Source organism: Scleropages formosus, chromosome 9, assembly GCF_900964775.1.
Source record: "Scleropages formosus chromosome 9, fSclFor1.1, whole genome shotgun sequence".
Taxonomy (NCBI): domain Eukaryota; kingdom Metazoa; phylum Chordata; class Actinopteri; order Osteoglossiformes; family Osteoglossidae; genus Scleropages; species Scleropages formosus.
This window is the reverse complement of record NC_041814.1, coordinates 7897723-7969811: the sequence shown is the minus strand read 5'-3', so window position 1 is coordinate 7969811 and position 72089 is coordinate 7897723. Positions and strand designations below refer to the sequence as shown.

The 72089-nt window shown below is 44.1% G+C and overlaps 2 protein-coding genes and 1 pseudogene across 5 annotated transcripts in view; all 3 read left to right on the top strand.

Moving 5' to 3' along the window:
• Window positions 1–11179, top strand: part of LOC114911270 (interferon-induced protein 44-like) — a 15475-nt pseudogene extending 4296 nt beyond the window's left edge.
• Window positions 11180–24662: 13483 nt separating this feature from the next.
• Window positions 24663–55221, top strand: LOC108919030 (interferon-induced protein 44-like). 4 transcript variants are annotated; one of them, XM_029254917.1, is made up of 14 exons: window positions 24663–24743; window positions 27202–27330; window positions 27447–27498; window positions 27595–27793; window positions 27921–28073; window positions 29541–29706; window positions 30326–30426; window positions 31074–31242; window positions 31712–31763; window positions 32020–32215; window positions 32439–32591; window positions 34933–35104; window positions 35982–36082; window positions 55168–55221. In XM_029254917.1, exons 2-14 carry the CDS (start codon window positions 27303–27305, stop codon window positions 55204–55206), a joined length of 1581 nt encoding a protein of 526 aa, XP_029110750.1. In that variant the 5' UTR covers window positions 24663–24743; window positions 27202–27302; the 3' UTR covers window positions 55207–55221. The 4 variants fall into 4 exon arrangements, with proteins under 4 accessions (XP_029110750.1, XP_029110748.1, XP_029110751.1 ...); XM_029254915.1 differs by lacking the exon at window positions 55168–55221 and adding an exon at window positions 37318–37485; XM_029254916.1 differs by lacking the exons at window positions 24663–24743; window positions 55168–55221 and adding exons at window positions 25622–25700; window positions 37318–37485.
• An 11690-nt stretch (window positions 55222–66911) lies between these two features.
• LOC114911269 (uncharacterized) overlaps window positions 66912–72089 on the top strand; it is a 22727-nt gene continuing 17549 nt past the window's right edge. Inside the window, exons 1-5 of the mRNA XM_029254801.1 lie at window positions 66912–67114; window positions 69212–69322; window positions 69440–69491; window positions 69595–69793; window positions 70124–70276. Coding sequence (XP_029110634.1) covers window positions 69250–69322; window positions 69440–69491; window positions 69595–69793; window positions 70124–70276 — 477 coding nt within the window. The 5' untranslated portion in view covers window positions 66912–67114; window positions 69212–69249. The remainder of the gene's footprint in view (window positions 67115–69211; window positions 69323–69439; window positions 69492–69594; window positions 69794–70123; window positions 70277–72089) is intronic.

The window sequence follows — 72089 nt, the reverse complement described above, 5'->3', positions numbered from 1 at the left end:
ACTGAGCAATGAAAAACCTATGTTCTCTTCACTAAATTTTATGCTTTACTTTGTGAGATTGATTTGTACTGTGCTGTACAGGTGAAGTCATAATGAGGAAAGTGATTTTGTTAGGTGCAATGGGTCACCTGCCATATGTAAAAATAAGTCAAGTGTTACACTTATGCAACACTCCTGGTTACTCCTGGTTACTTCTAAGTGAAAAAATGCATGTTTCAGGTGTTCCTCAGGTGTTGCTTCTGACCAAAGTGGATCAAACATGTCCCCCAGTAGAGAAAGACATACAGAAAGTGTATCACAGTGAATACCTGCAAGGAAAGGTGAGATTTGCAATGTTATAGGATTTGTCATTTAACGACCTTTAAAAAAAAATGTGTTACAATTTATTCACCATTAAAGAAAAGTTTAAACAGTTGCAACCACCAATATGAAAGCGTTAAAGAAATTCTACTGAGTTTTAATGTAGAGCCTAGTAATTAATGTTCAGCAGAAATTTTGACTTAAAAAAGGGTACTACACTTTCAGGATAAAGTAAGACAACAGTGTACTGATTTTTGGACTCTTTCTCAGTGGTTTAATGAGCCTTAACAAGAGGCTTACTATCATGTTTTTGCTGTAAAAGTAAAAACAGCAAATGTTAATGTTAAACATGACTTTGTTGCTCAGACTTTAAGATGAGCATCTATGAGCACTGATTGATCTCTAGTAATATGTTTCTGAAACCACAAGTTACTAGTCATAATCAACTAAAATTAGTAAACTCAAACTAAAATGACGTACAGATACCAGGGAATTAGATGTGCAGCAAATTTTGACACCTCTGGACTTAAAGCCCATAGTAGTAATATACTGACCGCTCTGTGATCACCAAACAATTTTCAAAAACTGATTTTGATATGGAGGGAGCGTGGTAGTCCGACAGGCTCTGGGGGTTCGAGTCCTGCTTGGGGTGCCTTGCGACAGATTGGCATCCCGTCCTGGGTGTGTCCCCTCTCCCTTCAGCCTTACGGCCTGTGTTGCCGGGTTAGGCTCCGGCTCGCCTCGAGACAAGTAGTTTTAGATAGTGGTTATGTGATTTTGATATAGATATTTAACATAGACTGTATCCTTCAGACACTAAATTCATTGTATTTATTAACCAAAGAACTTCACCTTTGCTCCTCACCTCAGATCAAGGAAGCAAGTGCTCGTCTTGGCATGCCACTGCATTCTGTGTTTCCAGTGAAAAACTACATCCGCGAGGTGGAACTTCAGCAAAATGATGACATCTTGCTACTCAGCGCTCTTCAGAAAATACTTTATTTTGCTGATGACTACATGAGGGACATGAATGACAAAAGTGAGTGTTCTTTCTGGGGGTGCGGTGGCGCAGTGGGTTGGACCGGGTCCTACTCTCCAGTGGGTCTGGGTTCGAGTCCCGCTTGGGGTGCCTTGCGGCTGACTGGCGTCCCGTCCTGGGTGTGTCCTCCTCCCCCTCCAGCCTTACACCCTGTGTTGCTGGGTTAGGCCCGGTTCCCCTGTGACCCTGTATGGGATAAGCGGTTCGAAAGTGTGTGTGAGTGTTCTTTTAACTTTGTGTGCATATTTTCCAAATCGTTATTTTACAGTGTATATTTAGTGTAGAAACTGTGCATTTATTAATTTATCAGCAATTTTTGAAGTTTCTCGGCTAAACAGGATGTCTATCCATCCATCCATCTTCCTCCGCTTATCCGGGGCCGGGTCGCTGGGGCAGCAGTCTGAGCAGAGTCCCCCAGACTTCCCTCTCCTCGCACACCTCCTCTAGTTCCTCTGGGGAAACCCCAAGGCGTTCCCAGGCGAGCTGGGAGACATAGTCTATCCAACGTGTCCTTGGGTCTGCCCCGAGGTCTCCTCCCAGTGGGACATGCCCTGAACACCTCACCAGGGAGGCGTCCAGGAGGCATCCGGAACAGATGCCCGAGCCAGCCTCAACTGGCTCCTGTCGATGCGGAGGAGCAGCGGCTCTACTCCGAGCTCCTCCCGGGTGACTGAGCTCCTCACCCTCTCCCTAAGGGTGTGCCCAGCCACTCTGTGGAGGAAACTCATTTTTGCCGCTTGTATCCGCGATCCTCATTCTTTCGGTCATGATCCAGAGTTCATGACCATAGGTGAGGGTAGGAACGTAGATCGACTGGTAAATTGAGAGCTTTGCCTTACGACTCAGCTCTTTCTTCACCACAACAGACCGGTACAATGACCGCATTACTGCAGACACCGCACCGATTCCGTCCGTCAACCTGCCGCTCCATTTTTCCCTCACTCGTGAACAAGACCCCAAGATACTTAAACTCCTCCACTTGAGGGAGCAACTCCCCCCTGACCCGGAGGGGGCAATCCACCTTTTTCCGACTGAGAACCATGGCCTCGGATTTGGAAGTGCTGATTCTCATCCCTGCCGCTTCGCATTTTGCTGCAAACCTCTCCAGTGCACGCCGTAAGTCTTGATTTGATGAAGCCAACAGGACACATCGTCCACAAAAAGCAGAGACGAGATCCTGCGGCCACCAAAACATACACCCTCCATTCCCTAGCTGTGCCTAGAAATTCTGTCCATGAAAATATGAACAGAATCGGTGACAAAGGGCAGCCCTGGCGGAGTCCAACATGCACCGGGAACAGGTCTGACTTGCTGCCGGCAATGCGAACCAAGCTCCTGCTCCGGTCATACAGAGAACGAACAGCCCGTAGCAACGAGCCCTGAACCCCATAATCCCGAAGCACCCCCCACAGGATTCCACGAGGGACAACGGTCGGATGCCTTCCTCCAGGTCCACAAAACACATATGGACTGGTTGGGCAAACTCCCGGAACCCTCCAACACCCTAGTGAGGGCATAGAGCTGGTCTAGTGTTTCACAGCCAGGGAAAAAACCACATTGCTCCTCCTGAATCCGAGGTTCGACTATCGGTCGAATTCTCCTCTCCAGTACCCCGGCATAGACTTTCCCAGGGAGGCTGAGGAGTGTGATCCCCCTATAGCTGGAACACACTCTCCGGTCCCCTTTCTTAAAAAGAGGGATCACCACCCCGGTCTGCCAGTCCAGAGGCACCGTTCCTGAACTCTACGCAATGCTGCAGAGGCATGTCAGCCAAGACAGCCCCACAACATCCAGAGACCTGAGAAACTCGGGGTGGATCTCATCCACCCCCGGAGCCTTGCCACTGAGGAGTTTTTTGACTACCTTAGCAACTTCAGCCAGGGTAATGGACAGTCCCCCTCCGAGTCCCCAGTCTCAGCTTCCTCCACGGAAGGCGTGTCAGAGGATTGAGGAGATCTTCAAAGTACTCCTTCCACCGCCCGACGACATCCTCAGTTGAGGTCAGCAGCGCACCACTTCCACTGTAAACAGTGTTGGTGGAACACTGCTTCCCCCTTCTGAGTCACTGGACGGTTTGCCAGAATCTCTTTGAGGCCGACCGGAAGTCTTCCTCCATGGCCTCGCCGAACTCCTCCCAGGCCCGAGTTTTTTGCCGCGGTGACTGCCAGAGCCGTGTTCCGTTTGGCCCGCCGGTACCCGTCAGCTGCCTCAGGAGTCCCATGAGCCAGCCAGGCCCGATAGAACTCCTTCTTCAGCTTGACGGCATCCCTTACCTCCGGTGTCCACCACCGTGTTCGAGGATTGCCGCCGCGAAAGGCGCCGGAGACTTTATGGCCGCAGCTCTGGACTGCCGCCCCGACAATGGAGGTGTGGAACATAGTCCATTCGGGCTCAATGTCCCAGTCTCCCTCGGGACCTGGTTGAAGCTCTGTCGGAGGTGGGAGTTGAAAACCTCTCTGACAGGGGCCTCTGCCAAACGTTCCCAACAAACCCTCACTATGCGTTTTGGCCTGCCAGGTCTATCCAGCTTTTTCCCCCGCCATCGAATCCAACTCACCACCAGGTAGTGATCAGTTGACAGCTCAGCCCCTCTCTTCACCCGAGTGTCCAAGACATATGGCCGAAGATCAGAAGAAATGACTACAAAGTCGATCATCGACCTCCGACCTGGGGTGTCCTGGTGCCACGTGCACTGATGGCACCCTTATGCATGAACATGGTGGTTGTTATGGACAAACTGTGCCTAGCACAGAAATCCAATAACAACTCACCACTCGGGTTCAGATCAGGGAGGCCATTCCTCCCATCACGCCCCTCCAGGTGTCACTGTCGCTGCCGCATCGTGGGCGTTAAAGTCCCCCGGTAGAACGACAGAGTCCCCAGTGGGAGCGCTTTCCAGCACGCCCCCCCAGGGACTCTAAAAAGGCCAGGTACTCTGCACTGCCGTTAGGCGCATAGCACAAACGACAGTGAGAGACCGTTCCCTGACCCAAGGCGCAGGGAGACAACCCTCTCGTTCACCCGGGGTAGACTCCAACACGTGGCGCTGGAACTGGGGGGCTATTAACAAGCCCACACCGCCCGCCGTCTCTCACCCTGGGCAATGCCAGAATAGTGGAGAGTCCACCCCTGATCGAGAAGAGTGGTTCCAGAACCCAAGCTGTGAGTGGAAGTGAGCCCGACTATATCTAGGCGGTATCTCTCAACCTCCTGCACCAGCTCAGGCTCCTTCCCTGCCAGTGAGGTGATATTCCAAGTCCCAAAAACCAGAGTTGGCGCCCGAGGTTTGGGTCGGCCGGGCACTCGGCCCTGACCACCGCCCAAATCACAATGCACTGGCCCCTACGGTCTCTCCGGCAGGTGGTGAGCCCACCGAGGGCGGCTCCACGTCATGGCTTCGGGCTGAGCCCGGCCAGGGCCCCGTGGGCATAGACCTGGCCACCAGGTGCTCGCATGTGAGCCCCCCCAAGGCCTGGCTCCAGGGTGGGGCCCCGGTGGCTCCCATACCGGGCGGGGTAAACGAAAACCTTGATTTAATAGTCATCATAAGGGGCTTTTGAACCGCACTTTGTCTCGTCTGTCATCCAGGACCTGTTTGCCATGGGAGACCCTACCAGCGGCATATAGCCCCAGGCAACATAGCTCCTGAGATCATTCAGGCACTCAAACCCCTCTACCACGTTAAGGTGGCGTTCAAGGAGGGGTAATCAGGATGTAACTAATTAATGTTGAAGATGGAATGAATTACAGTTTAATGACTGTAAATGCAATTCCTCAACCCCAAGTCATGCAGACCACAAAACCTAGTTTTGTTACCTGAAAACAGTTCTTTTTGTTTTTTTGTTTATCTGCTGAGCAATGTACTTAGATGTTGAAAAAGAATTACTGATTCAAGAATATTATGTTCAAGTAATGAGAATGCATGCACTGTTTTATGGAATTTGCCTGAAAGTTTGTTAAATGTACTGAATTTTTTGATAACTGCTGAAGCAAAAACTGTAATCTTGATTATTTTCAGCAGAATAAAATGTGAGGTATTGCTTGCAAATGAAAAAGTAACAGTTAAGCTGGGTGCACTAAGTAGCAGCATGGTGTTTAGAGCAGTTACCTTACTATCAAAAGACCTGGGTTTGAATCCCTGCTCTCGCTATAGTACCCTTGATAAAAGTGCTTGCCCCGGATTGCTCCGGTAAAATGACCCAGGTGCATAAATGGGGTAAATCATCGAAGTCTCTTACTGTAGAAAACGTACAAATTAAGTGACAGAAAAGCGTCAACTAAATTAATAATTGTTCTTCCACCAGATTTATTTATTCTCATCCTGGGACATTCTGATTGCTGTAGCCACTGCCACCTGTACTGCCTATGCAAATTTTATAAACTGGTCTGAGGTTCAAACTGTTACAGTTACTCAATCAGTGCCTTACAGTTTGAGACAGATCACTCTGGTTTCAACTTAAGAATTAACTGTGACTTATCTTATTTTTGTTCTATTTTGTTGTTTTTTTTCTCAGAACTTATAGGACGTCTTGAAGAACCATGGAGGAAAATTGTGTGGAAATCAGAGTACGTGTTATACAATTGCATACCATACAGTAAAAAACCTCTGCAGCCACTTATGAAACAAATAACTTTCTAATAGACTATATTATTCAGTCCAATAGCACATTTCGTATTCAAACCTGATCCTCTGAGCCTTTACAGAAACTTAAATGACTTAAATCATTGTGAAACACCAGCTTCTTTCAGGGAGCAGAACCTGTTGCATATGGGTTATTTATTTTGTTTATTTCATGTTCCTGTTTTTGTTCCTTCTAGGAAAAGAATGAGCTGATAAATGAAATCAAGAGGTACATACCCAGTATCATTCAGTGAGTCAGGGCACGGATTCTGCTGGTTGGTCCTGTTGGTGCTGGAAAGTCCAGCTTCTTCACTCCATCAGCTCTGTCTTCCATGGTTATGTTACCAGTCAAGCCATCTCAGGCAATTCTGGTGATGGTGTGACAACCCAGGTACTTCGGATCTTTCAAAAGCAAACACATGAAAGCAAACTCACAAAGTACTCATATTTGACTGCATTAAAACTTGTAAGATATTTTTTTACTGAACTGTGTCTATAGCCATGTCTATCATGTAGTCTTCACCAACCCAGTACTTATATGCTCACTTTATATTGAAACATTCGGAGTAATTACTACTTCAAATAATTTTGAAACATTACCTTTGCTTCCAGCTTCTTCTTTCAGGATTAAAGCAGGCGAGGATGGCAAGCCACTCTCATTCATTGTGTGCGACACCATGGGGTTGAAAGCGCTCCAGTGAAGGAGTGCATGTATGAAGACATGTTGGCAACATCTGAAGGGGCATGTTCCTGACCGGTAGCAGGTATGAATAATGCATTTAATATGAAGATGATTAGCTTTAAGTGTAACCTAAAACTCAGAACATTCTAAGCACTGAAAATTGAACAAGGAAATTTAATGCATTGTTTTTATTTGAACATTTAAAAGTTTTGCTCAAACAGTGTTTTTTGCATCATGAATGCTCATATTAGGAGAACTTGTACTAACACATTTAATTTGTAATTAAAAAATTTGCATAATAAGGTTTTTAACACACATTTATAGGAAATTCCTTACGAGGCCATAAATTTCAATTCAAAATATGAGCCTTAGTGATTTTGAGCACCACACAAGTTGAAGCAGTCTCTCCTTCATGCTTAGCATGGTTTCTCACATGCACCTCAGTTTTTCTCATACCTATGTGGGCAATTGCAAATGTCTCTGAGAAATCTTCTGTCCTGTTTTTTACGCTTTGAGATTCCTTCATGCTGTAAAATGATCATCTCTCATAAATCCTACAGCAAAATTTAAAAATGGAAGTGCTAGGAAATGTGGGAAATGCCAAAGAAAACCCTTACCTATCAATATAAAACTTCAAGTGGAAAAAATAATTGTCTTGAAAGAAAATATCAGTATGAATCAAACTGTTATACTTTGATTGGCTCAGCAAAATGAGGTACACAGCCTTAGGAGTTATTACAATTATTACAAGAATTGTTCTAATAATAAATAATCTTTATTTTACATCTTGAAAGCTGTGTTTCAAAGTGCTTTACAATAATTTTCAAAAATATAAAGGGTACAACTCTACAGCAAAGAAATGTATAATAAATATTAGCATTTAACATTTAAAACAAAAGAATAACAGAATCAATTCATCTTTTATTTTTAATCACTTGTACTCATACAATGCAGGATCTCAGGTGGTTCAGAGTCTATCCTGGAAGCAGAAGCTGTGATGTTGTTCACTCTTATTTGAACAGTTATTTTACTCTGTAAACAGTAGTTTGGTGTGTGAACATAACTACAGCTTGTCCTGCTAATGGTGCAGTTATATTTATTACAGTATATAGAACTACACAAATCACAGCCTTCATTCTCTTGCTTTCTACTTCCCTATCTTTTCTCATTCTCTATATCTTGCACTCTCTGGTAACCATACTATATCCCCTCTTTTCTTTTTTTTTTTTTTAAATAAAATCTGTGACTATCATACAACTGTATTTATTCCATAGCAAGTCACAGGAAAGTATAAGCTGTAAAAAAGAAATGAATGATATGGAAATGGAAATCTTTCCATTCTGACATCGAAACATGAAAATATATACATAACGGCTCAAATGTTAGTTGTGTCTGTTTAAATTACTTGCAAATATTACCTCATTTCTATTGGTCTAAGTAACTTTCTGCACAGAAACAAAATAAGGCAGTTTGATTTTTGGAAAGCCATGCAGGTCCTTTATTTTATAAGTGTCTTTACAACAAGCAGTTTTCTTGATAACCCTGCCATTTCTGGTTGTGATTTCACTTTTGGATAAAACTTTTCTGGCTTTCCTGTGGAGGTACTCTCCACCGTCTGAGGAAGTTGCACTTTCTGTTGATTGGAAAGTTAATTGTTGTCAGTATATTTTATTCGTATACAGTGTCACATCATTTGTGTCTTATTGATGGGACATCCAGATCAAAGTGCCTCAAAGTAGGTAACACAATGAAGTGAAACAGTTTGTACATAAACATAGAACTTTTTTTGCAAGACGTCTGCTTAATTGTAACTCCATGTCCACTTTGTTGAACAGTTCTAATCACTTTCTGTACCTGTCAGCATTTTTAATCTCTTGGCCATTTATTTCAACAGTTTCTTTACCTTCAGGATCAATGGAGAAGACAAATTCACCTGAGATGAAGAAGATTTTTTAACTGTGCTCATTGGTTTTTCCAGTCATATTTCCAGTCATAGTTTATTTCCTCTTGTCCATACAAATGAACAATAAACCATTATTTCACTTACTCTATGTAATATGAAAGGGCTCAGAAGAGCCATTATTTTTCCTGTATAATTCTTTGTGTCGCTCTCAGTGATTCATTCCTTTTTCCCTCCTCTATCTTTAGCTGAAAACAGCATCACCCTTGAAAGAAGACGACCCTCAGTTCGACAAATCAGTGAAACTGCAAAACAAGATCCACTGTGTAGTATATGTGATAGATGCCTCTAAAGTCACAGACATGCCTGAGCAGCTGATGAAAAAAATTGATGCTATTCGACAGAATGCCAATGAGATTGGTAAGTTGGGAACAATTATTGTGAGAAGTGAGGGCTGTTCCATATAAATTTTTAATTTCTGACACCGAACCTGTGTTTTAACAGTTTACGTCACCATTTCAAATACATAATATTTGGGTGGCAGGTTCGCCCATAGTGTGTGAGTGATAGAGAGAGAGTGTGTGTGTTCCACTGATATATGGATGAGTGACCCATTGTAAGTAGTGTACAGTACTAGCACTCTAAGTCACCTAGGTGTGTGCGCTGATAACATGACATACAGTTTGCAGGAAGTTGCTGGAGGAAGGCATCTGCTCAGTGAATAAATGTGAATAATAGCCTTTATAAGATAAATTTCATGGCCAAATGTCTGAAGATAACAAATAATTTAAAAGTATTTCTTTTGAGAAATGCCAAATGTTTTATAAAAAGTGGGTTTTCATTTCTGTTATTTGGAATTAAAAAAGGGTGCTTGTTTTACTTTTCGTAAGGAATAAATAGGCAAATTTTCCCACAAATAAAGTTTTGAAACACATGATACTAAAAAGAAACATAGGTTTCTTAATTTATTTAAGGCCTGAATTCGTTTTGGGGAGTGTATACAGTCCTTCACAGGTGTAAGGCAGTATTAGGAAATTGTTGGGAATAGTTCTAAAATGAATTTAAGCAAATAAGAACTCTGGTAGTTGATTTTTATGTGTGACAAATTACATGATTTCAGGAGTCCCCCAGCTACTGATCCTGACCAAAGTGGATGAAGCATGTATTTATGTGGAGAAGGACATACAGGACGTGTATCGCAGTCCATATATAAAAAAGAAGGTGAGAGTTACTATTTTAGAGGACTGGTTATTGTATTCTGAACTTTGTAAAATATATTGGCTGTGTTATAATTACAGTATATTTTTGCAACAACATCTGCTAATGTTGCAAAGATTTTGAAGCCTTGTACACACACACACACACACACACACACACACACTTTCTGAACTGCTTGACCCATATGGGGTTGAGGGGAGCCGGAGCCCAACCCAGCAACACAGGGCGCAAGGGACCCACCAGAGAGCAGGACTCCTCAGTTGGGGTTCCACTGGAGTGTGAGGGAAATGTTCAGCTGTAAGTTAGTCATCCTTAGTGGTAATATTTTTGTTTGTGCTGTTGATTTTCACACGCCCTATTATGTCACTGATAACTCTTTTACTTGATTGCTGAACTTGGTTTTGAATCGTAAACAAAAACTTTCTGACAAATGTAGCACATTCAAAGTCACTCACACAAACCTGTGCTTCTTTACTGGGAGACAGCATCTGATATTAAAGGAGCCAAAACACGTAGCGACTTTATATTCCAGCTGCGTTGCAACATGGTGACAAACCACTCATGGATTCAAGGATATCATTCTACTGCTAGGTAGGACCCCCCTGCCTTTGTCCTCAGAACAGCCTAATTCTTAATTGCATGGATTCAACAAGGTCCTGGAAAAATTCTTTAGAGATTCTGATCCACGTTGAGAGGATTGTATTCCGTTATTGTGACACATTTGTTAGTACGTTCATGCTGCAAATCTCCTGTTCTACCACATTTCAAAGATGCTCTGCTGTATTCAGATCTGGGTGCTGGGGAGGCCACTGAACGAACTGAATTTATTGTCATGTTCATGGAAATGTTATTTATACATACATAAGTTATTTATATTTCTCATATATACATCATGTAATTCTTTTGGTGCTTAAAATTTAAGATTCAGTATATCACGTTCCTGTGATTTTCACAACATGCACACCTCAGCGAACTTCACAATAACAACTGTTAGCCCTTGGCCAAAGAATGTTGGGACACACCAAGTTTAGAGAGTTCAATTGATCTTCTCTGGTTTAGAGAGCTTGTTTGAACTTTGGAACAACAATCTGTTCCGAAAATGTTAAGACTGTAACTGATTTTAAAGTAGATTAAAAATTAAACTTGATTTTTGATTTATTTCATACTTGCAACAGTGTACTCCTCAGGCAATTAAAATCATTTTACTGGTGATTATAGAAGTATTTACACAAGACCTTCACCTTTTCTCAGATCCACGAGGTGAGTGATCGACTGGCCATACCAGTGTCTTGTATATTTCCAGTGAAGAACTACAACCATGAGACTGACCTGGAGGAGAACTGTGACATCTTGCTGCTGAGCACTCTTCAGCAAATTCTCCGTTTTGCAAACAGTTACTTTGACAACATCGACGACTGAAAAAATGATTTGGATATTAAGCATAGTATTTAATTCTAAAGCATCATTTTCACACTGAACCAAAGCTGATTTTATTCTGTTTTGGTTTTTTGTCTGCTAAAAAATGTAAACAATAATTTGCTGATGTTCTTACTATCTTGCAACACAAGTAAAATAATAACACATACAAAACATGAAAAAAAATTAGGAAGTATGAATAATATAAAAGTAAATATACTCCATCGCAAGTGTCAAAAAAATATACATGGTACTGCACTCCATTATGAGTAGTCTAATGTGATTCATTGAAAATACCTTGTAATAATGGTGAGTAGCTATATACAATTATTTAACCATTTATACAGCTGGGTAATTTTTTTTTCTGAAACAATTCAGTGTGGAAGACAAATTCCTGTTCTGGTGCAAGACTATGTTGATTATGGGAACTGATGTCAGAAGGGGATGCTATAACTGCTACTTAGGCTGCTTAGATGCAAAAGCAATATTAATACATTCCTGTAATGTGTGAGATATGCCGAACTATGCTATGGATGAAGACAGAAATCCAGATGAATATGTCTTTGATGTGTTTCAGAATTGCTCACTCACAACGAAATTGCTCAAAATAAATTCTCTGCTAAAGCACATAGTGTTAACTTACAATTATTACACCATGTAAACGCACAACACACACACACACACACACACACACACACAGGCTGAAGCCACTTGTCCCAAATGGGGGGTCAGAGCAAGCTGAGCCTAACCCGGCAACACAGGGCGTAGGGCTGGAGGAGGACGGGATGCACCCAGGACAGGGCCCAGTCTGTCACAGGGCACCCCACTCAGGACTCAAACCCCAGACCCTCTGGAGTGCAGGCCCTGGCTAGGCTGCTACACCACCACACCCGCTATCGAGTGGGGTTGCTGTGAACCGGACCTAACCCAGCAGCACAGGGAGCAGGGCTGGGGGATGGGGACAGACACACCCAGGATAGGATGCCAGTCCATTGCAAGGCACCCCAAGTGGGACTTAACCTCCAGACCTGCCAGAGAACGGGACCAATCTAAACCCGCTGCGCCACCGTGCCACTGCACCCCCCCAAACCTTTCAAAAACTCTCTAATTTTTACTGGAACAATTCATTCATTCATACTGTAACGACCCGCGTTACCATGTTTAGGCGGGAAACTTGTTAAATGTAATAGGTGCATTGTGGGGAAACATTGGAACGTAAGTGTGCATCCACTGGGGCACTTCCGGGGGGAATGATGGAGTGACTATGTTTGCCAGTGTCAGGAGAGAACCTGGAGCTGCTAAGCAGGCTGCGAAGGCTGGCTAGAGGCACCGGTCCTAGGGTCCTCAGACCAAGAGCATTATTTCCTGGTGCTGGTGTTCAAATAAATAGTTTGACGTGAACGCTGCCTCTGCATCCTTCTTCACCCCATCCAAACCAACAGCACTGCAACGCCACATTGGTGTCAGAGTGGGATGAGGCAGGACAATGAGAGGGCTGGATTTGGGAGCAACTGCACACCGAAGACAAAGAAGGGGAAACTGGTGCAAGAACGAAAGCCAGACAGAAGACAGAAGAACAGCATCCGGTGAAAGAAGAGCATGCGACAGTGTAAGTCACTGCAGAGGAGCTGTTGCTGGGCACAGGTGTCCAGGGGGACCCCAGGGAAGCGCATGCTGTGCGAAGATGGCAGAAAAGAGCTGCGAAGTGCCACTGGAGATGGGCGAACAGGTTGAGTGAGGTCTCCCTGCGCCCATGGAAACTGCGGCAGAAGAAGGCAGCAAAACAGCACTGCTTTCCTGAGGAGGTCGGACGACGTAGAGCAGTGTGCCTCGTCTGTAGACAGGCAGGGCTCTGTGGTGGAGGTGAGCGAACCCACCAACGCGAATATGTCTGCGGAGCAAGATTCTTTCATGCAGAAAGGGCCCAGCTGCCTGGAGCCCCAACGAGCTATTAAAGTTAGAGCAGCGTGGCGGAGGAAACGCCACAAAAGGAGGGCTGCACAACGAGGAGCAGCTGGTTTTACGAGTGTCACGGTGGGCTCGGTGTGCGGCGAAGTGACAGAGGCATGAACGGCAAGTAGGGCGGCTTTGCCCACCCCAGTCCTCCTCCGAAAGGTGACCGAGCAGCGAGGCATGCGCGAGACGACCAGGGGTGCATGACAAATGTTCATCCCCGACGACGGAGCTGGAACAGCGCGGAGTGGCTACGAAGACTCGACCTGACAGTCCCGTGCAAGGAGGTTGGGCAAAAGTCACGGGGGTGCCACCAAGTCTGGTACATTTTGATTCTTTAACAACGTACCCCAATGGATGATTTTAAAAATTTAACTCTTAACGTCAGGGGGTTAAAAAACAAAGTAAAAAAAACTGCTTTGTTTAACCAGTTTGAGTCCTATGCCTTCAACTTGTGTTTTTTGCAGGAAGTCCACCTCTGGGACCAGCGGAACGTGACTCTCTTCTAACAAGAATGGAGTCCTACTGGAGCGTAGGTGACGTCCACTCCACAGGCATGGGTATACTTTTTGGGGACCGTGCCTTTGAGAAGGTAAGGCCTTTCATTGTTCATGCTGGCCAAGTGTTGGGGTGGACGTCATGTGGAGAAGTTTGCATTTACGTGTTCTGTGCGTCTACGCTCCGGTGGAGGTCAAGTCCCACGTTGCTCTGTTTGACGAGTTGGTCCCTCATTGTGTGACCGATAGACATCTAATAATAGGAGGGGACTGCAACATTTTTCTTGAGGGCAAAGATGATGCCAGTATCAAACATTTTAAAATCTTTATTAGCAGTTTTAACCTCACTGATAGTTTTAAGAAATGCAACCCCACCGATCCAGGTATTACCTGGCGCAACAGCCACGGTGCCTGTAGTCGTTTAGATTACATTTTAGCATCGCCCGCCGTTACTTTTAAGAAGGTTCTCTTAACTGCCCGTGGGCCACGGACCATATGATGGTCGAAACCATGATTTTCATCTTGGCCCCGACCCATGGCCGGGGCTACTAGAAGATGAATATTGAAGTTCTGCAAGAAAAGGAGTTTGGAGACCTTTTTTATGAGAATTTTTCGTTGTGGCAGGATTCCATGGATTTTTACCCCTCGGTGGCTGATTGGTGGGAGGGGATCAAGGCGAAGGCCAAGACCCTCACCATCAACTATTGTATCCGACGTGCCGCTTTGCGGCGCCAGGATATCAGCTTGCTCGAGGAGGAGCTCCAGAGGATTTATTCTTGCCACAATAACGGAGGGACTTTTGATTATGATACGGCCGTGGAGATAAAGGGTATTTTGAGGCGGCTGCATGAGCAGCAGGCCAAAGTCTTTCTGTTTGTCGCCAGAGTTAAGGAGGAAGAGGAGAACGAGAAGTGTACCTCCTACTTTCTTAATAAGGTGAAGGACTTGAAACGTAAGAGAGGTTTTACTTCTCTGTGGAATCAGCAGGGTGAGTCCTTCACTGACACCACCCAGATGTTGGAGGTTGCATCCTGTTTTATAGAAATCTTTTAAAGTCAGGGAAATGGACCCGGTAACAGAAAGGAGCTTTTTAGATAATTTGATGTCACGGGTTCCCGAAAATGCCCTTGGCTGCTTAGAGAGCCCCATCACTTTGCTCGAGCTGTCGGAGGCGCTTGGTAAGATGAACCGGCGCAAGGTTCCTGGCCTTGACGGTTTACCAGTGGAATTTTTTTCCACATTCTGGGATGTCTTGGGGCTGGTTTATCTGCGCGTTGTCGAGAAGGTGCTGGGCAGGGGCTTGCTCACCAAGAGTATGAGGACAAGGGTGCTCTCCTTGTTGTATAAGAAAGGCGATAAAGCCGATCTTGCCAACTGGAGATCCCTCACAATTCTTTGCGTTGATGCAAAGATCATAGCAAAAGTCCTGACTGAGCGCCCGAGGAAGGTAATGCTGACCTGGTCCACCGGGACCGGACATGCGGAGTAACCGGGCGTTCTGTGTTCTGGAATTTGCACCTGGTCCGGGACGTGCTCGCCTGGGCAGAAGAGCAAAAGGTCCCCCTCGCACTGGTCAGTTTGGACCAGGAAAAGGCGTTTGACCGAGTGGATCACCGCTTCCTATTTAACACCTTGAGCAGATTGGACTTTGGCCCTGATTTCCTCAGCTGGGTGAATGTCCTCTACACCGAGGTAGGTAGCCGAGTCACCATCAACGGCTCCCTCGGGCTGTGGGTGCTCCAGCGGAGTGGAGTGAGGCAGCATTGCCCGATCTCCCCGCTCGCTCCTTTATGTTCTTTATATTGAGCCACTGGCGGTCGCCATACGTGCCCACCCGGGATTGACGGTCTGCTTCTGCCGGGGATGGTGGTGAGGCGGTGAAGCTGACCCAGTACACAGACGACACTACATTGTTCCTGTGCTTGGACCGGTCGCTCGGATCGGGTGCTCGGCCTGGTTCAGGTGTTTGGGCATGCCTCAGGCTCAGCGCTGAACCTCGACAAGTCACTTGTCAAGTTCTTCGGCAGCTGGAAACATAGAGAAGGTTGCATTGGTGGTTTTTCCCGATGCGGGGGCCCTCTTAAGGTGTTGGGGCTTAACTTTCTTGCGGAAGGTGCTGCCAGGGTTAACTGGGAAGAACGTTTGACCAAAGCCAGACGGAAAATGGGTTTGTGAAGGACAAGGTCCCTCTCTTTAATAGAGAAACATTGGCGCTCAAGGTAGACATCCTCCCCACTTTGCTTTACTTTGCGCAGGTGTACCCCTTGCCCTGCACAATGCGGAGAGGCCTCATGAAGGAAATTTTCGATCTCCTCTGGGGGAGCAGGTATGAGTACGTGAGGAGGGAGGTCATGTACCTTCCAAAGGAGGAGGGAGGGAGGGCTGTGCTTGACATTCCTCTTAAACTGGATTGTCTCTTCCTCTCCCAGTTATGTAACCGACTAGCAGCTCCAACTGAGCATCCCCACCAGTGCTTTGTGCATCTTTGGTTGGCCCTTCCAATGCACCAGTTGGTGAAGTCCTGGTCCAACACCGGGCCTAATGCCGAGACACGGCCCGCCCATTACAGCCACGCTATAAAGTGGAGTAAGACCATGGCAGCCGGAGTCGAGGCAGAAACCCTCCTTAAGCACAGGGCCTTGTATAAGGCCTTGGTTGAGAGGAGAGGTACTCGAGCTTTTCTGGGGCTCGAGGAGGGCACCTGGGCCAGGATTCAGCCAAAGGGGCTTGACCACCATCTGCAAGATTTGAACTGGCGTTGCTTACACAGTAAGTTGTCGGTCAAAGTAGTCCTGTACAAACACAAATTGACCAGCCACCCACTCTGCCGCGACTCCAGTGTGGCGAGAGTGAAACTCTCACACATGCCTTTAGGGACTGCGGGCAGGTGCGCGAGGTCTGGCATTTGGTGACTCGCCTATGTGGGAAGATCGAGCCGCAGATGGTTTTGAGGTACGACAAACATTCAAAAGGCAGCAGTCGCCCGGACGTGGCTGGTGATCAGCGTGGCCAAGCAAATGCTTTGGAATGCAAGAATCCAGCTGGGTCCAGATAGGGGTAGACTTGGGTGTCCAGGGTGCGTATCATAAAATCTGGGCCGACCTAACATTCAGAATGGAGAAAGATGTCACTCAGTGGGGGTACTCAGAAACCAAAGAGAAGTGGAAAGGCCTCTTTTGGCTGTGACCCCACAGGTTTGTGACAGATCCTCCATCCTGGGGTAAGTAACACACGTCCTTTCGCACTTACAAAACACTGTAACCCCTATTTTGGTGAATATAAGTGTTGCATTTGGTGGAGTGTTATATGTTTTATGTTAGATATAGGGTTTCTAATTTTTATGTCACATTTTATTTATTTTGCACTATTTTAAAAATTTGCAGCACTGATTGCACTTTTAAGTAGTCACCTATAAATGACTACATGTGGAGTGTGTTTGTACTATTTATTTATTGTTATTTATCTATTTATTGACTTTAGTTTAGTGTAGTGTAGACTTAGTGTTGTTGTGTGGTGCATGTTGTGTTTTAACTCTGTTCTTGAGCGGTAAATGTTACTGGGTCAGTTTTTCTTTAATTATTTATTAAGTATGGTTTAAAGCCTTGGGGTATGTCTTTTAGTGTTTTAAAGGTTCTGCCAGGCAGTCTTTATATTAGTTGGTCTTATTGATTTTATTGTTTCATTTTAAATCTTATTGTTTGCATGGCATTTTTTAGGATTAATTTGTTTATTGAAGAAAGATTTTAATTATTGGAAATGATGAATGGAGAAATTTTTTCCTGTTGAGTAAGACAGTGTGTGGAGCCAGACACCCTTGGGTTGATGATCCATTCTGATCCGTAAAAAAGAAAAAAAGTCTTCAGGTGCAGGTCCTGGAGGAAACGGGATTCTTGGACCGAGAGCATCATTTCACTGTGTGCCGGTGTTTGAATAAATCGTTCAGAATGAATGCTGCCTCTGCGTCCTTCTTTGCTCCATCCAAACCCACGGTGCTGCATGCCACAATACATTGATCAAAGGTTCTTCTGCAGGTGGTGGGATTTCAACATGGGATCTTTTGAGTCCTTAGAAAAGCTAGAAAAAAATGTAATGATTAACTCAGTTATTTACATTATCCACTTACATTTATTCATTCAGCAGACACTTTTCTCCAAAGCGACATACATGTCATAGAAAATACAATGTGTACATTACATTAGCAGAAAGAGACGCTTAGATTCACAGGCGTGATTTCTAAGTACAGTTAGTTTCTTTCCACCATGTGAACCAGTGTACTTCACACGAGTAGCTGCATGAAACTTTATCTGAATATCGATGATTCTAATCAGCTTCCCAGTATTTTAATATACAACCCCAATTCAAAAATTTTGGATTATTTGGATAATTATTATTATTCGAAACATAACCCCATTGTAAATCGGGACCCACCTGTATACAGCATAAACATTTACGTTACATTACAGGAGCAGCTACGTAAGGTTTATCCATTTTTTAACAGGTATGATCTCAAAGTTATAGTACATGAACATTTACGCATGACATGAACTTAAGAAATCATGGGTGAAGTGAATCCGGAAGAGGTGAGTTTTAAGACCCTTTTTAAATGTGGACAAATATTTGGCAGTTCTGAAAGAGACGGGGAGAATAAGCTGCATTAGAGTGGCTGAAAGAGATTTTGATAACACTATTACTTACCTGCTGTAACTGCAACACTACACAATCTTAATCCTTTCCAAAAAGGCAAATTAAAAAAAAATCCAATTGTACCTGGTCAAACACCTTTTTCTGCAACAAGAGAGGTGAGGAAAAGAGGTTCTTGCTTCCCATCAATAAAGTTTCTAACATTCAAACCATTATATAATGTGCCATGAAAAAAAAAGTTTGTCTTCTTACAGATTTTCACACACACGCTGTCTGAAGCCACTTGTCCCAACAGGGGTCACAGCGAGCCAGAACCTAACCCGGCAACACAGGGTGCAAGGCTGGAGAGGAAGGGGACACCAGTTCGTCACAAAACACCCCAAGCAGGACTCGAACCCCAGACCCCCAGAGAGGAGGAGCCAGCCAAACCCGTTGCGCCACTGCACCCCCCTGGATTTTGACCCTCATTGCAAATATTGGATGTTATTTTAAGATGTTCAACGAAAATGTAATGTTCAATAAAGGGAACCTGAGTGAACAAATTATTTTTTTAATCAAAAAGTTATCTAACACCAGTAGGTGTTATATAAAATAATTGCCCCTTAGTCGAATAAACCCAATTAAAGAAATGATGTTCGCCAATTGAAAAAGCCAGGCTTGCTCAATACAAATGCCACGCCCACGCTGCCGGTGCAACAAGCTACACCTGGGAACCGGTTGAGACGGAAGCATAAAAGGCGCCGGAAGGACCAAGACTGACGCTAAACCTTGTTTGCCTTGGGCATCAAGCTTCCCACGACTCGCCATCCTCGTTCCCTCAAAACCTCCTGACCCGGTTGGATTCCTGTGCTCTTTTGCCTGAATGCCGACTTCACCTCCTGGATCTCCCTCAGTACAACATAGGCACCTCAGCTAACTGTGCCTGTCTGTGACAACGATTATTGGATCTTCCTTGATAAACATCCTGTTCGCTCTACGCTTGGGTCCGTCCTCTCGCTCTGGAAACGGAACATGGCAACAAATCTCACTTATTTCATTCTTTACCATGACAGCCTGGCTGGGGTGTAGGGGATGATGAAGTTTTGTAAATAGCTGAGAGCAGTTGTACTGATGCATTTGTAGACCAGAACCAGACTCTTAAATTTGATCCAGGCTGCTATAGGATGCCAATGCGGAGAAACGAGTAGAGGAAATACACGTGAACTCTGAAGTAAGTCAAACAACTCGCGCAGCAACGTTCTGTATCAGCTGCAGAGGTTTGATGGTAGCAGTAGCAGGAATGCCGCACAGGAGAGAGCTGCAGTAGTCCAGATGGGATGATGTTATTGTGTGAAGTCATTGCTAGGGGTCTGATAGCAAGGGTATGAGGGTATGGATGACAGATGGAGGCAACAGTAGAGAACAGAACTAGTAGGGCCAAAAATATTTATTTTCTCTTTACTTAAAAAGTTGTTCTTCAGTAATAACAAAACACTTTAAGCCAAGCCAAATACAAAAATAAACTGAGAAAAAATAAAACATGAGCCATGGGCTTAGACCCCAAGCACCAAGAGCAATACACAGCTCTTATTTCCTCTCTGCGTCTCGCCAACTAGTAACCTAATCTAACCTTTAATAGCAGTAACCCCACCCTTCTGGCTACACCGTAACAGCCTCAACAACTAACTCCAAAATACATATTCCCCAAAATAATAACACCCAAAAAGACAAATACAAAAGCATACATATTTGTTATAAATATCCCCATTTTACAATATGTAAAAACATTCACCCCATTACACAGTAAGACACCCCTGTCAAGTTGGTTGTGCCCAAGGATGCCCACCTAGAATTACACCAAGTGGTTCACTCCTCCTGGTTTCACAATACAAGTTAACCAGCACAATAAAAATTTTAAGTTGCTAAATGATAAGTAAAGAGATTACACAAATGGTTTCTGAAAACTGCAGTAAATATGTTTACTTTTAACAACTAACTGGACCTACTTGTCATACCTCCTTAATAAAAAGGAATCTTAATAGTTAATGACAAACATGGATACCTCTAGGCCTTTCCTGGCACCCAAATTTGGTTCAAACAGAAAATGCTAAGTGAAATAATGGACCAAAACAAACTGAAGTAGTACAAAGTGAAATGCATGTGAACAGGCAGCAGCAGCAGCAAGATTCAGTATTTTGATAATATTTTTGCCAGCATCTTACTGAACCTTTCCTATCAGTATGCCTGTCACAGCTCAGTATATGACATTTCCCTCCCCTTCTGCAGATGGTCCCCGTGGCATCCATGACAGCAAGTCTGTTGTACAGTTCTGTTTCCCAGCCCTATACAACCTTTCAAAGTCAAATGGCTGTATGGCTAAGAACCACCTTGTGATCCTAGCATTTGAGTCTTTCATGCACCCCAACCAGGGAAGTGCTCTGTGATCGGTCTCTAAAACAAAACTACATCCCAGCAAATAATATTTAAAAGAGTTCATTCCTCTGGCTTTATGGCAAAACATTCTTTCTCAACAGTAGAGTAGGTCTTAGGGCTTATATAAGCCACAGGTTGCAAGTGCCCAGGTTCTCTCAGTAACAAAACTACTCTCAGGCCCCTCTCAGATGCATCTGTCTGCACTGTGAATGGCCAGTCAAAGTCTGGACTAAGCAGCACAGGCTCTTAGCACAGTGAGTCCTTTAATTCCTTAAAAGCAGCTTCACAGTCAGACGTCCATTGAACTTTGTTAGAATGGCACTTCCGTGTCAGTTCTATCAGTGGTGCCACTTTCTCTGAGAAATTTGGAATGAAGCGCATACACCACCCCACAAGTCCCAGGAAGGCACAGACCTCCTTTTTGGTGGCTGGCCTCTGTGCAGACATTATGGCTTCCACCTTCACCACCTGAGCCCAACACATAGCTAATGTAGGTAGCTTCCTCCTTAGCCAAAACACACTTCTGTGGGTGGATGGTCAAACCTGCCTGCTTTATCAGGGACAAGACATGTTGCAGATGGTGTAGATGCTCCTCCCAGCTACAAGTATAGATGTCATTCAGGTATGCTTCTGCAAAGCCCTCTGTGCCTTTAAGTACATGGTCCATTAGCCTTTGGAATGTTGCCGGTGCCCCATGAATCCCAAATGGCAAAACTTTAAAATTGAAGTGCTCAAAAGGAGTCTTGAATGCTGTCAGCTCACAGCTATCAGCAGATAAGGGCACCTGTCAATAGCCCTTGCAAAGATGTAATTTACTCAGAAACTTGGCTTTGCGCAGACATTCCACCATGTCGTCAACCCTCGGCATGGGGTTAAGGGTCGAACTTGGACTGGGCGTTAAACTTCTTGAAGTCCAGGCGAAACCGCAGACTCCTGTCCTTCTTTGGAACCAAGATGGTGGAGCTGTTCCATTCACTGTCCAATGATTCAGTCACCCCTGACTATTGCATCATTTCCAGCTCCTCTTTGAAGACTGCCAACAGGCATTCGGGCACCCTGTAGGATGGCTGTCGCACTGGCTGTCGGTCCTTCAGGCAGACACGATGTTCCAGCAGCTCTGTATGTCCTGGTCATCCCATGAAGAGGTCATCGGGCAAGGTGTTCTGCAGTTACTGCTGACGCTTCTCTGAAAGATGGTTCAGGTCCAGTTTGCATCTCTCTCCACCAGCTAGCAAGTACTACTCACTGCAATCTACCTCCTCCTGAATCACCTGGATGAGCATAGATTCAGCACCAGTCTTTGGTTGCTGGATCCAACTATTTAGCAAGTTAACATGAAACACTTGATGTTGCTTGCGTTGACCAAGCATATGAATTTCGTAGGTCACCTGGCCCATCCTTCTACTCGCCTCAAATGACCCCTGTCACTTTGCTAAGAGTTTGTTATCTGAACTATACAATAACAAAAGGACCCAGTCTCCTGGCTGGAAACTGTGAGAGCTGGCAGATTGATCATACCATTGCTTCTGATGGGTTTGAGCCTCCCTGAAATTCTCTTGCGCTAAGGATGTTGTTTCCATCAGCTTTTCACGCATCTTGAGCACATAGGAGATAATATCTGTCTTCAGGGCAGATGGCTCACCTTCCCAGCTCTTCCTGAGGACACCCAGTGGACCCCAAACCTGATGTACATACAGAAACTCAAAGCGGGAAAATTCTGTTGAAGCCCTTGGACCTTCACGGTACGCAGACAACAAGAAGGGTAACTACTGATCTCAGTCCTTGCCAGCGTCCGAAACAAACTTCTTCAACATGTTTCTCACGATCTGATTAAACTGCTCGACTAATCCATCACTCTGTGGGTGGTAAGGAGTGGTTCTGATACGTTTAATTCCTAGAAGTTCATAGACCTGTCTGAGGGTTTTACTCATAAAATTGGGGCCTTAGGCTGTTAGAATCTCTCGGGGATGCCCACTCGCAAAATAAGCTGGAACAGTGCTGTGGCAACCTGTTTGGCAGTCACCTCCCTCAAGGGAAAAGCTTCCGGATATCTAGTTGCATAATCTCAAATGACCAAGATAAACCTGCTTCCAGACTTGCTTCTCTTCACAGGGTCCACTGTATTAACGCCAATTCATTCAAAGGGAGTATCTACCACTGGCAATGGAATCAACGGGGGACGTGCCTATAGCCTTCCCTCGTAACAACTGACATTGAGAACAAGATCTACAGAATCCCCTCACTTTCTCATGCAGTCCCGCCCAAAAAAAATGTTTACCTATTCTTTCCAGTGTCTTCGAGTAGGCTAAGTGTCCAGCCCAGGGTATAATATGCCCACGCTCCAATACTTCTTTCCTAAATCTCGTCGGCTCAACCAATCGCAGCCTGTTGTCACTCTGCCTATAAAGAAGACCATTCTGCTTTAGGTAGCCTCCATTCTCTAACCCAGGAACAAAACAAGAACCTTTCTCTACCTTTTTAAAGAATTGAGCTAAACTGGCGTCTGAGCATTGCTCTTCTGCTAGGTCACCAGAGAAACGCAAGTCAGTTTCAGCCAAACTAGGGGCATCAACTTCCGACTGTAACTGCATATCAGAACATTCAGTAATCTCCCAAACTGTCTATTTGCGCCTCTCACACCTCTCTTCCTTAGTAAGAGTGGGCTCAGTTCATCTCATCAACACCCTGGAAAGGCAATACATCCAAGAGTTCAGATTGTTCCTGCTCCTTAGCCCTTCCACAAGTAACCACACCAAACAAAGCTGTTTTGGGTTTAATGTGTTGTTAGTCATGTTTATGTATTTGAAAGCTTCTGTATTTAAGAACTATCCATATTACTAAAATCAATATGAAACATAATTAATATTAATTGTGTTATAAAAATATTAATAAATCATTGTCATACAGGGTCTCAGTCAGCCGCAGGTGTTGCCGCTCTTCATGAGAGAGACACCCCTGTCCCAACTGCATCGGTTCCGGGGCCACAGGGGGTGTTAGCATCTCCCGTGGGGGTAACCTGGAATGGGGCAGATGATCCCGTGCAAGAGTATCCACCATGATTGCATTCTCAATAAAATGATCCAGGGTCCAGTCCTCCCCTCGGTACACCAATTCGGCCTGGATCCGAGGGTGCAGCCCGCGGCGGAAGGAGGCTAAAATGGCAGCCTGGTTCCAGCTGCTCTTCCCTGCCAGGGTCCAGAATTCTATACAGTAGACTGCCATGGTCCGATTCCCCTGCTGGATCACCATCAGGCGGTCGCTGGCCGAGCGCGCCAACAGCAGGTGGTCGAACACAGCCTAGAACTGGTTAAGGAAGCACTCATAAGTGGTGGGCTCCCGCTTGTGCCAGACCGCCATCGCCCAGTCCAGCGTGGGTCCAGTTAGGAGCGCAATTAAATTCGCTATTTTACTAGCATCTGAACTATAAACGTGGGGCTGGCTCGCGAAGCCCAGTTTGCACTGCAAGATAAATCCTTGGCACTTCTCAGGTGAGCCGTCAGGAGAGCAGTGTTTTATATATGCTATAAAGGATATACTCAGTCAATTTAAATATGAAAGTAAAATGCAGCGGCACAGTGGACTTGGCCAGGTCCTGCTCTCTGGTGGGTCTGGGGTTCGAGTCCCACTTGGGGTGCCTAGTGATGGACTGGAATCCCACATTGGATGTGTCCACTCCCTCTTCAGCTTTGCACCCTGTGTTGCCAGGTTAGGCTCCGGTTCGCAGCAACCATGCTGGGGACAAGCGGTTTCAGAAAGTGTGTGTATTTCTGAACAATATTTTCACCTGTGTCATATCACATATGTTTTTATTTTTGTCCATAGGCTATGTTTGAACTGCGTTGCTCAGGGTATGAAAAGAATGTCTGAAAAGTGAAAGTGAAATTCACTTTTACAGTAGTAGAGACCGGGGGTTGATGTCACTTTTTACACTCCTCAAGAGGTGTCAGTTGAAGCCCATCCTGTAACCCCACCCCCTTAGCGCACAAAAACAACATGTAATATCCTACAACTTTGACTTTCTCTCTCTCTCATCCAGAGCTGTTTCTTCACATCATTTTACCAAGGTGGGTTTAATGCAATGTTAGTTATGTTTATGCATTTGAATGCTTCTGTATTTAAGGACTATCCATATTACTAATATCTATATTCCTAATATCAATATAAAATAACAATAACACATTCATAAACCATAACAATGAACTGTGTTTTAACATTGATTAAACGTTACTGAATTATTACATTTAAAATGATAAACTTTATCTTTAATGGAGCAGTGTTTTACATGCTATAAAGTATATACTGAGTCAATTTATATATGAAAGTGAAACAAACAAACAATCTGGAAAAATGTGTTTTGTGTATGTCACAAAATGCACATTTAAAATATGTATAGGCCTATTTAAAATTATGTTACAAAACCTATGAACGTTACCATCGGAATTTAGTACATATATTTCTCTTTAAATGTGAAGAACAAGTCTCTTGCTGTATCTTAGCTCCAGTTCAACAATGTGCAGTAGGTCTAGTACTTTTAAATGTATTCTATATGATGTCATGTACTTTTTAATTCACCGGAGACTGTTTTCATTATTACATTTAACACAATAATCAGTCTAACAGGCACTGCGACAGGAAACTGTTTAAATGTGAAACTTAAAGGAACTCTGGAAACAGAAACGCCTTCATTCTCTGCATCTCATAAAATGCATTTTAAAAAGCATACAGTGTTTCTGTACAGTATTTTCACCAGCATCATATTTCATAGGTTTTTAGTTTAGTCCATATGTTTCAACTGAGCTGCTCAGAGTACGAAAAAAAAATGTCTGAAAAGTGAAAGTGAAATTCACTTGAACAATCGAGGAGACCGGGGACTGATGTCACTTTTTACACTCATCAGGATTTGTCAATTGAAGCCCATCCTCTAACCCCACCCCTTAGAGCACAAAAACAACATGTAATATCCTATAGCTTTCACTTTTTCTCTCAACTAGAACTGTTTCTCCTCACATTATTTTACCAAGGTGAGTTTAATGTGCTGTTAGTCATGTTTATGCATTTGAACGCTTCTGTATTTAAGGACTATCCATATTACCTATATCAATATTACTAATATCAATATAAAATAACAATAAGACATTCATGAATCATAACAATGAACTGCGTTTTAACTTTCAGTATTGATTTAATGTTACTGAATTATTACATTTAAACTGATCTTTAGTGGTGCGGTGTTTTACATGCTATAAAGTATATTATCAGTTTTGCTGTTTTGGGGGGGGCAGGACAGGGCGGGACAGGGCGGGGGGGCAGAGGGTTTGGCTGGATCCCACTCTCTGGTGGGTCTGGGGTTCGAGCCCAGCTTGGGGTGTCTTGTAATGGACTGCTGTCCTGCCCTGGGTGTGTCCCCTTCCCCTCCTGCCCTGCGCCCTGTGCTGCCAGGCTATACTCTGCCTTGCCGCAACCCCACTTGGTACAAACAAACAGTTTCAGCCAGTGTGTGTCTGTTTTAGAGGGAAATATGAAAGTGAAAGGAATGATCTGGGAAAATGTGTTCTGTGTAGCTCACAAAATGCATGCTTAAAATATAAATATTTTAAAAAATTTGTTACGATGCTAAAAACACTTTAGCAGTAAAGGAGACCACGAATGGATGTCACACTTTTTACACTTGTCAGGGTTTCTAAGTTTAAACCCATCCTTGAAAGCGACCATGTGAACGTGACCTCTGCAGGTCACAGCAGGCAGCATAAATTATTCTCTCACACAACAACAAAAATGTTATAAGCTGACTGAAATCTGGAACAAGCTATGCTTACCACATGTTGTAAAACTAATGTTATACACCAAATTTCTGAAATACAGATTGTTATGTTGGAAATATGAAGTAGAATTTATTTCGATATACCAAGAATGGGGTGGCACGGTTGTACAGCGAATGGCACTGCGCTTTCGCAGTGCCTGAGTGTTGAGAGAGAATGTGGATTCGATCTCTGCTCAGTCTCTGCGTGAGTTTGCATGTTCCCCTGTGTCAGCATAGGTTTCCTCCAAACGCTCTGGTTTCCTACCACAGTGCAAAGGCATGCAATTCTGGTTACTTGGTCATGCTAAAAGTTGGGTGTACGTGGCTACCCTGTGATAGACTGGCATCCTGTTCAGGGTGTACACCCCACCAGCCTTGTGCTCAATGCTTGAGGGATAGGGAAAATTTTAATTTTTGTTTGATAATATAATTGGAAGCAGTAAATAAATTTGAGCATTAAGACTTTTTACAGTTTCCTTATTTATACACGTTCAAAAATGTATACACTCTTTAGAAGTTGTCAGTCCATTGCATATTGGAGGTAGATATTTGATATACATAGAAAGGTTTCTGAGATATGTTGAATTTGTGGTTGAATAAGTGGTTGAATGTAAAATGTTGCACATTTTTAAGGCACCCTGCAGTTCACAACATAATGCCATTAACTGAATCAATTTTTTAAAACATGTTATTAACAACTCTGGTTACATGAAATGGTATAGAACCGGTCCGGTGGAAAGTCTGAAAACTTTAAATGAGAAACTGTTGGGACAAGATTTAAACAAGCTCTCAGGACAACATTCAAACAACCCACTAAATCAACATGGGTGCTGCCAGACCTGGAGAAAACAGTGAGTGTCACGCAGTGTTCTAAAGAACTCGTGCTGGTGGTTCTGTTTTCAATTACAAATAAGGTTTTGTTTGTAAGTTGCACATATTTCTAATGCCCTTTTCTGTTTTCTTTCAGACTTTGAAAAACTTCTTGATAAACCATGGAGGGACATTGAATGGACTGCAGAGTATGTGCCAATTGAATGTTAATTTTAAATTTGTGTAAATTTTACGACATTATTCTAATTGTATGAATGGCTAATTTCCATTTTTGTTCCTTCTAGGAGAAGAAATGAACTGCTCAATGAAGTCAAGAGGTACAAGCCCAGTGTCAGTTCAGTGAAACAGGCACGGATTCTGCTGGTTGGTCCTGTTGGTGCTGGAAAGTCCAGCTTCTCCAACTCCATCAACTCTGTCTTCCATGGTCATATTACCAGCCAAGCTGTGACAGGCACCACTTCAGAAAGCAGCGTGACCCTCAAGGTACAAGGGTTTTGTGATAAATCAAAAAATGACTGCAAATTATTCCCAAAATAATCATATTGTGTATATAACATATCACATTATAATGCTGTTCCAAACCTTGTTTAATTGTCACTTGTGTTTCCAGTTTCGCACTTACCAGATTGAGGCAGGTCAAGATGGTGAACCTCTGCCATTCATCCTGTGTGACACCATGGGACTAGAGAAGGGCCCAGCACAAGGGCTGAATATTGAAGACATTCCTAACATTCTAAGTGGTCATATTGGAGATGGATACAAGGTAAGGATAAACTGGCTCAATAAGGTCACGAGAATTTTGAACAGAGACTAAAAACAGAGATACATTAGATTCAAGATTCAAGAGCTTATTGTCATGTGTACAGTAAACAGTTCGTTACTTCAGCTCCATCTGTTAATCTGAATATTTCAAAGCTTAGTCCAAACATCCCAACTAAAAATCGTTTTGTTCGCCTCACTATGGGGAAGCATACTGCAAACCCCCAAACCATTTTTTGAAAATTAACAGTTTTATTTATACTAAAATATATCATGTGTGGGGGTGCGGTGGCGCAGTGGGTTGGACCACGGTCCTGCTGTCCGGTGGGTCTGGGGTTCAAGTCCCGCTTGGGGTGCCTTGCGATGGACTGGCGTCCCGTCCTGGGTGTGTCCCCTCCCCCTCCGGCCTTACGCCCTGTGTTACCGGGTTGGCTCCGGTTCCCCGCGACCCCGTATGGGACAAGCGGTTCAGACAATGTGTGTGTGTGTGTGTGTGTGTGTGTGTGTATATCATGTGTTCATTATTTCATGGTTAGTACTACACACCAGTTTTTTACATTATCTTTACATGACAACAGACATACTGAATAGCAGAGTGGGTAAGCACTATTCATACCCAGCGTAAGGTGTCAAGGCTACATCCATCTATGTTTCAATGATGCAGCACCACTACTCACTGCACCACCATGCTGCTCCTGTACTGAATCAGGATTCTTCAGTTGCTGCATTTTATGTTAGACTCCTCTTCACTAATCTCACTGAAAATTAAAAAGTTTTGAAACAATAAAACTGAAATGAATAAAAAGCTACCCTATTCTACCTTGACATTTCTGCAGTTTATTTATGTTTCTACTTTTTCCTGATGACTGACACTGCATAGCTTGGCAGCAGTGTCCAAGTTTGCAGCAAGCAACTGAGCAGTGGTGAGCCTCAATACCAATAAATAGCAACTCATGTTAATATTTTGAATAATGCAAAAATATTCTGAAAGAAAACAGCTGTTCAGAGACAGAAGTTGTTCCAAACATGGATATAATTCATGCAGCAAAAGCCATCAATCTAAGGTATTTTGTGCGTGATTATTAGAGCACAAGGCAGCCAAGGGGGATGAATGGAAGTTTTTTCTTTAATTTCAGGCAAAAGAATGACTGTATTTAGGAATAATTAAAAAAATATGAGTGTATGATACACATTATTTAAATAATACAATCTGATGTCATTCAAACCTGTGAACCTCCATTTCCCAGGCACTTAAAAGAGTCCTAGGGTCTTATGCCTAAAACTTCAGCTCCTGATGAGGATTATGGAAATTAGACCTAATTTACAGTGAAATGTAATAGATTGCTTTTGGTCAGTTTTTGAGCGTGCTTTGACCTTTCCGTGCGCTATTGCTCTACTGTTTGAGAAGTACTTTGTAAGATGGGGAAAACAGTACTCTCTTTGATTTATTACTTTTTTTCCTTTTGTTTAGTTCAATCCTGTATCAGCTTTGGAAGACTGCAAGTCCAGCAAGTTAGAAAAACTGGAAAACAAGATCCACTGTGTTGCATATTTTCTCGAAGTATCCAAAGTATCAGTCATTCCAGACACTCTGTGGGAGAAACTTCGTGCAATTCGAAAGAAAGTCAATAAATTTAGTAAGTCAATATGATCATGCAGAGAAGTAGGGGCATGTGGTCAAGTATGTCCTCAAGTCCTGAGTATTATATAATATTTTGACTTTGACGATAGATTGTGATACAAGTTTGGGCTTACTGTACTGCACTGTAAAAACATTGCATCCAAGGAAACACAGCTACCTGTAACTGAACTGTTTAGGGTAACAAAAGGCTATAAATGTCCAGTTGACCTGAAGAGGGGGAGAGAGATATGAAAGCAGAATGAAACTGCAGCACATCACATCAAGGTTTCACTCACGGGTTTTCCATTCCTTTTGGTGTCTATGTCATACAGGAGCAGTGTTGGTTTTCTATTTACAGCTTTAATGAACAGTCACCTGTTCACACAAAGTGCTCTAACGTGTTTTAGTGGAAAAAGGAACCGATAACTGAACAATGGAAAAGCTACATTCCTTTCGCTACATTTCATGCCTGACTTTTGTGAGATTGATATGTGCTTCATTATACAGATGCAGCCATAATGAGGAAAGTGACATTGTTAGGTACAATGGTTCACTTGCCATATGTAAAATTACATGAAGTGTTATTTACCACCCCAACTCCTGGTCACATCTGAGAGACAAAATCTATCTTTCAGGTGTTCCCCAGGTGTTGCTTCTGACCAAAGTGGATCATGGATGTCCCCCCGTAGAGAAAGACATACAGAAAGTGTATCACAGTGAATACCTGCAAAAAATGGTGAGATTTGCTGTGTTAGTTGAGTGAACTTTGACAAATGAATGTGTTACAATAAAATTTATTGACCACTTAAGCAAGTTTAAACAGATCAAAAAAGTTTAAACAGCTGCAAACACCAAAATAAAAGCTTGAAAGAAATTGTACAGAGTTTTAATGTAGAGCCTAGTAATAAATGTGCAGCAGAAACTTTGAGTTAAAAGAGTAGTTGCTGCAGTTTCGAGGTAAGGGAATACAGTAATTTATTGATTATTGGACTTAATGAGCTTTTACAAGAGGTTTACCATCACATATTTGCTATAAAAATAAGAACAGCAACATGTTAAATGGACTTTGTTGCTCAAATTTCCAAAAAGGTATCTATGAGCATTGATTTATCTAGAGTAATAAATTTTTGAAACTACAAGTTGCAGTCAAAATAAAATTTTCTGTTTTAAAATGATGTATACAGAGAACAGGAAATTAGATGTGCAGCAAATTTTGGCACCTCTGGACTTAAAGCCCATAGCAGTAATGTACTGACCGCTCTGTGATCACCAAACAATTTCAAATACTGATTTTGACATAGATATTTAACAGACTGTTCTCTTGAGACATCTAACCTCATTGCATTTATTCACAAAAGAACTTCACCTTTTCCTTCACCTCAGATCAAGGACGCAAGTGCTCATCTGGGCATACCACTGCTTTCTGTGTTTCCAGTGAAAAACTACACCCGCGAGGTGAAGCTTCAGCAAAATGATGACATCTTGCTACTCAGCGCTTTTCAGAAAATACTTTCTTTTGCGAACGACTACATAAGGGACATGAATGACGAAAGTGAGTGTTCTTTGTTTAGAAGAAACTTTTATGGAATTTACCTGAAAAATTTTCAGTTGTACTGAATTTTACAATAATTGTGCTTCAGCAAAAAATGTAATGTTAATAATTGTTTTGAGCAAAAAAAAAAAATGTAAGGGGTCAAACCACAGACGCGCCACACAGCGGGAAAGGGCTAAACCCGCTATGCCACCACGCCCTCCTCTTACAAATCAAGTAACAGAAAGTGTCAGCTAAATTAATAATTGTTCTTCCACCTCCTTTATTTATTCTTCACCTGGGACATTCTGATTGCTGTAGCCACTGCCTACTGTACTGCCTATACAAATGTTATAAATTGGTCTGAGGTTCAAACCGTTACAGTTACTCAATCAGTGCCTTACAGTTTGAGACAGATCACTCTGGTTTCAACTTAAAAATTAACTGTGACTTATGTTATTTTGTTCTATTTTGTTGTTTTTTTTCTCAGAACTTGTAGGACGTCTTAAAGAACCATGGAGGAAAATTGTGTGGAAATCAGAGTACGTGTTATACAATTGCATACCGTACAGTAAAAAACCTCTGCAGCCACTTATGAAACAAATAACTTTTCTAATTAATGGAGTTTCTTATTCAGTCCAATAACACATTTCGTATTCAAACCTGGATCCTCTGAGCCTTTACAGAAACTTAAATTACTTAAATCATTGTGAAACACCAGCTTCTTTCAGGGAGCAGAACCTGTTGCATATGGTTATTTATTTGTTTATTTCATGTTCCTGTTTTTGTTCCTTCTAGGAAAAAGAATGAGCTGATAAATGAAATCAAGAGGTACAAGCCCAGTATCAGTTCAGTGAGTCAGGCACGGATTCTGCTGGTTGGTCCTGTTGGTGCTGGAAAGTCCAGCTTCTTCAACTCCATCAGCTCTGTCTTCCATGGTTATGTTACCAGCCAAGCCATCTCAGGCAATTCTGGTGATGGTGTGACAACCCAGGTACTTGGATCTTTCAAAAAGCAAACACATGAAAGCAAACTCACAAAGTAGTTCATATTTGACGCATTAAAACTTGTAATATATGTTTTTTACTGAACTGTGGGTATAGCCATGTCTGCATACAGTCTTCACCCACCCAGTACTTATAATACTCACTTTATATTGAAACATCTCATAGTAATACTACTTCAAAATAATTTTGAAAAATTACCTTTGCTTCCAGCTTCTTCCTTTCAGGATTAAAGCAGGCGAGGATGGCAAGCCACTCTCATTCATTGTGTGCGACACCATGGGGTTGAAAGCGGCTCCAGGTGAAGGAGTGCATGTTGAAGACATTTGCAACATTCTGAAGGGGCATGTTCCTGACCGGTATCAGGTATGAGTAACGCATGCGAATATGAATATGTTTATCTTCAAGTGTAACCTAAAACTCAGAACATTGTAAGCATTGAAAATTGAACAAGGAAATTTAATGCATTGTTTTTATTTGAACATTTAAAAGTTTTGCTCAAACAGTGTTTTTTTACATCATGAATGATCATTTTAGGAGAACTTGTACTAACACTTTTAATTTGTAATCATGAAATTTGCATAAGGTTTTTTTAACACACATTTATGGGAAATGCCTTACGAGATGAAAAATTTCAATTCAAAATATGAGCCTTAGTGATCTTGAGCACCACACAAGGTGAGCAGCCTCTCTCTCATGCACCTCAGTTTTTCCTCATACCAATGTGGCCAATTGCAAACACACACACTTTCTGAACCGCGTGTCCCATATGGGGTCACGGAGCCTAACCCAGCAACTCAGGGCATAGGAGAAGAGGACACACCCAGGCCGGGACGCCAGTCCGTCACAGGGCACCCCAAGCGGGACTTGAACCCCAGACCCACTAGAGAGAAGGACCTGGTCCAGCCCACTACACCACCGCACCTCCATCCAATTGCAAACATCTCCGAGAAATCTTCTGTCCTGTGTTTTATGATTTGAGATTACCTCATGCTGTAAAATGATCATCTCTCATACATCCTAAAGTGAAATTTAAAAATGAAAGTGCTAGGAAAGTGAAAAAAATAATTGTCTTGTAAGACAATATCAGTATGAATCAAACTGTTATACTTTGACTGGCTCAGCAAAATGAGGTACACAGCCTTAGAAGTTATTACAATTATTACAAGAATTGTTCTAATAAAAATAATCTTTATTTTACATCTTGAAAGCTCTTTTTCAAGGTGCTTTACAATTATTTTCAAAAATATAAAGGGTACAAAGGGGGGTATGGTGGTGCAGTGGTGCAGTGGGTTGGACCGGGTCCTGCTATCCAGTGGGTCTGGGGTTCGAGTCCTGCTTCGGGTGCCTTGCGATGGACTGGTGTCCCGTTCTGGGTGTGTCCTCTCCCTGTTTGGCCTTACACCCTGTGTTGCTGGGTAGGCTCCGCGACCCCATATGGGACGAGCGGTCCTGAAAGGACGATATAGGGTACAACTCTACGGTAAAGAAATGTATAATAAATACCAGCATTTAAACCCACCGTGCCTCCCCAGAAAAGTATTATCTGTAAAAAGAAATGAATGATATGGAAATCTCCCATTTATTCTGAGTGCATTCAAACATCTATATATGTAATAACAGAATCAATTCATTTGTTATTTTTAATCACTTGTACTCATAAAATGCAGGGTCTCAAGTGGTTCAGAGTCTATGCTGAGTCTATCCTCCAGAGTCTATTTATATATATCAGCTCAAATGTTTGTTGTGTCTATTTAAATTATTTGTAAATATCACCTCATTTCTATTGGTCTAAGTAACTTTCCGCACAGAAACAAAATAAGGCAGTTTGACATTTGGAAAGCCATGCAGGTCCTTTATTTTATAAGTGTCTTTATAACAAGCAGTTTTCTTGATAACCTGCTCATTTCTGGTTGTGATTTCACTTTTGGATAAAACTTTTCTGCCTTTCCTGTGGAGATACTTTCCACCGTCTGAGGCAGTTGTACTTTCTGTTGATCGGAAAGTTAATTGTTGTCAGCATATTTTATTCGTATACAGTGTCACATCATTTGTGTCTTATTGATGGGACATCCAGATCAAAGTGCCTCAAAGTAGGTAACACAATGAAGTGAAACAGTTTGTACATAAACATAGAACTTTTTTTGCAAGACGTCTGCTTAATTGTAACTCCATGTCCACTTTGTTGAACAGTTCTAATCACTTTCTGTGTCTGTCACCATTTTTAATCTCTTGGCCATTTATTTCAACAGTTTCTTTACCTTCAGGGTCAATGGAGAAAACAAATTCACCTTGTGGCGATCAGTTGTTGTTTCTGTTATTTCCTATAGAGGGCAGAAGTGTACGGTAGGTACAGGAAGGATACCGAGGGAGCAAGGAAGGAGATTTAGGCAGGAATTCTAAATAAGCTTTTGGTCTTGAAAACCCAACGTGAACATTAAAAGAGGCTACATGCCAGTTAACAAAATCATTCTCAGTTTGTTTATTGAGTAAACACAACACACCTGAGGTGAAGATTTTTTTTTAACTGTGCTCACTAGTTTTTCCAGTCGTATTTCGGTTTCCTCTTGTCCACACAAATGAGCAATAAACCACTACTTCACATACTCTATGTAATATGAAAGGGCTCAGAAAAGCCATTATTTTTCCTGTCTAATTCTTTGTGTTGCTCTCAGTGATTCATTCTTTTCCCCTCCTCTATCTTTAGTTGAAAACAGCATCACCCTTGAAAGAAGACGACCCTCAGTTCGAGAAATCAGTGAAACTGCAAAACAAGATCCACTGCGTAGTATATGTGATGGATGCCTCTAAAGTCACAGACATGCCTGAGCAGCTGATGAAAAAAATTGCTGCTATTCGACGGAATGCCAATGAGATTGGTAAGTTGGGAACAATTATTGTGAGAAGTGAGGGCTGTTCCACATACATTTTGAATTTCTGATACTGAACCGGTCTTTAACAGTTTATGTCACCATTTCAAATACATAATATTGAAGCAGCAGCAGGTGGTACAATAGCACAGTGAGTAGTGCTTCTGTCTCACAGTGCCTGGTTGGTGGAAGAGGATGTGGGTTTGATCCCCATTTGGTCTATGTGGAGTTTGCATGTTCTTCCTGCGTCTGTGTGGGTTTCCTCCCACAATCCAAAGATATGCTGTTCAGGTTCACCCATAGTGTATGAGTGACAGAGAGAGAGAGAGAGAGAGAGTGAGTGTGTGTGTGTTCCACTGACATATGGATGAGTGACCCATTGTAAGTAGCACTGTAAGTCACCTAGGTGTGTGGACTGATAACATGACATAGAGTTTGTTGGAAGTTGCTGGAAGAAGGCAGCTACTCAATGAATAAATGTGAATAATAGTCCTTATAAGAGAAATTTCATGGCCAAATGTCTGAAGATAACAAATAATTCAAAAGTATTTCTTTTGAGAAATGCCAAATGTTTTATAAAAAGTGGGTTTTTATTTCTGCTTTTTCTTTGTAATTAAAAAGGGTGCTTGTTTTACTTTTAGTTAGTAATAAATTGTCAAATTTTCCCACAAATTAAGTTGTGAAACACATGATACTAAAAAGAAACGTAGGTTTCTTAATTTATTTATTTTAGGCCGGAATTTGTTTTGGGGGAGTGTATACAATCCTTCACAGGTATAGGCAGTATTAGAAAATTGTTGAAATATTGAAATATTTCTAAAATGAATTTAAGCAAATAAGAACTCTGGTAGTTGATTTTTATGTGTGACAAATTACATGATTTCAGGAGTCCCCCAGCTATTGATCCTGACCAAAGTGGATGAAGCATGTATTTATGTGGAGAAGGACATACAGGACGTGTATCGCAGTCCATATATAAAAAAGAAGGTGAGAGTTACTATTTTAGAGGACTGGTTATTGTATTCCGAAAATATATTGGCTGTGTTATAATTACAGTATATTTTTGCAACAACATCTGCTAATATTGCAGAGATTTTGAAGCCTTGTAATATTCATTAATACATTTAAAAAAGGTCACTGTGGGCAAGGTTTTTACAGTTCATCTTTGAATGTTTCTGTGAATGCTTTAGAGAAGTAATGTCCAACTCTTGGCCTGCAAAGTAACATATTGCAGATATTCTATTGAATCAAATGGTAATACAGCTATAGTTAGACACCAACAGTGTGAGCAGACAGTGAGTTGGCTGTCCTCACTCGGGGTTCCACTGGAGCGTGAGGGAAATGTTCAGCTGTAAGTTAGTCATCCTTAGTGGTAATATTTTTGTTTTGTGCTGTTGATTTTCATACGCTCTGATTTTGTCACTGATAACTCTTTTACTTGATTGCTGAACTTGGTTTTGAATCGCAAACGAAAAGTTTCTGACAAGTGTAGCACATTCAAAGTAACTCTCACAAATCTGTGCTCCTTTACTGGGAGACAGTATCTGATATTAAAGGAGCCAAAACATGTAGTGACTTTATATTACAGCTGCGTTGCAACATGTGTGACAAACCACTCATGGATTCAACAAGGTCCTGGAAAGATTCCTTAGAGATTCTGATCCATGTTGAGAGGATTGTATCACATTATTGCAACACATTTGTTAGTACATTCATGCTGCAAATCTCCTGTTCTTCCACATTTCAAAGATGCTCTGCTGTATTCAGATCTGGTGCTGGGGAGGCCACTGAATGAAACTGAACTTATTGTCATTTTCATGGAAATGTTATTTTATACATACATAAAGTTATTTATATTTCATTACATCATGTGATTCTTTTGGTGCTTAAAAATTTAAGATTCAGTATATCACTTTCTGTGATTTTCACACATGCACCCCTCAGCGAACTTCACAATAACAACTGTAGCCCTTGGCCAAAGAATGTTGGACACACCAAGTTTAGAAAGTTCAGTTGATCTTCTCTGGTTTAGAGAGCTTGTTTGAACTTTGAAACAACAATCTGTTCTGAAAATATAAGACTGTAACTGATTTAAAGTAGATTAAAAATTAAACTTGATTTTTGATTTATTTCACACTTGCAACAGTGTACTCCTCAGACAATTAAAATCATTTTACTGGTGATTATAGAAGTATTTACACAAGACCTTTACCTTTTCTCAGATCCACGAGGTGAGTGATCAACTGGGCATACCAGTGTCTTGTATATTTCCAGTGAAGAACTACAACCATGAGACTGACCTGGAGGAGAACTGTGACATCCTGCTGCTGAGCACTCTTCAGCAAGTTCTCCGTTTTACAAACAGTTACTTTGACAATATCGACGACTGAAACAATGATTTGGATATTAAGCATAGCATTTAATTCTAACATGTCATTTTCACACTAAACTAAATTGATTTTATATTGTTTTGGTTTTTTGTCTGCTAAAAAATGTAAACAATTTGCTGATGTTCTCACTATCTTGCAACAGAAGTAAAATAATAATACATACAAAACATGAAAAAAAATTAGGAAGTATGAATAATATAAAAGTAAATATACTCCATCGCAAATGTCAAAAATATACATGGTACTGCACTCCATTATGAGTAGTCTAATGTGATTCATTGAAAGTACCTTGTAATAATGGTGAGTAGCTATATACAATTATTTAACCATTTATACAGCTGAGTAATTTTTTTTTCCTGAAACAATTCAGTGTACAAGACAAATTCCTGTTCTGCTGCAAGAGGTGCAAGACTATGTTAATTATGGGAACTGATGTCAGAAGGGGATGCTATAACTACTACTTAGTCTGCTTAGATGCAAAAGCAATATTAATACATTCCTGTGATGTGTGAGATATGCCAAACTATGCTATGAATGAAGATGTAAATCCGCATGAATATGTCTTTGATGTGTTTCAGAATTGCTCTCTCACAATGGAAATTGCTCAAATAAATCCTCTGCTAAAGCACATAGTGTTAACTTACAATTATTTCACCATTTAAACACACACACAGGCTGAAGTTGTTTGTCCTAAGCAGGGTCACAGCAAGCCGGAGCCTAACCCGGCAGCACAGGGCATAGGGCTGGAGGAGGAGAGGACACACCCAGGGCAGGGCACCCCATGCAGGACTCAAACCCGAAACCCTCTGGAGTGTATTCAGGCCCTGGCTAAGCCTGCTACCCCACCACACCCCCCATCAAGTGGGGTGGCAGTGAACCAGGGCCTAACCCAGCAGCACAGGGCACAGGGCTGGGGAACACCCAGGACGGGACACCAGTCCATCACAAGGCACTCTAAGTGGGACTTGAACCCCAAACCTTCCAGAGAACAGGAGCCATCTAAACCCACTGCGCCACTGTGCCACCGCACCCCCTGCCAACCATTTAAACAGCTCTTTAATTTTTACTGGAACAATTCATTCATTCATACTGTAACGGCCCGCGTCAAATTTCCCGCCTAAACACGGTAAGTGTAAATAGTTGCATTGTGGGGAAAAATGTGGAACGTAAGTTTGCAGCCCCTGAGGGCACTTCTGGGGAAATGATGGGATGACTGTGTTTGCCAGTGTGTTGAGAGAGAGCCTGGGGGCGCTAAGCAGGCTGGGAAGGCTAGCTTGAGGTGCAGGTCCTGGAGGAAATTGGGTCTTCGGACCGAGAGCATCATTTCCCTGTGTGTCGGTGTTCGAAAAAATCGTTCGAAATGAATGCTGCCTCTGCATCCTTCTTTGCCCCATCCAAACCTACGGTGCTGCATGCCACAATACATTGATCAACACCGGATCTTTTCAGTCCTTAGAAAAGCTATAAACATGTAATGATTAACTCGGTTACTTAAACTATCCGTTTACATTTATTCATTTAGCAGACACTTTTCTCTAAAGCGAGATGCATGTCATAGAAAATACAATGTGTACATTACATTAGCAGAGAGACACTTAGATTCACATGCGTGATTCTTAAGTACAGTTAGTTTCTTTCCACCACGTGAACCAGTGTACATCACACGAGTAGCTGCATAAAACTTTATCTGAATATCGACGATTCCTAGTCAGCATCCTAGTAATATTTTTTTATATACAACCCCAATTCCAAAATTATGGATTATAATAATAATTATCCAAAACGTAACCTCATCGTAAATCGGGGACCACCTGTACACAGCATAAACATTTACGTTACATTACAGGAGTAGGTACATAAAGGTTCATCCATTGTTTAACAGGCATCAAGAGGGCAGATGTGGAGGAGCGTAGCAGTCCGTCTTATTTAAATCACTGTGAAGCGGAAGCTTCTTTCAAGGATCAGGAATGAAGACGGACTTAGGGGTTGTGAAGCACAAGCTTCTATTTGTGTTGTTTACAGAAATGGTGACTGGTGAGAGATATCAGCAAGTAACCTCCCTCGATCTCCTTGCTCTTAAATGCAAAAAGGAAATTACAGTGCAGGTTAAAAAAGAGTGATATGGTCAACAGATTTGTTTGGGGAAAATGGGGAATATGCAGAACAAGCTGCATTAGAGTGGCTGAGATTTTGAGAACACTAGTACTTACCTACTATAACTGCAACAGAGCTACAGACAGTGCTGTGATCAAATGCAAAATTCTGCAGTTAAGATCAATAACTATTTTTAAGCATCCCTGCACCTCATCACTGAGTCTCTGAAAGGAACCAAGAATTGACTGGAAAAAGATCGGTTCTACTGGATTTTGTCATTGCTCTCAATACAGTAGCTTCTGCCAAAGGTTCAATCAGCAGTGTGAATAGTAAATGGGAAAGGGGACAGCCTTGCTACCAATCTCTCTAACAGAGAGGATCTCTAACAGAAAGCTTTTTGTATTAACTATTACTATTATGCCTAAGGGTTTGAATAAAAAGCTTAATTAGGGTGATAAAATTATTTACACAATCTTAATTCTTTCCAAAAAGACAAATAAGAAATCCAATTGTACCTGGTCAAACATCTTTTTCTGCAATGAGAGAGGTGAGGAAAAGAGGTTCTTGCTTCCCATCAATAAAGTTTCTAACATTCAAACCATTACATAATGTGCCATGAAAAAAGTTTGTCTCCTTACAGATTTTGACACGCACACCGTCTGAAGGCGCTTGTTCCAAGTGGGGTCGTGATGAGAAAGAGCCTAACCCAGACGCATAGGGTGCAAGGCTAGAGGGGGAGGGGGACACACCCAGGATGGGACACCAGTCCATCACAAGGCACCCCAAGTAGAATTCGAACCCCAGACCTGCCAGAGAGCAGAACACACCCAAACCCACTGTGCCATCTGCAGAGACCCGAAGGTTGAAGATTCGATGTCCACCTCTGGCTGTAGTACCCCTGGGCAAGGTAGTTATCCTGAATTGCTCCAGTAACATTACTCAGCTGTATAAATGGGTAAATAATTGTGTAGCCCCTACGCAATCTGTTCCCATGTGTAGTTGTGTATTTGGCGTGTAAAATAGTTATATAAATATGGAGAGGGTTATGTAACTTGATGTTTTTTTTTATTCCTATATTGTACCTTTTTTTTGGTGTTTACACACACACTTTTGGAACCGCTTGTCCCATACGGGGTCACGGGGAACCGGAGCCTACCCGGCAACGCAGGGCATAAGGCTGGAGGGGGAGGGGAGACACACCCAGGCCGGGACAACAGGACGCCAGTCCGCCGCAAGGCACCCCAAGCGGGACTCGAACCCCAGACCCACCGAAGAGCAGGACCCGGTCCAACCCACTGCGCCACCGCACCCCCGCTCTTGGTGTGTATTGGTAGGAAAAATGTCATTTAGCGACTGCCCAATCGGTGCTGGTGGGGAAATTGCGGGGTGCGATGTTCCGGGAGGGAGGTGGAAGAAGACGGAGTAGGAAGGAGAGTGTTGGAACACCGTGTGGGAGAAAGGGAGTTTTTTTTGAGACCGGGCTAGGAGAACGAGCCGGTTGGGGTTCGTTCTCGCGCGGGTGTTTCGATAAACTATGCGAGCACAACAGCCAGCGGGCGTGCGGTCAGTTGGTTTTGATTAGTTTAAGGGAAAGAGGGGGGAAACGCAGCACATGTCACGTCATCGGTCATGTGTGTGTGAGACACCGCGTTGGACCGAGTTTTTTTCAAGAGTTGTGACCTGTGGGGGCAGAGTGGAAGTGCCAGGGTTTTGGCAGCGCGACTGGACCGCGGAGGGAGTGTTGCCAGGACTCGCCATCGCTCCACGCGCGCGGGAGAGAATGGATGTGAGGACAGGTCGCTGTCGGTTTATTCTTGCATCGTACGAAAACCGTGAGTAACGGCGGAGTACTAACTGCCCTCTGTGGTGGAAGGACGAGCTCTAACTTAGTCTAAGCGCGCCAACAAGACGCCGGCGGTACCACAGAGACTGAGTCATATAAAAAAGAAAACTCGGGTACAGGTGACGTGTTCGGTTTTCTCTGTCGTTGCGAATACTCTTATAATATGATATGTGTGGACTAGTAGTTTTATATTATTAAATGTTCGTTGGGTTTATATTATTTCACCTGGATCGGATGTTGTGACAGTCTGTCTGTGTATGGTGATGGTTCTGCTAAGTGGGATGCATGGAGGTTTGTACTCACAATACATACAGTAGCTGCACGACGCTAAACTGGGCCTCTCCTCACCAGAGTCATACCTTGCAGTTGGGGAAGCAACAGTACACACATCCCAAAGTTGTGTTGTAGACACCACCGATTCACCTCCCATGATGCTAGTGCTAAAAAAAAAACACCAGAATTGAGTGGGTGGGCTATAATTGCAAGTACACTAACATTGTAAGTCACTTTGGAGAAGCAACATAATAAAAAAACCATGTAAATTTCCAGGAAAGCTAAGCTATCAGGCCCTGATGCTTTTCCCCAATGGTATTTAATGGCTAGTGTCCCAGATCTCCTTAGGAATAAATTATGCATTTACAACAGAATGGCCCTCATTTCAGTGATTTGGCAGGGAGTTTTTTCAAAAATGACTGTATTTTAATTGGCTGAGCCTTTCCCCATTGCAGTGTGAAGAGACCTATAAAATTCTCTGAAAGTGTAACTGCCAGCATAGCCCTCTCATTGTCACGCCCACGACCTTGTTGCAACTTGCTGCACTTGGGGGTGGTCAGGGAGACGGAGCATAAAAGGATGACACCGGACTGACTAGATCGCGGAACCTCATCGAGCCATCTGCTCACCCTCTCCTGTGATTTCTCCTGCATCCTTGTTTTCCTCCTCCTCCTCGTCCTTGTTCCCGTACCTGTTCCGGTTCCTCGTCCTGTTCCTGTCCTCCCCGAACGCAGTCACAGGAATCATCTAATGAGAGAGCAAAGGGGGAAGCTGAAAGTGTAGTGCTTAGAGCTGTTTCCTTCTGGTCCAAAGGTTGCAGATTCAAATCTTACCTTCTTCCATTTTACTCTTGAGCAAGGTACTGTCACGATCATGCCCGCACCTCAACCAGCAGCACTTGGCTCCGATTAAGCACCTGGCTGTAATCGGAGCGCTCTGCTATAGAAAGCACCTCTCAGCCTCTTCCCAGTTGCAGAATCTCACTCAAGACAACTGTCCCCTCTGTGGTCTCCAACTCACCTTGCTTTGTGGTCCCCAAGTCCCATCCCTCATCGTTCCCCGGTCCTGCACCACGTCTTTTTGATAAACGACCACCTGCCTTGTTCCCCAACCACGACATTGGATCCTCGCCTCTGTTCTGCTCGCTAATCGAACAACCGTTTGCCCGTCCCTGACCACGAGAACATGTCTAGTCTTTTGGCTCTAAATAAATGGTCCTGCACTTGGGTCCAGCCTCCTCCGCCCTCTCTGTTTGCCATGACAGGTACATACTCTAAATTTCCCCACTGAAAATTTCTCAGCTGCTACAAAGGGGCAAGTAGCTTAACTCTGCAAACTGGAGAAAAGTATCACCTACATAAATGAAAGAAAAGCTTGGTTCGGCACAATGGGCAAATACGTTGAACATAAATGGAAGCCAAGATGTCTGCCTCTTGAACTGAGCTGAAATTTTGAGCGTGTCAGGTACGACAGAGTTGGAGCTATGATGGGCAATAGATATAAAAAGAAGCAGGGGGGCACATGCCAGGGCTAGCAGAGACATGGATTTGTAGGACCTGGCTTCAATTTTCACCAAAGCTTGTCAAGTTTGTTGTAAATGGTACAGGCTCCGGTAGCAGATACTGGACATATTCATGACCCAATAATAAAACTGAAGGTACAGAAAGTTGGCTGTTTGAAAGAGAAATGTGAAGAGATCAAGGCGTGTTGTAACGGAACTGATGTGCAGCAGCTGTATTTGTCTTTAAATTTAGATTACACCCAGACACACTACCAGAATTTTCCAAAGTTGATGAAACGTAAGGCATATAGAGGGATTTGTATACACAATAAGTAATCATCAGCATACAAATAAACCTGTTCATTATCTCCTCTAAAACACTTTGAAATTTATTACATTTACATTACATTTATTCATTCAGCAGATGCTCTTCTCCAAAGTGACATACATCTCAGCGAAAATACAATTTGTGCATTACATTAGAAGAAAGAGATGTAGCTGCAGACATGTGATTTTTAAGAAAACCTAGTTTGTTTCTTTCCACCTGATGCACTGATGTTCATCGCTCGAGTAGGTGCATAAAACGCGGAATAGATGAATCCTGATAACCTTCCTACAATTCTTTTTTAGGTACACAAACATTTACATACAATACAGGAGTAGCGGCTGTGTAAAGGCTGATCTGGGGATGATCATAAAGTTACGGCGCATGAACATTTACACCGTACATGAGCTTGAGAGATCATGGGCAAAGTGAGTTTTCAGACCCTTCTTAAATGTAGACAGTTTCAGCAGTTCTGAGTGAGAGAGGAAGGTGTGGTGTGAAAATTTGATTTTAAAAGCTGTGCTATACCCACATGCTTCTGTAATAGAATGTTTAAGAATGTTTAACTGCTGAACAGCCTATGCAAGAAAAGCACCACATTCCAGGCTATAGTTTTGTGTCAGCCTGTTCCTGTGAGATATCAGAGAAATGTGGCTTATGCAAAGCCCAGCGGATGTGTGTGACTGTTTCCTGTAAGAAAGGAGATAAACTGGCGAGGGCTGAAGGTCTGTTTACGAGAGGATGAGAGAGTGAGGGGTACAGTGACACACCTGGAATGTTGGAACAAGAACATGTGTTCTGCCTATGCTTGCGGAGATCCGCCCTAGAATGTGTATAAACATCTGCTTGCCTGGCTGATCCGTTGTGACCTCTCTAGGAGGCTTACCCGTGTGCACATGAATAGATGAAGTTTTCTGAAATCTGAGTGTCTTGAAGCGCTGAGTCTTTATTCCTTCCACAAAGGTCATTCCACCACAACGGAGCCAGAACCGAGAACCTCCAGCCTTACTTTCTGTGAGTGGGACCACCAAGCGAGCAGAAGTAGATGAGCGAATGGGACTGGTTGGAGTGTAGCGGTTGATCAAGTCTTGTAAATAGCTAGGAGCAGTTCTATTGATGGATTTGTAGGCAATAACCAGGGTCTTGAATTTGATCTGGGCAGCTACTTGGCAACAACTAATTCCAATATACATATTGCCCAAAATAACAACACCCAAAAAGTAATTACAAAAGCATACAAAACTTTTGTTTCTTATAAATATCCCCAGCTTACAATATATAAAAACATTCACCCCATTACACAGTAAGACACCCCTGTCAAGTTGGTTGTGCCCAAGGACGCCCACCTAGAAATACACCGAGTGGTTCCCTCCTCCTGGTAGGTAAAGAGATGACAGAAATGGTCCCTGAAAAATGTAATAAATATGTTCACTTTTAACAACTAACTGCATATACTTGTCATTCTTCCTTAATAAAACAACAAATCTAAATAATTAATGACAAACATGGATACCCCTAGGCCTTCCCCTGAACCCAAACCTGGTTCAGACAGAAAATGTTAAGTGAAATAATGGACCAAAACAGACAGTGAAGTAGAACAAAGTGAAATGTATGTGAACAGGCAGCAGCAGCAACAAGAGTCAGTATTTTGATAATATTTTTGCCACCATCTTGCTGAATCTTTTCTATCAGCATGCCTGTCACAGCTCAGTATGTGACATTTCCCTCCCCTTCTGCAGATCCCCCCTGTAGCATCCATGACAGCAAGTCTGTTGTACAGTTCTTTTTCCCAGCCCTATACAACCCTTCAAAGTCAAATGGCTGTATGGCTAAGAACTATCTTGTGATCCTAGCATTTGAGTCTTTCATGCACCCCAACCAGGAAAGTGCTCTGTGATCGGTCTCTGAAACAAACCTACACCCCAGCAAATAATATTTAAGAGTTCATTGCTCTGGCTTTGGCTTTATGGCAAAACATTCTTTCTCAACAGTAGAGTACCTATACTCCCTTGGCAAAAGTTTAGGGCTTATATAAGCCACAGGTTGCAAGTGTTCAGGTTCTCCCTCCAACAAGACTGCTCCCAGGCCCCTCTCAGATGCATCTGTCTGCACTGTGAAGGGCCAATCAAAGTCTGGACTAAACAGCACAGGCTCTTGGCACAGTGAGTCCTTTAACTCCTTAAAAGCAACTTCATAGTCAGACGTCCATTGAACTTTGTTAGAATTGACACAGAATGGCACTTCAATCAGTGGTGCCACTTTGTCTGAGAAATTTGGAATGAAGCGCATACACCACTCCACAAGTCCCAGGAAGGGACTGACCTGCTTTTTGGTGGCTGGCCGCTGTGCAGACATTATGGCTTCCACCTTCGCCACCTGAGGATGGATCACCTGCTCACTGCAGTCTACCTCCTCCTCAGTCAAGTGGATGAGCATAAATTCAGCGCCAATCTTTGGTCGCTGGATCCAGCTATTTAGCAGGTTAACATGAAACACTTGATGTTGCTTGCGTTGACCAGGCATATGAACTTCGTAGGTCACCTGGCCCATCCTCCTACTCGCCTCAAATGACCCCTGTCACTTTGCTAAGAGTTTGTTATCTGAACTATACAATAACAAAAGGACCCAGTCTCCTGGCTTGGAAACTGTGAGAGCTGGCAGATTGATCATACCATTGCTTCTGATGGGTTTGAGCCTCCCTGAAATTCTCTTGTGCTAAGGATATTGTTTCCATCAGCTTTTCACGCATCTTCAGCACATAGGAGATAATATCTGTCTTCAGGGCAGATGGCTCACCTTCCCAGCTCTTCCTGAGGACATCCAGTGGACCCCAAACCTGATGTGCGTACAGAAACTCAAAGCGGGAAAATTCTGTTGAAACCTGTGGGCCTTCACAGTACGCAGACAACAAGAAGGGTAACTACTGATCCCAGTCCTTGCCAGCGTCCGAAACAAACTTCTTCAACATGTTTCTCACGATCTGATTAAACTGCTTGAATAATCCATCAGTCTGTGGATGGTAAGGAGTGGTTCTGATACGTTTAATTCCCTGAAGTTCATAGACCTGTCTGAGGGTTTTACTCATAAAATTGGGGCCTTAGGCTGTTAGAATCTCTCGGGGATGCCCACTTGCAAAATAAGCTGGAACAGTGCTGTGGCAACCTGTTTGGCAGTCACCTCCCTCAAGGGAAAAGCTTCCGGATATCTAGTTGCATAATCTCAAATGACCAAGATAAACCTGCTTCCAGACTTGCTTCTCTTCACAGGGTCCACTGTATTAATGCCAATTCATTCAAAGGGAGTATCTACCACTGGCAATGGAATCAACGGGGGACGTGCTTATAGCCTTCCCTCGTAACAACTGACATTGAGAACAAGATCTACCGAATCCCCTCACTTTCTCATGCAGTCCCGCCCAAAAAAAATGTTTACCTATTCTTTCCAGTGTCTTCGAGTAGGCTAAGTGTCCAGCCCAGGGTATAATATGCCCACGCTCCAATACTTCTTTCCTAAATCTCATCGGCTCAACCAATCGCAGCCTGTTGTCACTCTGCCTATAAAGAAGACCATTCTGCTTTAGGTAGCCACCCAGGAACAAAACAAGAACCTTTCTCTACCTTTTTAAAGAATTGAGCTAAACTGGCATCTGAGCATTGCTCTTCTGCTAGGTCACCAGAGAAACGCAAGTCAGTTTCAGCCAAACTAGGGGCATCAACTTCTGACTGTAACTGCATATCAGAACATTCAGTAATCTCCCAAACTGTCTATTTGCGCCTCTCACACCTCTCTTCCTTAGTAAGAGTGGGCTCGGTTCATCTCATCAACACCCTGGAAAGGCAATACATCCAAGAGTTCAGATTGTTCCTGCTCCTTAGCCCTTCCACAAGTAACCACACCAAACAAAGCTGTTTTGGGTTTAATGTGTTGTTAGTCATGTTTATGTATTTGAAAGCTTCTGTATTTAAGAACTATCCATATTACTAAAATCAATATAAAATAGCAACACACAAGCAGTATAAATTATGTGCTATAAAAATATTAATAAATCATTGTCATACAGGGTCTCATCAATCAGCCGCAGGTGTTGCCGCTCTGCTTGTTTGGGGGGTGTCTCCTGCTGCCTGCTGAGGCCAGGGTGGACGCCCCCGGGGCTGGGGTGCCGGGCGATCGGGGTGGTCTCTGTGAAAAGAATTTAGAGATTAGATCTGGATCCAGGATGTCCTTTGCCGGTAACCAGCTGCGCTCCTCCGGGCCGTACCCCTCCCAGTCAACCAAATACCGCAGATGGCCGTGACACCTTCGGGAGTCCAAGAGCTCTTTAACCTGGTACGCCGGAGTTCCGTCAACCTGTGTTGGCAGAGGCGCCGCTGCAGCTCTCGGGGCCTGAAGGTGAGACACTGTATATGGCTTGAGGAGGGAGACATGGAAGGATGGAGGCAGACACAGGCGGAGTGACCTGGCGGATGATCTGATAGGGACCTATCTACCGGGTACTTAGTTTCTGGGATGGGAGACGCAGCTTCAGGCCCTTGGATGACAACCAGACCCACTTGGCCGGGACAAAAGGTAATGGGGTGCCGGTGGCGATCGGCCTGTTGATTGTACCGGCCTTCGCTACGGTGGAGCTGGGTGGCTACCGACCTCAATGTTTCCTCACTGTCCTGGTACCAGGCATCGATGACGAGGACCTCGGTGCGTTCTGGATGCCAAGGGAACGGGGGGGTTGATACCTGAGGACACACTGAAATGGGATAAGGCCGGTAGACGAGTGAGACAAAGAATTGTGAGCGTATTCGGCCCAGGGGAGGAAGCGGGCCCACTGGTGTTGTTTTTGACTGCAGTAACCATGCAGGCAGCGGCCTAGGTCTTGGTGTAATCTCTCCAGCTGTCCATCGGCCTGCGGATGATGCCCGGATGTTGGGCTCACCGAGAAACCCACTGGGGTGCTGTGGTACTGAGCGAAGGTCGCATCCATAAAACAGCTGGCGGCCTCAGAATCCACCAGTGCATGATCTAGGGGTACCATGAGCTGTGTCTTGGTGCGAAGGGTGGCACTCATCTCTGCTCTGTAGCGGGGCTTGCAAGCAGGTTGTTTTGCTCGACAGTCTGCTCGGAAGTGCCCCGACCGTCCACAATACAGACACAGCTAGCCCCGGAACCGCCGCTGTCTCTCTTCATGAGAGAGACACCCCTGTCCCAACTGCATCGGTTCCGGGGCCGCAGGGGGTATTGGCGTCTTCCGTGGGGGTAACCTGGGATGGGGCAGATGATCCCATGCAAGAGTATCCACCATGATTGCATTCTCAATAAAATGATCCAGGGTCCAGTCCTCCCCTCGGTACACCAATTCGGCCTGGATCCGAGGGTGCAGCCCGCGGCAGAAGGAGGCTAAAATGGCAGCCTGGTTCCAGCTGCTCTTCCCTGCCAGGGTACAGAATTCTATACAGTAGACTGCCATGGTCCGATTCCCCTGCTGGATCACCATCAGGCGGTCGCTGGCCGAGCGCGCCAACAGCGGGTGGTCGAACACAGCCTAGAACTGGTTAAGGAAGCACTCATAAGTGGTGGGCTCCCGCTTGTGCCAGACCGCCATCGCCCAGTCCAGCGCGGGTCTGGTTAGGAGCGCAATTAAAGATGTTATTTTACTAGCATCTGAACTATAAATGTGGGGCTGGCTCGCGAAGATCAGTTTGCACTGCAAGATAAATCCCCGGCACTTCTCAGGTGAGCTGTCATACCTTTCAGGTGTGGCCAGCCGGGGGCCCATCGCTGGCAGACATGAAGCAATTTCTGATGAAGCGGGGGATGCAGCGGAAGCGGCTGCTGGCGCTTTCATGGCAACCGGTTCAAGCGTCGCGGCAAATCTGGAGACGGGCGGCTTACACACCAATTTCTGGAGTGTCTGCAGGATCTGCCGCAGGGTCTGATCATGGACGCTGAGCAGGGCTCCCTGCATGGACACCGCATCTTGCAGGCTCTCCATCTCCGCTGGGTCTATCGGCGAAGTGGGTTCTTCTGTCATACGGAAGGGGCTGGAGACCTGGATGGACCCAAGTGCGGGTTGGCTTTATTTCAGGGCGGGTTTTCTAGGCAGACGAAAACAGTGGTCAGGGACAAACGAGGGTTGTACAAGGCATTACTAATATCCATATAAAATAACAATAACACATTCATAAATCATAACAATGAACTGCGTTTTAACTTTTGGTATTGATTAAATGTTTTTGGATTATTACATTTAAACCGATAAACTTTATCTTCAGTGGAGCATTGTTTTACATGCTATAAAGTATATACTCAGTCAATTTAAATATGAAAGTGAAACGAACAATCTGGAAACGTGTTCTGTATATCTCACAAAATGCATGTTTAAAATATGTATAGGCCTATTTAAAATTCTCTCACAAAACCTAAGAGCGTTACCATCAGAATCTGGTGCATACATTTCTCTTTAAATGTAATTAAAAAGTCTGTTGCTGTACCTTAGTTCCAGTTCAACAATGTACAGTAGGACTATTACTTTTAAATGTATTCTATACGATTTAATGTACTTTTTAATTCACCGGAGACTGTTTAAATGTGAAACTGAAAGGAACTCTCTGGAAACAGAAAGACCTTCATTCTCTACATCTCACACACACTTTCACAGGGCGTAAGGCCGGAGAAGGAGGGGACACACCCAGGACGGGACGCCAGTGCGTTGCAAGGCACCCCAAGCAGGACTCGAACCCCAGACCCACTGGAGAGCAGGGCCTGGTCCAACCCACTGTGCCACTGCACCACCTCTCTACAGCTCGTAAAATGTATTTTTAAAAAAAAAACATATAGTATTTCTGTACAGTATTTTCACCGGTGTCATATTTCATAGGAGTTCGAGTCCTGCTTGGGGTGCTTTGCGATGGACTGGCATCCTGTCCTGGGTGTGTCCCCTCCCCCTCCAATCTTTCGCCCTGTGTTGCCAGGTTAGGCTTCAGCTCCCCGCGATCCTGTATGGCACAAGCGGTTTCAGATGATGTGTGTGTGTGTGTTATAAAAGTATACAGAAATCATAATACTGAACTGCATTTTAACTTTTGTTATTGCTTAAACGTTTTAGGATTAACTTAGTTCCAGTTAAAATAACGTTTCAACCGATAGCATTTATCTTCAGTGGAGCGGTGTTTTATATATGCTATAAAGGATGTACTCAGTCAGTTTAAATATAAAAGTAAAACACAGTGGCACAGCAGACTTGGCCAGGTCCTGCTCTCTGGTGGGTCTGGGGTTCGAGTCCCACTTAGGGTGCATTGTGACTGACTGGCATCACGCCTTGGATGTGTCCCCTCCCCCTTCAGCCTTGCGCCCTGTGTTGTCGGGTTAGGCTCCGGTTCATCACAACCCAGCTTGGGACAAGTGGTTTCAGACAGCGTGTGTATTTCTGTACAGTATTTTCACCAACGTCATATTTCATAGGTTTGTATTTTAGTCCATCGCCTATGTTTGAACTGCGTTGCTCAGGGTATGGAAAAAAAATGTGTGAAAAGTGAAAGTGAAATTCACTTGAACAGTAGTAGAGACCAGGGGTTGATGTCACTTTTTACACTCGTCAAGATTTGTCAGCTGAAGCCCATCCTGTAACCCCACCCCCTTAGCGCACAAAAACAACATGTAACAACCTACAACTTTCACTTTCTCTCTCTCATCCACAGCTGGTTCCCCGCATCATTTTACCGAGGTGGGTTTATTGTGATGTTAGTCATGTTAAAGCATTTCAACGCTTCTGTATTTAAGGACTATCCATATTACTAATATCAATATTACTAATATCAATATCAAATAACCATAACACATTCATAAATCATAACAATAAGCTGCATTTTAACTTTTGGTATCGATTAAATGTTTTTGGATTTTTACATTTAAACCGATAAACTTTTTCTTTAGTGGAGCAGTGTTTTACATGCTATAAAGTATGTTTTCAGTCAATTTAAATATGAAAGCGAAACAATCTGGAAAAATGTGTTCCGTGTATCTCACAAAATGCATGTTTAAAATATGTATAGGCCTATTTAAAATTATGTTACAAAACCTAAAAACATTACCATCAGAATTTGGTACATGCATTTCTCTTTAAATGTAATGAAAACGTTTGTTGCTGTATCTTAGTTCGAGTTCAACAATGTGCAGGAGGACTATTACTTTTAAATGTATTCTATACCATGTCATGTACTTTTTAATTCATTGGAGACTGTTTTCATTATTGCATTTAACACAATAATCAGCCTAACAGGAATTGTGAGAAGAAACTGTTTAAATGTGAAACTGAAAGGTGCTCCCTAGAAACAGAAAGACCTTCATTCTCTGCATCTCATAAATGTATTTTAAAGAAAACATACCATGTTTCTATACAGTATTTTCACCGCTGTCATGTTTCATAGGGTTTTAGTTTAGTCCATATGTTTCAACTGCGCTGCTCAGAGTATGGAAAAAAAAAGTCTGAAAAGTGAAATTCACTTGGACAGTAGAGAAGATATGGGGTGGATGACACACTTTTTACACTGGTATGGATTTCTCAGTTTAAGATCATTGCTGAAGATTCATTCCAGCATTGATGTGCTGGACACTTCGTGATGGTTTAGAGATGAAACTTCACAGCACTGCACACAAAGATCACTGTAACAGCACCAAATGCATGTCTTTGGGAGGAAACCGAAACACCCAGTGGAAACCCATGCAACGCCACACAGAACTCATTTTCTCACAGACCAATATGTTGAAAAGTATTTCTACATGTCAATAATACCTTCCAAGGTTAAGACATGAGCATTCAAAGAGATTTGGCAAATTACATTTGATTCAAAACAGAAGCAATCCACACCATATCTCACTGACTTCACGACCCTTTTGTCTTGCAAAAATGGACAGAGAAAACATCTGCAAATTGCGACAAGAAATAAATTGACCAGAAGGGGGTGATTAATTTGGAACAGCAGGAATAAATGAACACAACTGATAAAGACAGCACATTCCCTGCCTCCAGTCAACAGATACCACAGTTTCAACAGTCTGATCAAGAAACAAAGTTCTTTATTTAGTCACACGGGAAAAATAGGAAGAGCAACTCGGGTACAGTCCTGAAGGAAGGTATATTTCTTTCTCTTTTGGGACATTGATTTCTACTTTATAGACATCTTCATCCTTTCCTGGGACAGCTTTTTGACAACACCCAGTGGCCATTAATTTTTATGGTGATGTAGCAATGACCCTGGAAAGTCAGTGTAAATTTTGCCAGATAGGTCACAGGCAAATGAAATGGCTTTGTAACCCTTTCCAGACTGATACATGTCAATTACTTTGTTTCTCATCTGTTCTTGAATTTCTTTAGATCGCGGCATGATGTGCTGCTTTTTGATATCTTTTAGCGTGCTTCACTTTGTCAGACAGGTTCTGTTTAAGTGATTTCTTGATTCAAGAGGTCTGGCAGTAATCCGCCCTGGGTGTGGCAAGTGAAATTTAACTCAGCTTTCCAAAAATGTGGTTAATCACAGTTCATTCATGATTTAACGGGGGGGGGGGGCAATTACTTTTTCACATAGGGCCAGCTTTTTTTCCCTCAATAAATGAAATCATCATTTAAAAGCTGCATTTTGTATTTACTCGGGTTATCTCTGTGTAATAAAATTTGTTTGATGATCTCAATCATTTAACTGTGACAAATATGGGGGGGGGGAAATCAGGGAGGGGGCAAATACTTTTTCACGGCACTGTATATATTGTTAGTGCTCTTTTTCTATTCTCTCTTGGACCCATGGAGGAATATTGAATGGACTGCAGAGTATGTGCCAATTGAATGTAAATTTTAAGTTTGTGTAAATTTTAGGACATAGTCCCACTTGGGGTGCCTTGTGACGGACTGGCGTCCCGTCTTGGGTGTGTCCCCTCCCCCTCCGGCCTTACGCCCTGTGTTGCCAGGTAGGCTCCGGTTCCCCGTGACCCCGTATGGGACAAGCGGTTCTGAAAGTGTGTGTGTGTGTGTGTGTGTGTGTGTGTGTGTGTATTCTAATTGTATGAATGGCTAATTTCCATTGTGAAATGTGTGTGTGTGTGTGTGTGTGTGTGCGTGTGACTGACACATACGGCACGTACCGGTTGCTGATAGAATTCCCAACCCCCGAAACCCAGCTGCTCCTAAAACAAGAAGTAAGCAATCTACCCAAGGTGCGCTTCTGCCTTGAACTTATAACTGACTCTAGTCAAATATGAGTGTGAGAAATAACTGGCTCTCGTGTCTCTTCTCTACCTTGACCTCTCTGTCCTCCCTGTTCTTCTGGTTTATGTCAGACCAGACCAGACCAGACAGTATCTGATATTAAAGGAGACAAAACACATAGTGACTTTATATTACAGCTGCGTTGCAACATGTGTGATAAACCACTCCTTTTTTAAGGATATCATTCTAATGTTAGGTAGGACCCCCCTGCCTTTGTCTTCAGAACAGCCTAAATTCTTAATTGCATGGATTCAACAAGGTCCTGGAAAGATTCCTTAGAGATTCTGATCCATGTTGACAGGATTGTATCACATTATTGCGACACATTTGTTAGTATATTCATGCTGTAAATCTCCTGTTCTTCCACATTCAAAGATGCTCTGCTGTATTCAGATCTGGTGCTGGGGAGGCCACTGAATGAAACTGAACTTATTGTCATGTTCATGCAAATGCTATTTTATACATACATGAAGTTATATACACACACACACATTTTCCAAACTGCTTGTCCCATATGGGGTTGCGGGGAACCGGAGCCTACCCGGCAACTCAGGGCGTAAGGCCAGAGCCACTGGAGAGCAGGACCCGGTCCAACCCACTGCGCCACCGCACCCCCCTCTAACGTTATATATATATTACTCATATATTACATCATGTAATTCCTTTGGTGCTTAAAAATTTAAGATTCAGTATATTACTTATGGGGGTGTGGTGGCACAGTGGGTTGGACAGGGTCCTGCTCTCCGGTGGGTCTGGGGTTCGAGTCCCGCTTGGGGTGCCTTGCAACGGACTGGTGTCCCATCCTGGGTGTGTCCCCTCCCCCCTCTGGCCTTACGCTCTGTGTTGCCAAGTAGGCTCTGGCTCCCCATGACCCTGAATGGGACAAGCAGTTCAGAAAGTGTGTGAGTATATCACTTACTGTGATTTTCACACATGCACCCCTCAAAGCACTTCACAATAACAACTGTAGCCCTTGACCAAAGAATGTTGGACACACCAAGTTTAGAGAGTTCAGTTGAACTTCTCTGGTTTAGAGAGCTTGTTTGAACTTTAGAACACACACACACACACACACACACACACACACACACACACACATTTTCAGAACTGCTTGTCCCATATGGGGTTCCGGGGAACCAGAGCCTACCTGGCAACTCAGGGTGTAAGGCCAGAGGGGGGAGGGGACACACCCAGGATGGGACACCAGGCCGTCGCAAGGTACCCCAAGCGGGACTCAAACCCCAGACCCACTGGAGAGCAGGACTGCAGTCCAACCCACTGCGCCACTGCACCACCGCACCCCCCTTTTGGAACAACAGTCTGCTCCAAAAATGTAAGACTGTAACTGATTTAAAGTAGATTAAAACTTAAACTTGATTTTTTTATTTATTTCACAGTGGAAGAGGGTACTCCTCAGACAATTAAAATCATTTTAATGCTGATTATAGAAGTATTTACACATGACCTTCACCTTTTCTCAGATCCATGAGGTGAGTGATCAACTGGCCATACCAGTGTCTTGTATATTTCCAGTGAAGAACTACAACCATGAGACTGACCTGGAGGAGAACTGTGACATCCTGCTGCTGAGCACTTTTCAGCAAATTCTCCGTTTTGTAAACAGTTACTTTGACAATATCTATGACTAAAACAATGATTTGGATATTAAGCATAGCATTTAATTCTGACATGTAATTTTCACACTAAACTAAAACTGATTTTATACTGTTTTGGTTTTGCATTCCATTATGGGTAGTCTAATGTGATTCTTTGAAAGTACCTTGTAATAATGGTGAGTAGCTATATAGAATTATTTAACCATTTTTACAGCTGGGTAATTTTTTTCTGAAACAATTCAGACATGAATATGTCTTTGTCTTTCAGAATTGCTCTCTCACAACTGAAATTGCTCAAATAAATCCTCTGCTAAAGCACATGGTGTTAACTTACAATTATTACACCATTTAAACACACACACACACACACACACACACACACACAGACAGACAGGCTGAAGCCACTTGTCTCAAATGGGGGTCACAGCAAGCCGGAGCCTAACCTGGCAACACAGGGTGTAGGGCTGGAGGAGGAGGGGAGGCACCCAGGACAGGGCACCAGTCTGTCACAGGGCAATCCACGCAGGACTCAAACCCCAGACCCTCTGGAGTGCAGGCCCTGGCCAAGCCTGCTGGACCACCGCACACCCCCTTTGAGTGGGGTCACAGTGAACCGGGGCCTAACCCAGTAGCACCTAACCGGGGGGGGGGGACGACACCCAGGACAGGATGCCAGTCCAAAGCACCCCAATTGGGACTCAAAGCCTAGACCTGCCAGAGAACAGGACCCATCTAAACCTGCTGCGCCACCATGCCACTGCACCCCCAAAACCTTTAAACAGCTTTCTAATTTTTACTGGAACAATTCATTCATTCATACTGTAACGACCCGCCTTACCATGTGTAGGCGGGAAACTTGTTAAATGTAAATAGTTGCATTGTGGGGAAACATGTGGAACGTAAGTGTGCATCCACTGGGGGCACTTCCGGGGGGAATGATGGAGTGACTGTGTTTGCTAGTGTCAGGAGAGAGCCTGTAGCTGCTAAGCAGGCTGCAAAGGCTGGCTAGAGACACCGGTCCTAGAGGAAACGGGATCCTCAGACCAAGAGCATTATTTCCCTGGTGTTGGTGTTCAAATAAATAGTTTGATGTGAACGCTGCCTCTGCATCTTTCTTCACCCCATCCAAACCCACAGCACCGCGCGCCTCATTGGTGTCAGAAGTGGGAAGAGGCAGGACGATGAGAGGCTGGAATTGGGAGCAAGTGAACAGCGAAGACGAAAAGGGGAAATTGGCGCGAGAACGAAAGCCAGCGGGACAGAAGAACAGCGTCCGACGTAAAGAGAGCATGTGACGGTGGAGGTCGCTGTGGTGGAGCTGTTGCCGGGCACGGGTGTCCAGGGGGATCCCGGGGAAGCGCACGCTGTGACGAAGATGGCAGAAAAGAGATGCGAGGTGCCACTGGAGATGGGCGAGCAGGTTGAGTGGGGTCTCCCTGCACCCATAGAAACTGCGGCAGAAGAAGGCAGCAAAACAGCACTGCTTTCCTGAGGAGGTAGGAGGACGTAGAGCAGTGTGCCTCGTCTGTAGACAGGCAGGGCTCCGTGGTGGAGGTGAGCGAACCCACCAACGCGAATTTGTCCGCGGCGCAAGATTCTTTCATGCAGAAAGCGTCCAGCCTGCCTGGAGCCCCAACGAGCTATTTAAAGTTAGAGCGGCATGGTGGAGGAAACGCCGCAAAAGGAGGGTTGTGCAACGAGGAGCAGCTGGTTTTACGAGCGTCACGGCAGGCTCGGCGTGTGGCGAAGCGACAGAGAAATGAGCGGCAAGTAGGGCGGCTTGCCCTCCCCGGTCCTCCTCCGAAAGGCGACTGAGCAGCAAGGCGTGCGGAAAGACTACCAGGGCTGCAAGGCAGATGTTCACCCCCGACGACGGAGCTGGAACAGCGTGGAGTGGCTACGGAGACTCGACCTGACGGTTCCGTGCAAGAAGGTTGGCAAAAACCACAGGGGCGCCACCAAGTACGTTTTGGTTTTTTAACAACATACCCCAATGGCTGATTTTAAAATGTTAACTCTTAACGTCAGGGGGTTAAAAAACAAAGTAAAAAGAACTGCTTGTTTTACCAGTTTGAGTCCTATGCCTTCAACTTGTGTTTTTTGCAGGAAGTCCACCTCTGGGACCAGCAGAACGTGACTCTCTTCTCTCAAGAATGGAGGAAGGGTGAGTCCTATTGGAGCATAGGTGGCGTCCACTAAACAGGCGTGGGAATACTTTTTGGGGACCGCGCCTTTGAGAAGGTAAGGCCTTTCATTGTTCATGCCAGCCAAGTGTTGGGGGTGGACATCACGTGGAGGAATTTGCACTTATGTGTTCTGTGCAACTACGCTTTGGTGGAGGTCAAGTCCTGCCTCGCTCTGTTTGACGAGTTGGTCCCTCATTGTGTGACTGATAGACATTTAATAATAGGAGGGGTGTGGTGTCCGAAAGGAAGGTACACAGTTCTTTGGAGGTTTCACTGAAACAAAGCACTGGAACACTTGAAGGGTGTAAATAAAAGAGTTTATTAAGAACAGTAGCTCGTGTCACAAACTCACTTCACACCGCGGACCCTCATCTCCTTTCGCGCGAAAAAGCCCGCGTTATATATATAGTGCCGCTAATAACAATTCCCGCTTCACTTATGAAATAACCAATGACAATTATCCTTTGCCAGCTTACACCCTATAGGGTGGCAGGAACCTTTCTTTTACAAAACTCTCAATGATTCGTTCTTGGTGTAAAACACCACAAGGGGACTTCAACATTTTCTTGAGGGGAAGGATGACGCCAGTATCAAACATTTTAAAATCTTTATTAGCAGTTTTAACCTCACTGACGGTTTTAAGAAATGCAACCCCACCGATCCGGGTTTATCTGGCGCAACAGCCGCAGTGCCTGTAGTCGTTTAGATTACATTTTAGCATCGCCCTCCATTACTTTTAAGAAGGTTCTTTTAACTGCCCAGTGGCCCATGGACCATATGATGGTCGAAACCACGATTTCCACCTTGGCCTCGACCCATGGCCGGGGCTACTGGAAGATGAATATTGAAGTTCTACAAGAAAAGGAGTTTAGAGACCTTTTTTATGAGAATTTTTTGTTGTGGCAGGATTCAAAGTTTGTCTCCTTACAGATTTTGACACACATGCTTTCTGAAGCCACTTGTCCAAGCCAGGGTTGTGGCGAGCCGGAGCCTAACTCGGCAACACAGGGTGCAAGGCTGGAGGGGACACACCCAGGATGGGATGCCAGTCCATCACAAAGCACCCCAAGCAGGACTCGAACCCCAGACCCGCCAGAGAGGAGGATCCAGCCAAACCCGCTGCGCCACTGCTCCCCCCAGATTTTGACCCTCATTGCAAATATTGGATGTTATTTTAAGGTGTTCAACCAAAATGTAATGTTCAATAAAGGGAACCTGACTGAATGTCACACCCCCCTCAGCGCAATGAGGGACACCTGCGGCGGATCAGGGAGTGACCACATGAAAGGATGCTCCAGAGCACACAGAGACATTCTCTCTCGCTTACGGAACTTACCTTTGCTCTCCTGTCTTCCCTGATTCCTCATCCTTATCCTCATCCTCGACCTTCCCCCTCCTCATCCTTGTTTCCCCGACCCTTCTCCTGAATCGGCTTGACTCTCTGGTTACACGGCTCACTGCTTGTCTTTGGATTACGCCTCTTGGATTCTCCCTTGGATTTCGTCAGCACATTCGTGACCCTTTGCCTGTTTCTTGACTATGTCTTCCGGCTTAACCCTTGAAAACCCTGCCTGTGCTCTGCACCTGAGTCCGCCGCTCCGACCAGGGGAAAACCCCGTGACAAATAATTTTTTTTTTATCAACAAAGTTATCCAACACCAGCAGGTGTTATATAAAAAATTGCCCCTTAGTTGAATAAAGCCAATTAAAGGAATGATGTTCCCCGATTGAAAAAGCCAGGTTTGCTCAATACAAATCTCACTTATTTCATTCTTTACCATGACAGTCTGGCTGGGATGATCAAGTCTTGTAAATAGCTGAGAGCAGTTGTATTGATGCATTTGTAGACCAAAACCAGAGTCTTAAATTTGATCCAGGCTGCTATAGGATGCCAATGCAGAGAAACGAGTAGAGGAAACACACGAATAACAGGAATAATTTAATACACATTCATGGAAAAAATATATTAAAACGTAAGTCAGTGATTTTGATAGTGTTTAGGTCAGCAGAGAAGGCCTTGCTGGCCCTGACGGTTCGCCACTGGCAGATGCCCCCTGTGGCATCCATGACAGCAAGTCTGTTGTACAATTCTGTTTTCCAGCCCTATACAACCCTTCAAAGTCAAATGGCTGTATGGCTAAGAACTACCTTGTGATCTTAGCATTTCAGTCTTTCATGCACCCAAACCTGGAAAGTGCTCTGTGATCGGTTTCTAAAACAAACATACATCCCAGCAAATAATATTTAAAAGAGTTCATTGGTCTGGCTTTATGGCAAGACATTCTTTCTCAGCAGTAGAGTACTTACACTCCCTTGGAAAAAGTTTAGGGCTTATATAAGCCACAGGTTGCAAGTGTCCAGGTTCGCCCTGTAACAAGACTGCTCCCAGGCCTCTCTCAGATGCATTTGTTTGCACTGTGGAGGGCTGATCACAGTCTGGACTAAGCAGCACAGGCTCCAGTGAGTCCTTTAACTCCTTAAAAGCAGCTTCGCAGTCAGACGTCCATTGAACTTTGTTAGAATGGCACTTCTGTGTCAGTTCTATCAGTGGTGCCACTTTCTCTGAGAAATTTGGAATGAAGCGCATACACCACCCCACAAGTTCCAGGAAGTAACTGACTTGCTTTTTGGTCGCTGGCCTCTGTGCAGACATTATGGCTTCCACCTTCACCACCTGAGGACGAATCACCCCGCGGCCCAGCACATAACCAGTGTAGGCAGCTTCCTCCTTAGCCAAAACACACTTCTGTGGGTGGATGGTCAAACCTGCCTACTTTATCAGGGACAAGACATGTTGCAGATGGTGTAGATGCTCCTCCCAGCTACAAGTATAGATGTCATCCAAGTACAGTATACTGCTGCAAAGCCCTCTGTGCCTTTAAGTACATGGTCCATTAGCCTTTGGAATGTTGCGGGTGCCCCATGAATCCCAAATGGCAAAACTTTAAAACCGAAGTGCTCAAAAGGAATCCCGAATGCTGTCAGCTCATGGCTATCAGCAGATAAGGGCACCTGCCAATAGCCCTTGCAAAGATGTAATGTACTGAGAAACTTGGCCTTACGCAGATGTTCCAAGTCATCAACCCTTGCAAAACTGCAACATTTTGCACGTTAACCTTCCTGAAGTCCAGGCAAAACAGCAGACTCCTGTCCTTCTTTGTAACCAAGATGGTGGAGCTGTTCCATTCACTGTCCAATGATTCAGTCACCCCTGACTGTTGCATCATTTCCAGCTCCTCTTTGAGCACTGCCAGTAGGCATTCGGGCACCCTGTAGGATGGCTGTTGCACTGGCTGTGGGTCCTTCAGGTGGATACGATGTTCCACCAGCTCCGTACGTCCTGGTCGTTCCATGAAGAGGTCATCGGGCAAGATGTTCTGCAGTTCCTGCTGACTCTCGTTTGAAAGATGGTTCAGGTCCAATTTGTAGCACTCTCCACCAGCTGGCAAGTACTGCTCACTGTAGTCTACCTCCTCCTCAATCACCTGGACGAGCATAGATTCAGCACCAGTCTCTGGTCGCTGGATTCACTTATTTAGCAGGTTAACAAGAAGCACTTGATGTTGTTTGCATTGACCAGGCATATGAACTTCGTAGGTCACCTGGCCCATCCTCCTAGTCACCTTAAATGACCTCTGCCACTTTGCTAAGAGTTTGTTATCTGAACTAGGCAATAACTGCGAGAGTGGACAGATTGATCCGCATTGTTCCTCTTCAAGCTGAGGTTCAACTATCGGCCGGAGTCTCCTCTCCAGCACCCCGGCATAGACTTTTCCAGGGAGGCTGAGAAGCATGATACCCCGATGGTTGGCACACACTCTCCGGTCCCCTTTCTAAAAGATAGGGACCACCACCCCAGTCTGCCAATCCAAAGGCATGTCCCCGAGGTCCATGCAACATTGCAGAGGTGTGCCAGCCATGACAGCCCTACAACATCCAGGGTTCTCATCCACCCCCAGTGCTTTGCCACCGTGGAGCTTACCAACTACCTCAGTGACTTCCACCAGGGAAATGGACTCTGACAGCCCGGAAGCCTCTGGCCCTGACTCCTGGAAGGGAGGCATATCTCGGGTTTAAGAGTTCTTCAAAGTGCTCCTTCCACCTCCCGACAATGTCCTCATCAGAGGTCAGAGTTTATTCACTTCTTCTGAGCACAGCCTGAACGAAGCTCCTCCGACCCCTTCTGAGCTGCCGGATGGTTCTCCAGAACCTCTTTGAAGCCCACCGATAGTCGTTTTCCATGTCCTCTCCAATGTCCTGGATTTTGCTTCTGCAACTGCAGTCGCTGCTGCCTTTTTCACCTGCTGGTACCTGTTTGCTGAGTCAGGAGTCCCCAGAGCCAACCAGGCCCTAAAGGCCTCCTTCTTCATCTCGACGGCTTCCCTCACCACTGGTGTCCACCAGCGGGCTCTCGGGTTGCTGCCCTGGCTGGCACCAACAAGCTTTTGGCCACAGCTATACGTGGCTGCTTCTGCAATGGAGTTTTGAACAGGGTCCATTCAGACTCCATGTCTGGAGGAGGGCTAAGGTCTGGTGGTGGCCGGGGTGTCCTGTCACTGGGGAGTTGTGCGCCCACTGCAGGAGGGAAGGTTGGAGCCAAACTGGCACATATTCCTTACTTTCCGGTTTCTCTGTGGGTCGGGGGTCCTCTTCTTAGGCCGCTGCAGCTCTTCCTGGAGCTACCATCTTACTGGAGCCACCACTCAATGTTCCAGTAAGATGGGAGCGGGCAGAGCCCTCTCCGGTTCCCAGCCATGAACTCAGGACAGGGCGTCTGCTTTGATGTTCTTGGACCCCAGCCTATAAGCCACTGTGAACCGAAACCAGATAAAAAACAAGGCCCAGCGTGCCTGCCAGGGTTCAGCTGCCATGCCTTTTGCAGGTATTCGAGATTCCTGTGCTCTGTCAGCACAAGGAACAGGTGTGCAGCGCCCTCCAGCCAAAGTTGCCATTCCTCCAATGTTAATTTAATGGCCAACAGTTCCTGGTCCCATATGTCATAGTTGCGCTTGGCTGGAGTCAACTGCCTCAAAAAGTATGTACGGGGTGGAGTTTTGAGGGATTACCCTGTTGCTGTGAGAGGATAACACAAACCCCTACCTCCGAGGCGTCCTCCTCCACTACGAACGGGAGCGATGGGTCTGGGTATTGCAGCATCGGCGCCATAGAGAACCTCTCCTCGAGGGTCTGGAATGCCGCCTGGGCCTCCTCAGTCCATGCCAGCCTCGTTCCCTTTCCCCACAGCAGTGCCGTCAGCGGAGCTGTCACCAAGCTGAAGCCCCTGATTAACCTACAATAAAAGTTTGCGAAACCCAAGAAGCGTTGCAAGGCCTTGACAGTTGTATGTCGGGGCCAGTCCAGCACTGCCTGGAACTTGTTTGGGTCGATGGCCACATCGTCGGCCTTTAGCACAAACCCGAGGAAGGAGACCTGTTTCTGATGAAATACACATTTCTCTCCCTTGATGTATAACCGGTTGTCTAACAACCTACGTAGAACCTGCCTCACCAGGCGGATATGCTTGTCCATCATCTGGGAATAGATGAGGATATCGTCCAGGGACATGAGAACTCCCTTGTTTACTAAGTCCCCCAAAGCATGATTAACAAAAGCCGGGAACACAGGTGGCGCATGGGATAGGCCGAACGGCATGACCAGGTATTAATAATTCCCTAAGAAGGTGCTAAACGCGGTCTTCTACTCATCACCCTCTTGAATCCGGATGAGGTTGTAGGCGCTGCACAGATCTAACTTCGTAAACAATCGAGCCTTGTGGACCTGTTCTAATGCAGCGGTGATGAGTGGCAAGGGGCGAGGGTATTTCACTGTGACCGCGTTCAGTCCTCGATAGTCAATACAAGGCCGCAGCCCTCTGTCCTTTTTTGTAATAAAAAAGAATTCATCTGCTGCTGGGGAGGTGGACGGTCTAATGATCCCAGAGCCCAAGGCCTCTGTCACATACTCCTGAAGGCCTGTTGCTCGTGTAATGACAGAAGGTAGATCCTGCTCCTAGGGAGAGTCGTGCCCGACAGCAGATCAATTGCACAATCCCAGGGCCTGTGCGGGGGTAAAAGGTAGCCACCTTACTCTTACTGAACACCTCAGCTAGGTCCTGGTACTCTCTTGGCACAACAAAAGCCTCGGATGCTTTCGGGATCTCCACTGAGGTGGCCTGACAGGGTAGAGTCAAGCGAGTGGTGGCGCACTGTGGTCCCCAGGCCACTAACCTCTCCTGGCTTCTGGAGAAGGCCAGGTCGTGCTTCGCCAACCACGTGAACCCCAAAATCACAGGTGGCTCCAGGGAAAGGATCAGATAGAACGCGAGATCCTCTATGTGACACGCCTCAACCCGGACTTGCAACGGCACTGTCTGTTTCTCCTCTACTCCCACACCCAGCGGCTGCCTGTCCAGGGCACTAATCCGGCATGTGATTTTGCAGTCTCGCACTGCAATGTTGTGTTACTGGGCGAAGGTCGATAATACTGGGCGTCCATAAAATAGTTGGCAGCCCCTGAATCCACTAGTGCATGAGTCTGTACCTGAGAGGCCCCCCAGGACGCCTCTAGGAGTACCGTGAGCTGTGTCTCGATGTGGAGGGTGGCACTCGTCTCTGCTCCGTAGCTGGGCTTGCAAGCAGGTTCTTTCGCAGGGCAGTCTGCTCGGAAGTGCCCCGACCGTCCACAATACAGACACAGCTGGCCCTGGAGCCGCTGCTGTCTCTCTTTGTGAGAGAGACACCCCTGTCCCAACTGCATTGGTTCCAGGGCCTCAGGAGGCATTGATGTCTCCCACGGGGGTACCCTGGGACAGGGCAGATGATCCCGTGCGAGACTATCCACCATGATTGCACTCTCAATAAAACGATCCAGGGTCGAGTCCTCCCCTCGGTACGCCAATTCAGCCTGGATCTGAGTGTGCAGCCCGTGGTGGAAGGAGGTTAAAGGGGCAGCCTGGTTCCCGCTGCTTTTCTCTGCCAGGGTCTGGGATTCTGGAGAATAGGCTGCCACGGTCCGATTCCCCTGTTGGATCACCATCAGGCGGTCGCTGGCCGAGCGCGCTGACAGTGGGTGATTGAACACAACCTGGAACTGCTTTAGGAAGTGCTCATAAGTGGTGGGCTTCTGCTTGTGCCAGACCACTATAGCCCAGTCCAGCGTGGGTCCGGTTAGGAGCGCAATTAAATATGTTATTTTACTAGCATCTGAACTATAAACGTGGGGCTGCCTCAGTGGAGCACTAACTCCCCCCGGCTCAAGGAGAAGGCCAGGTAAGATAAGTCCTCGGCACTTCTCAGGCAAGCTGTCATACCTTTCAGGCGTGGCCAGCCAGGGGCCCGTCGCCGGGAGACACGGGATGCTTTCTGATGACGCAGGGGTTGCAGCAGAAGCGGTCGCTGGCGCTCTCATGGCGACCGGTTCAAGTACCATGGTGGGTTTGGAGACCGGCAGCTTACGCATCAACTTTTGGAGCGTCTCCAGGATCTGCCACAGGGTCTGATCGTGGGCGCTGAGCAGGGCTCTCTGCGTGGACACCGCATCTGGCAGGCGCTCCAGCTCTGATGGGTCCATGGATAAGGCAGATTCTCCTGTCATGCAGAAGGGGCTGGAGACTTGGATGGACCCAAGTGTGTGTCGGCTTTATTTCAGGACGGGTTTTCTAGGACAGATGAAAACAGTGGTCAGGGACAGGCAAGGGTCGTACAAGGCTCAGACGTCGTTACACAGGTGAAGCAAGACTCAGAGTAGTCAGGTGAACAGGCGAGGGTCAGAAGCCAGAAGATCAGAACACAAGCATGCACAAGTCAAAGAGTAACACTGATTCTGTACAATCCACGCAAGGAGGCATTTGCAAGAATCCGTGGTGTTGTGCAGTCACGGAGCTCCCTTTATACCGGGTCTCACCAATCAGCTGCAGGTGTTGCCTCTCTACTTGTTCCAAGGGGCATGACAATCATAATAATGAACGATGTTTTAACTTTTGGTATTGCTTAAACGTTTTAAGATTAACTTAGTTCCAGTTAAAATAACGTTTCAACTGATCGCATTTATCTTCAGTGGAGCAGTGTTTTATTTACTATAAAGTACTGTATATACTCAGTCAATTTAAATATGAAAGTAAAATGCAGCGGCACAGCGGGCTTAGCTGGGTCCTGCTTTCTGGTGGGTCTGGAATTCGAGTCCCACTTGGGGTGCCTATTGATGGACTGGCGTCCTACCTTGGATGTGTCGCCTCCCCCTTTCAGCCTTGCGCCCTGTGTTGCCGGGCTAGGCTCAAGTTTGCCGCAACCTTTCAGAAAGTGTGTGTATTTCTGTACAGTATTTCCACCGGCGTCATATTTCACAGGTTTTTATTTTAGTTCATAGACTATGTTTGAACTGCTTTGCACAGGGTATGAAAAAAATGAAAGTGAAATTCACTTGAACAATAGAAGAGACCGGGGGTTGATGTCACTTTTTACACTCGTCAGGATTTATCAGTTGAAGCCCATCTTGTTACCCCACCCTCTTAGTGCACAAAACGAACATGTAACATCCTACTGCTTTCACTTTCTCTCTCTCATCCAGAGCTGTTTCCTCGCATCATTTTACTGAGGTGAGTTTAATGTGCTCTTAGTCATGTTTATGCATTTGAATGCTTCTGTATTTAAGGACTATCCATATTACTAATATCAATATAAAATAACAATAACACATTCATAGATCATAACAGTGAACTGCGTTTTAACTTTCGGTATTGATTAAACGTTTTTGGATTATTACATTTAAACTGATAAACTTTATCTTTAGTGGAGCAGTGTTTTATATGCTATAAAGTATATACTCAGTCAGTTTAAATATGAAAGTGAGATGAACCATCTGGAAGAATGTGTTCCGTGTATCTCACAAAATGCATCTTTAAAATATGTAGAGGCCTATTTAAAATTTTGTCAAATAATCTAAGAACGTTGCCATCGGAATTTCGTACATATATTTCTCTTTAAATGTATTGAAAAAGTCTGTTGCTGTATCTTAGTTCCAGTTAAACATTGTGCAGTAGGACTAGTACTTTTAAATGTATTCTATACCATGTCATGTACTTTTTAATTCACCGGAGACTGTTTTCATTATTACATTTAACACAATCATCAGTCTAACAGGCATTGTGACAGGAAACTCTTTAAATGTGAAACTGAAAGGAACTCTCTAGAAACAGAAACACTTCCATTCTCTGCATTTCACAAAATGTATTCTTAAAAAACATACAGTATTTCTGTACAGTATTTTTACCGGTGTCATTCTTCACAGGTTTTTAGTTTAGTCTATATTTTTCAACTGTGCTGCTCAGAGTACGAAAAAAACAGTCTGCAAAAGTGAAAGTGAAATTCACGAGAACAGTAGAGGAGACTGGGGGTTGATGTCACTTTTTACACTCGTCAGGATTTATCAGTTGAAGCCCATCTTGTTACCCCACCCCCTTACCGCACAAAACGAACATGTAATATCCCACAGCTTTCACTTTCTCTCTCTCATCCAGAGCTGTTTCCTCGCATCATTTTACTGAGGTGAGTTTAATGTGCTCTTAGTCATGTTTATGCATTTGAATGCTTCTGTATTTAAGGACTATCCATATTACTAATATCAATATAAAATAACAATTCATAAATCATAACAGTGAACTGCGTTTTAACTTTCGGTATTGATTAAACGTTTTTGGATTATAACATGGGGGAGTGCGGTGTCGCGGCGTTTTTTACCGGGTCCTTCTTTTGAGTGGGTCTGGGGTTTGCGTCCCCCTTGGGGTGCCTTGCGACAGACTGGCATCCCGTCCTGAGTGTGTCCCCTTCAGCCTTGCGCCTGTGTTACTGGGTTAGCCTCTGCGACCCGGCGTGGGACAAGCGGTTTCAGATGATGGGTGTGTGGATTATTACATTTTAAACTGAAAAACTTTATCTTTAATGGAGAACTTTTTTACATGCCATAAAGTATATACTCAGTCCATTTAAATATGAAAGTGAAATGAACAATCTGGAAAAATGTGTTCTGTGTATCTTACAAAATGTATGTTTAAAATACAGATCATTGCTCCAGTTAAACAATGTGCAGTAGTACTTTCAAATGTATTCTATACATGTCATGTACTTTTTAATTCATCGGAGACTGTTTTCATTATTATATTTAACACAATAATCAGCCTAACAGGCATTGCGACAGGAAACTGTTTAAATGTGAAACTGAAAGAACTCTCTGGAAATGGAAACGCCTTCATTCTCTGCATCTCATAAAATGTTTTTTTAAAAAACATACAGTACTTCTGTACAGTATTTTCACCGGTGTCATATTTCACAGGTTTTTAGTTTAGTCCATATGTTTCAACTGCGTTGCTCAGAGTATGAAAAAAAAGTCTGGAAAGTGAAATTCGCTTGGACAGTAGAGAAGATCTGGGGTGGATGACACACTTTTTACACTCATCTGGATTTCTCAGTTTAAGATCATTGTTGGAGATTCATTCCAACATTGATGTGCTGGACACTTCATGATGGTTTAGAGATGAAACTGCACAGCACTGCATACAAAGATCACTGTAACAGCACCAAATGCATGTCTTTGGGAGGAAACCGAAACACCCAGTGGAAACCCATGCAACGCCACACAGAACTGATTTTCTCACAGACCAGTATGTTGAAAAGTATTTCTACATGTTAATAATACCTTCCAAGGTTAAGACATGAGCATTCAAAGAGATTTGGCAAATTACATTTGATCCAAAACAGAAGCAATCCACACCACATCTCACTGACTTCACGACCCTTTTGCTTTGCAAAAGTGGACAGAAAAAACATGTGCAAATTGCAACATGAAATAAATTGAACAGAACGGGGTGATTACAGTGGAACAGCAGGAATACATCAACACAACTGATAAAGACAGCACACTCCCTGCCTGTGATCAACAGATACCACAGTTTCAACAGTCTGGTCAAGAAACAAACCAAGTTCTTTATTCGGTCCCATGGGAAAAATAGGAAGATCAACTCAGGCACAATACTGAAGGAAAGTATATTTCTTTTTCGTTTGGGACATTGATTTCTACTTTACAGACATCCTCATCCTTTCCTGGGACAGCTTTTTGACAGCTTTTTTATGGTGTTGTAGAAATGATCCTGGAAAGTCAGTGTAAACTGTGGCGGATAGGTCACAGGCTAAGATACAGGCACGAGTGAGTGCAAATAGTTCAGCCTGCTGGGCAGAGCATGTATTGGATAGATGGGCCTACTCAAGGATGTCGGGTGCCAAAAAGAGCACGAGAGGTCAACAAACAAGACAAGGTCAGAGTTAGGGAGGGGCTGATCAGATAAATCAAATAGTAGTTTCAGTACCATATCAACAGTAAGTTCACAATCATGGCTGTTCTCCATGGGTCGGACACCGAAAGAGATAAGCTGGGTTTGGAAGAGGGCAGTGTTCAATGGATAGGTTAAAGGTCATGAGCAAAACAAGTTCACAGGCGCTTGGCAAATGTAAAATGTTACACATTTTTTAGACACCCCGCAGTTTACAACATATCATTCACTGAATGAATGTACGTTTTTAAATGTGTTTTTAACAACTACGGATACATTAATTAATACGAATAAGAAATGGGAAAACTCCTTTGAACAGGTCTGGTAACTGAAGTCTGGAAAGTCTGAAAACTTAAGATGGGAGGCTCTTCGTCCAAACCTCAAACACCTCAGCAAGTGTACAGGCCTCCTCCCAGTCCTGTAGTAAATGGTGAGTGTCATGTACTGCTCTAAATAACCAGTGCTGCTGTTCCTATTTTCAATTACAGTTAAGGTTTTATTCATAAGTTGTGTATATTGCTAGTGCTCTTTTTCTATTTTCTCTCAGAATCTGAAAAACTTCTTGATAAACCATGGAGGGACATTGAATGGACTGCAGTGTATGTGCCAACTGAATCTTAATTTTAAGCTTGTGTAAGTTTTAGGACTTTCTTCTGATTGAATGCATGTTCCTGGCTAATTTTCCAGTTTTGTTCTTTCTAGGAGAAAGGAAAAACTGTTAAATGAAATCAAGAGGTACAAGCCCAGTGTCAGTTCAGTGAAACAGGCACGGATTCTGCTGGTTGGTCCGATTGGTGTTGGAAAGTCCAGCTTCTTCAACTCCATCAACTCTGTCTTCCATGGTCATATTACCAGCCAAGCTGTGGCAGGCACCACTTTAGAAAGCAGCGTGACCCTCAAGGTACAAGGATTTTTTGAGAAACCAAAAAGTGATTGCTCATTATTTCCAAAATAATCATATTATTTATATAATATATTATTATTTTGGTGAACTGAATTCACATACAAGCAAATTGGTGAGCATTGTCTACGTTCAAGTTTATATTCAGTTTTTGCATATTTATCCAAAGTGACACACTGCACAAAGTGTATCCAACAACACAGAGGGCTTAGGTACAAACACAAGGTTATTGAACCACACTACAGTAGAATAATAATATTACAGATTATATCAAATGTTCTGTTTCTAATGCTTTTCCAAATTGTGTTTAATTATCACTTGTGCTTCCAGTTTCGCACTTACCAGGTTGAGGCAGGTCAAGATGGTGAACCTCTGCCATTCATCCTGTGTGACACCATGGGACTAGAGGAGGGCCTAGCACAAGGGCTGAATATTGAAGATATTCCTAACATTCTGAATGGTAAAATTGGAGACAGGTACCAGGTAAGGATAGATTGACTCAATAAGGACACGAGTATTTTGAACGGTGACCAAAAACAGAGGTACTTTAGCACTTTCTGTTAATTGAATATTTAAAAGCTTAGTCGTAACGTCTTGACTGAAAGCCATTTTATTCACCATATCATGAGTAATCATATTGCAAACCTGTACCATCATTTGTTGAAATTTTACAGCTGAAATATATTACATGTTCATTATTTTGTGCAGACCACTTTGCACATCATATTTATGTAACAGAGACAGTGACTAGCACAGTAGGTAAGCATTATTCATAGCAGTGTAAGTTTTCAATCTACATCCACCTGTTCTCTGATCATGCTGTGTACTGATTAATTCAGTCATAGATCCATTTTCATTAACTGCTTGTCCTGATCAGGGTTGCAGGGATCCAAAGCCTCGACCGGAATCAATGGGCGCAAGGCAGAGGGGGGTACACCCTGGATGGGGCACCAGTCCATTGCTGGGTAGCCACACACACACACACACACACACACACACACACGCTCACCCATTCACACACTAGGGACAATTTAGCATCAACAATCCACCTGAACTGCATTCAGTTGGACTGCGAAAAGAAACTGGAGCACTTGGAGAAAACCCATGCAAATACAGAGAGAACATGCAGACTAGACACAAACTCAGACAGATTTTAAACTACGCCAGAACAGCTTAGGTGCTGTGAGGCAGCAGCACTGCTCACTGCACCACCATGAGGTTTACTGAAATTATAACTAACTTACATTTACATTTATTCATTTACCAGATGCTTTTCTCCAAAGCGACGTACATCTCAGAGAAATACAATTTGTGCATTACATTAGGAGAAAGGGGGGGTGCGGTGGCGCATCGGGCTTGGCCGGGTTCCCCTCTCTGGCAGGTTTGGGGTTCAAGTCCTGCTTGGGGTGCCTTGCGGTGGACTGGCATCCCTTCCTGGGTGTGTCCCTTCCCCCTCCAGCCCTGCGCCCTGTGTTTCTGGGTTAGGCTCCTGTTCACTGCGACCCCACTTGGGACAAGCAGTTTCAGTCTGTGTGTGTGTGTGTGTGTGTGTGTGTGTGTGTGTGTGTGTGTGTGTGTGTGACATAGTTGCAGGTATGTGATTCTTAAGTAAACTTAGTTTGTTTCTTTCCACTATGTGCACCAGTGTTTATCACACGAGTAGCTGCATAAAACTCAGAAGAGACAATTCCCGATAACCTCCCTACAATTTTTTTTTGAGATACACAAACAAGAGTAGCAGCTGTGTAAAGGCTTTTCTGGACATGATCATAAAGTTATGGTCAATGAACATATACACCTTACATGAGCTTAAGAGATTATGGGCAAAGTGAGTCTGGAAGAGGTGAGTTTTCAGACCCTTTTTAAATGTGGACAGTGTTTCAGCAGTTCCAAGTGAGAGGGGGAGGTCGTTCCACCACAATGGAGTCAGAACCGAGAACCTCTGTGCTTTTACCTTTCGTATGTAGGACCACCAAGTGGGCAGATGTGAAAGAGCAAAGTATTCTAGGTGTGTAGCTGATGATCAAGTCCTGTAGATAGCTGGGAGCAGTTCTATTGATGCATTTGTAGTCAATAACCAAGGTCTTAAATTTTATCCGGTCAACTACAGGAAGCCAGTGCAGAGAAACGAGTAGATACATGGGAACACTTGACGGCAAGTCAAACACAACTCGGGCAGCAGCGTTCTGTATCAGCTGTAGAGGTTTGATGGCAGTAGCAGGAAGGCCACATAAGAGAGAGTTGCAGTAGTCCAGAAGGGATTTCACCATGGCCTGTACAAGTAGTTGGGCAGAAT

Coding starts and splice junctions, on each gene's coding strand:
- LOC108919030 (XM_029254915.1), top strand. CDS start 27,303: ATGGGTGCTGCCAGACCTGGAGAAAACA. Junction 27,331..27,446: donor TGCCAGACCTGGAGAAAACA/GTGAGTGTCACG, acceptor GTTTTCTTTCAG/ACTTTGAAAAACTTCTTGAT. Junction 27,794..27,920: donor AAAGCAGCGTGACCCTCAAG/GTACAAGGGTTT, acceptor TTGTGTTTCCAG/TTTCGCACTTACCAGATTGA.